General features: G+C 42.6%; 4 protein-coding genes across 12 annotated transcripts in view; 2 read left to right on the forward strand and 2 right to left on the reverse strand.

The window, feature by feature from the left end:
* The first annotated feature begins 26,341 nt into the window (after window positions 1-26,341).
* RNF139 (ring finger protein 139) lies at window positions 26,342-33,731 on the forward strand. Its single transcript, XM_082288872.1, has 2 exons — window positions 26,342-26,735; window positions 31,677-33,731. The coding sequence occupies exons 1-2, from the start codon at window positions 26,555-26,557 to the stop codon at window positions 33,485-33,487; spliced, it is 1,992 nt and encodes a 663-aa protein (XP_082144998.1). The 5' UTR covers window positions 26,342-26,554; the 3' UTR covers window positions 33,488-33,731.
* Window positions 33,732-33,879: 148 nt separating this feature from the next.
* TATDN1 (TatD DNase domain containing 1) lies at window positions 33,880-51,142 on the reverse strand. Of its 6 annotated transcripts, XM_082288886.1 has the most exons (12): window positions 51,072-51,137; window positions 49,674-49,739; window positions 48,425-48,474; window positions 46,012-46,075; window positions 44,663-44,806; window positions 44,522-44,564; window positions 40,595-40,680; window positions 40,445-40,485; window positions 38,998-39,074; window positions 38,249-38,319; window positions 37,250-37,376; window positions 33,880-34,510 (listed from the first exon to the last, which is right to left on the reverse strand). In XM_082288886.1, the coding sequence occupies exons 1-12, from the start codon at window positions 51,091-51,093 to the stop codon at window positions 34,408-34,410; spliced, it is 894 nt and encodes a 297-aa protein (XP_082145012.1). In that variant the 5' UTR covers window positions 51,094-51,137; the 3' UTR covers window positions 33,880-34,407. The 6 variants fall into 6 exon arrangements, with proteins under 6 accessions (XP_082145012.1, XP_082145014.1, XP_082145015.1 ...); XM_082288888.1 differs by lacking the exons at window positions 44,522-44,564; window positions 44,663-44,806; window positions 46,012-46,075 and having other exon boundaries at window positions 51,072-51,092; XM_082288889.1 differs by lacking the exons at window positions 44,522-44,564; window positions 44,663-44,806; window positions 46,012-46,075; window positions 48,425-48,474 and having other exon boundaries at window positions 51,072-51,142.
* Window positions 51,143-51,145: 3 nt separating this feature from the next.
* Window positions 51,146-54,853, forward strand: NDUFB9 (NADH:ubiquinone oxidoreductase subunit B9). Its single transcript, XM_082288943.1, has 4 exons — window positions 51,146-51,279; window positions 51,423-51,615; window positions 53,526-53,639; window positions 54,612-54,853. Exons 1-4 carry the CDS (start codon window positions 51,194-51,196, stop codon window positions 54,741-54,743), a joined length of 525 nt encoding a protein of 174 aa, XP_082145069.1. The 5' UTR covers window positions 51,146-51,193; the 3' UTR covers window positions 54,744-54,853.
* Window positions 54,854-58,532: 3,679 nt separating this feature from the next.
* MTSS1 (MTSS I-BAR domain containing 1) overlaps window positions 58,533-70,902 on the reverse strand; it is a 125,553-nt gene continuing 113,183 nt past the window's right edge. For 2 of the 4 annotated variants that reach the window (XM_082298009.1, XM_082298008.1), the window contains exons 11-14: window positions 64,254-64,448; window positions 62,019-62,183; window positions 61,503-61,665; window positions 58,533-60,321 (exon numbers count right to left, since the gene is read on the reverse strand). In XM_082298009.1, coding sequence (XP_082154135.1) covers window positions 59,645-60,321; window positions 61,503-61,665; window positions 62,019-62,183; window positions 64,254-64,448 — 1,200 coding nt within the window. In that variant the 3' untranslated portion in view covers window positions 58,533-59,644. Of the gene's footprint in view, window positions 60,322-61,502; window positions 61,666-62,018; window positions 62,184-64,253; window positions 64,449-65,445; window positions 65,566-70,902 lie in introns of all 4 variants that reach the window. The other 2 variants (XM_082298007.1, XM_082298010.1) reach the window with 2 other exon arrangements.

Raw genomic sequence — 70,902 nt, forward strand, 5'->3', positions numbered from 1 at the left:
TAACCCATAAAACCAGGATATGAGATGATTTTTTTAGAGTATGCAATCTGAGGTCTAGTAATAGAAAAGGCCCTTTTTTTGTTAAATTGACAGTGTATATCAGATGCTACGAAATGCATGTGAAGAGTTTCAGAACAGGAGAATGTTAGATTCTCAACAGTGGAAATTTCCTTTGGTTTTCCACAGCACAGAAAGTTGAAGTTGTTGCTTCCTTGGTTGTGTAGTTTCATTACCAAAGTGTGGTTAGCCAGAGCGATCTATAAAAAGATACAAGAAAAGCAATTTTTTAACACATCTATAAACTGGGAATAGCTTCAATTAGCATCAAAATAGTTCTATGGGGTTTTATTCCCATCCTGTCTCATTTTCTGCTTACCTATAGCTCTGCCTTACATTCACTAAATGGAAGACACTGGTCACTTTAAAATGAGCCTGCAGACTGCAGAAGTCAGAAATTCCCTTAAAAAGCTGTACTGCTTCATCTTAACAAAACACCATTTAGGTTATGCTCCCACTTTTATTATTTCTGGGGAATTTGGGGCTATTAAAGTACATTCTTGTTGCAGTTTTAGGAGCTCTCCTGATTTTTTTTTTTTCTGTTAAAGGAATTTTCCCCATACGTGTTGCTAGTGGGACAAATTGCTGGCTACTTCAGAAAAACAAAGACCTAGCCACTGAAGGTGGGGTGCATCTGGCTACTCTTTTGTTTCACCTGGGTGTGCGGTCAGTAGGTCCCGGCAGCATTTGGATGGAGAGAGAGGCTGCTTCTTCAGCTGCTTTTCCTTCTGCCAGAGAAACCCCAGGATCCCCAGCCCGCCTTCCCTGCCCCACTGGGAGCCGGGCTGTGGCCGCGCTGCCCCCGCTGTTGCTTCGAGCCTTCGCTGCGTTGTAGCCGTGCTCACCCTGCCTGCCCAGACCTCCGGGGGGTTCCCCGTTTGGATACATCTCATCTGCCACCCGGGATTTGTGCTCATCCCTGCCGTTCCAGCCTGCTGTTCCTGAGGGTCCGGCCGGACACCGGGATCGGCTGCCCAGGGGTTTGTGAAGCCTTTGTCCCATCCCTTCCCGGGATCCCAGGCCGCCAGTGCCGCGTGCTCCCCGAGCTCGCTCCGGAGCGCCCCCTGCAGCCGCGGGGGAACCATCGCACCTGCCCTGCTCACCGGGAGCCGCCAGCGCCCCTGCCGGCTGCGAGCGGAACTGCACCCGAGGGGAAAGGGCCCGACAGCCGAGAAGGCTGGGACTGGGTTTGTGATTGTTTGCTGTTACTGCCAGAGTTATTGTTGCTTGTTTGACTGGTTATACACATATAGATATATAATAGTAAAGAACTGTTATTCTTATTTCCTACATCTTTGCCTAAAAGCACCTTGATTTCAAAATTATAGTAACTCGGAGGGAAGGGGGTCGCATCTGCCATTCCAAGGGAGGCTCCTGCCTTCCTTAGCAGACACCTGCCTTTCAAACCAAGACAATTCTGTCAATGTTTTAAAGGTTTTTATCATAGTCACAATGACAAGAAATTTACATGAAATGACAAAAAAAAAAAAAAAGAGAACTATTGTGTAAATTTTAGACTTGAGCTCTCAAAAGCCCCACTTGTTATCATGAGAATCATTGAAACTATTAATGATTGCCCAGATCAGAGTTTTACTATATGGAAGGGAGATTGAAACTGCTTGCGCATAGCTTTTAGGTTTGCTTACCTCATCAAATTAAATGACAGTAGGGGGATCCTCAGCACATCTAAGATCAGATGGCAACTGAGACACTGGAAATTTAGGGCTATGTGTACTGTAATTTGAAGGTCAGAGGTACTTACAGAGTAGCCTGGTGCCATGTGCCAATTTTGACTTTACATTATTTGTAAATATTGTTTATAGTCAAATGAATAAATTAAGATTTCTAGGAGTGTTTTGAACAAACTGTGCCAGATTTCCAAACTGTCTAGATAATTAAACCTCCCATGTTAATGGATTTCTGTGTGCATTTAATCTAAAATACAGCTCTAAGACAGATCTAATGAAATCTCCATGAGCTCTTACAAGAGCTCTGTGCAACTGAAGCACAAGGAACCAAGATTATCCAGAAATTTGCATTTCTCATACAGAATATGAAATTATGCCTAAAATATGTTACAGAACTTGTTTCAAATTCTACTTGCATGCACTTTACCTCTGGGCGTGTTCTGTCTTGTTTTGAAAGATCTGATTGAAACTTCTCTTTTTCCATCATCTTCTCAGCAAATCATCAGGAAGGGAATAGCTCAATAGCAGACTTAACAATCAAAGAAAAATTACAGCCTGTGTAGGATTGCTTTATAATCATAAAATGAAAGAGGGAAAACTTGGCTCAAGAAAAATATTCTATAAGGATCCAATTACACAGATGTATAGAATTAATGCAAAATAGGTAAAATTCTGTAGGCTGAAGTATTGGAGAACATACATATATTCATGAGTATTTAATACATAATCATCTGTGTGGATTAAATGACAAGAAGTGTTTTTTGTTTGTGTTACTAGTTCAAAGTCTCCACAGAGGTCTCCCTGCTGCAGATATTGTGAGGAAATAAGAGAATAGGGCCCTGAGTTGGAGAGCTTTGTGTCAAACCAGTCTGGCACTGACCATCCTATCAATAACCTCGATACCAAACCATTATGAAATGGTAGTGACAAGAATACACAGCAATCAAGGAGTCACAGGTAAATTCTCCTGCCATTCTGGCAACATATTTGTATAGCACTTTATACTTCTGAAGAGGTAGATAAACACCAGTGGATTAGTTCTCTCTGGAACAAGGTGCGTCCACTTTATTTTACACACAGTGAAAACACATCACAGTGAGTCACTGATTTAAGATCTACCCAGTCTCATCCACCTCATGTGAGACTTGACTCATTTGATTCCCTTTCATCATCCTCTGCTGTGGCACTTCCAAGTCACGAGGTTGCTGTGCAGCCACATTGCTCACTCCTGCTCTCCATGCTGGGTGCTGTGGTCTGTTTGCCAGTGGCATCCTAGAGCCCTTTCCCAGCTGCAGCTGCTGTGAGGGGCAGGTGAGCTGCTCTCTGCAGCTGAGGGCTGTACCCGGCAGCGCCTGCTGCCATCCAGCCCTTCCAGAAGCCAAAGCCCTCAGCTGTAGATTTGCACTGTGATCTGTGATGCAGGCTGACCTTGTTGTGTGATCTGACACACAGGCATACAGCCCAGAGTGGGACAAGTTAATCGTGCTTTTAAAGCCATTGAAGTCCCACTGTAGGTCATGTGCCAAGCAGCCTGAATTGGCTTTAAAGCCTTTCTAGAAATGGCTGTTAAAAATTCAATAAAAAAAGTCCAAGGCACTAAAGCTTTGTCCATCCAATAGCCCCAGCTGAGTTTAAAATTGACAAAGCACCTCCCCAGTTTACAGTAGGTTTTAAAAAGTTAATAGTAGCAATTATATCTACCCTGGAGCCTCAGCTTTGCTGTAGTCCTATACAGAGTTCACTAGAGACCATCACCTCTCTGTACTAACAAAAAGAGATGTTGAGCACAAACATACAGCATCTTGTTTTGGGTAGATTTTAAAATATTTCCATTATTTAAGTGTGCTTGAAACTATGTATCAATATAAATGATGTAGGTTAGTAATGAATTGCTACACTATGCACATCTTCTTTTATCTTATTTATAGATAAAATTATATATTTTATGTATTTACCAATTAAACTACTTCCTAAGATAATGATCAACTCACATAAAGGGTTTTTTTTACCATCCTTAGAGAAGGTCAGATTTCTTCTGGTCATGCAGACATTCTCTGTGCATGCTGAGTGTAGTCTTGTTAGCAATGTGATCTCTACCTCATTGCTGAAATCATCCCTTTCACCTGGTTACTCAGAATCCTGTAGCAAATTTAGTTCTAGCACCCATCTCCAGGCAGCCACCCAACTAAAACTCAGAGGGGGTTTCCTCAAAACTGCTGCAGGTTACAGCACAGCTCCTTTTTGGAGGTGATAAAGGGCAGCTCTCCTGCAGAGCCTAGCAAGGGAAAGCAGAGTTGAATGTGTTTTAATGATTTCATTCATTTTTTGAGTCCTTATGGTTTCCATTGTGGAGTACACGAAATCAATCACATGCAAGACAGATACAGGCAAAATAGAAGCACCTTCTGTAAGTGTTTTTCAGTACAGAAAAATCATGATCTTAGAAGCTGTCAGCCCTGTCCAAAGAAAATACATATTCACAAACACAAACAAAAGGCGTACAGCGTGCCTTACAGTGACATGCAGAGCCAGGCCTTCTGATGAAAGTTTGGAAAATCCCCTCTTCTTTTCCCCATTTACTTTAAAAATCTTTTCTTTATCTGTCATATGCCTGTGATAATAATGAGGGAGATTTTGAGACAAAGAACATGTTCTCTTAACTCTTAATGGAGATTTTCCACTGGTTATTTTTCTGCAGTCATGTGATGTTATTTGTAGACCATGAAGCTTGGAAGATCATATCCTCAACAAATGAGGGAGAAAACTGTATTATTTCACAAGGACCAAATGCTTCTACATGCTGATACTGGTATTTCACTACAACTAAAGAAGCGCAAGCTCAGAACTGTTTGTCGAATTTTGTTTCTAAACTAGCTTGTCTCTATACCTCTTTAATTTCAAATAAAAGCAACATTGGACCATTAAACACCTAGACTTTTATGCAATCATTCAAAATAGAAAGTTTGAAAGTTGCATTACTTGATAAACTTGCAAAAATAAAAGTAATTTCAATGATAAATCAGTTATATGAATTTAAAAAATTTCTTCTTGATCCCAAGAGAATTATCTTACCAAATTAGTCTATACCAGTCAGATACTTGATTAACTTGTCCAGCAAAAATATACTGATATCATATAATATACTATAATTGCAGTGGAATGGAAATTAACAAGTCCAAATGCAAGATTCTGCACATATGATGTAATAACACCAGATACAAGTATAGATGGGAGATCAGCCCTGAAGAAAGGGATCCAGGCGTGCTGGTCAGCAGTAGCTCAAAAGGAGCAGTGTGCCCTGGCTGTCAAGAAGGCAAACCCCATGCTGTCGCAAACACAGCAGGACCAGCCAGGAAAAAAAGGTGATTATCCTGGTGTGTTCAGCCTTGGTGCAGCCTCAGCTGGAGCTCTATGTCCAGTGCTGAGACCTACCAGTTAAGAAAGAGTGAAGGTCCTTGAATGCATCCAGGGGAGGGCAACAAAGTTGGTGGAAGAGCTAGAGGGCATGTCCTGTGAGGTGTTACAGTGGGGATACTGCAACACGTGTATCAGACAACGAGGCCCAGGGGAAAGTAATATATATGGACCGATTCTTGATAGATGTTTCAGAGGTGTTTATTTCTTCAGCCGCATGGCCGGGATCTGCCAAAGAACTGCTCAATCACAGGACCCGAGGGTCCTTGCCCACGCAGGGGAACACAAAACAACCAATGGGGAACGAGGCTGACCAGGGGCAGGGAAACCCCGTGCCTCCCCACCAGGGCCCCTCTCCCAGGACCCCACGGCAGGGGGGAAGGGACCCCGACATTTCACCCGTTTATTTTTAACAAAAAGAGATTTAAAACTTAATATTGAAAACAACTGGATAAATATAACAAGAACAGTTTCAAAATAAAACAAGCCACCCTCCTGAGTCTTTAAATGTCCAAACAGATTCTCTGGAACATCTTAAGGCTGCCAGAAGGGAGACAGGACTCTCTGAGCATGCTTTGTGGGGAAACTGAGGCAGGAGAGGGTTTCTTCCATTTGTACCTGTTGGAACTCTAAACAACAATAATTAAATTCTTCCCTCCCCCTCTTCATCCCCCATTTGGCATTGGAAAGGGATTTTTGGGGAAACAATTGGCAAAGGCATGGTTTTGTGAGGGAAACCATGGGTGAAAAAACAGATTGGGAATACACTGGGGATAATAGGATATAGGGTAAAAGGGAAAGGTGGGATTAGGAAAGGGAGACTGTAGGGACTGTTTATAATGCAGATATTGTCTAACATGACTACGATTTTTAGCATATATACTGCCTTTCACAAAAAACACCATCAGGCCCAGTGACCTCTGTTGCTTGTAACCCTTTACTACCTTGCACAATTTTGAACTCTACTACTTCTCCATCTCCTAAGATTGGGATGTATTTTTCAGGATTATTCTTTTTAATAGCAGTTCTATGAACGAATATGTCTTCCTGGTTGTCACATCTTGTTATAAAACCATAATTTTGTTTAACATTATACCATTTTACTATTCCTAAAACCTTAGCTACGGTGATCTTTTCCTTTTTCCAAGTGGCTGCTGTTTTCTCTCTCGCTGCGTTTTTGCTTTCTCTTTCGTTTTCACTCGCTCCCGTGTTGGAACTGCCAGGGCTGCTGGGGCCGTCGGGGCTGCTCGTGCCTGCGCGCTCTTCCTGGGGTCGCATTTGGGGCCGCGCGGGCCGGGCTGGGCAGCGCCGCTCAGCTCCCCGCATGCCGCCGCCTCTGCTCTCAGCTGCACTGCCACTGCCTGGGGCCGCGCCCACGTCTTGGCTGGGCCCCCGAGCGACGGCCCCCCGTGCCCTGCTCCAGTGTGTTTTGGCTAGGCTCGGCTCTTCTCACGGAGCTCGCTGCACCACGCACTGTGTGGAGCCGGGCGGGCTCCCGCCACACCTCGCTCTGCTGCCGACACTGCAACTCGCGTTCCTCCACCCGCGCGCGGGAACTGCCTCGCTGCTGCTCGGAGAGTGCTCGGCGCACGTGGCCGAGGCCGCATGGTCCCTGAGGCAGTTTTAACTTTGCAAGGACACAGCCGACATTGTTCAACAGTCTCGGTAATTAAATAATATTCACAAAAATATTCTTCCATCGGCATATATTTTGACTCAGAAATCAACTGTGTCCACACGGTCTTCCAAAAGTCTTTGGTAAGAATCAAATCCCAAGAAACATAGAAAAAGTTCTTAAACAACCATGCCAGGAAGTGCTTCAGTTTCTTTTGAGCTTGAATTAAGATAACATTTACAAATCATTGTTCAAGAATCTTTTCAAGTTTAAGATAAATGTCCATATGCAGCTTGGAGAGCCAAGAGTCTTTCCATAGTTTCTCCATAGTTTAGAGATGGAACAGCAAAACAAAAACAGGAAGAGAAATCCAGAGTTTACTCACAAATCAGTCGCTGTCCTTAGGGATCGGGGATCGTTCTGCTCGCATTAGCCACCATTTGTTACAGTGGGGATACTGCAACACGCGTATCAGACAACGAGGCCCAGGGAAAAGAAATATATATGGACCAATCCTTGACAGATGTTTCAGAGAGATGTTTATTTCTCCAGCTGCATGGACGGAGCTCTGCTGAGGAACTGAGGCAATCACGGGACCCGAGGGTCCTTGCCCACGCAGGGGAACACAAAACAACCAATGAGGAACGAGGCTGACCAGGGGCAGGGAAACCCCGTGTCTGTGCCCCCAGGGCCCCTCTCCCAGGACCACATGGCAGGGGGAACAAACCCCAACAGTGAGGAGTGGCTGAAGGCTCTGGGTTTGTCTGGTTTGGAGAAGTGGAGGCTGAGGAGCAACCTCATTGCTCCCTAACAGCTTCCTGAGGAAGGGAGGGGGTGAGGGAGCTGCTGAGCTCCTCTCCCTGGGATCAGGTGGTAGAATGCATGGCAGTGGCTCAAAGCTGCCTCATGGGAGGAAAAGACTGGATATTAGGAAGCCTCTCAACACCAAGAAAGTGGTCAAACACTGGAACAGACTTCCTGGGGAGGTGGTCAATGCCCCAAGCCTGTCAGTCTTAAAGAGGTATCTGGATAAAGCCCTTAACAGGCCTTAACTCTTGGTCAGCCCTGACATGGTCAGGCAGTTGGACTAGATGAACATTGTAGGTCCTTTCCAAATGAAATGGTCTATTCTACCCTATTCTACTCTGCTCTACTCTACTTTATTCTTCAATATGATATAATGTAATATTTACTTTTATTTGGCCTTATCCCAGATTCATCTGTTCCTGCTATGTAACTCCATCTCGCACATATAAACAATAGGGAAACTTTTTTCCAAAACCTCTGAAGTCTATGAATGAAGACAGTTATCTCTCCTTGACATACAAGAAGATTCTTTCACTGACTGGTTTTTACACAACTGCACAGTTGCAGTGCAGTAGTGTTTGAACGCAGAATCTTTCTTAGCATTCCTGTCCCCTCACTTCTTTTATCTGTGACTAATGGTGTCACTGTTCTTCCTGCCACCCACACTTTCTAAACTGGGTGTCATTTGTTTCTTCCTTTTTTGAGTACTTCTTTTCGCCATCAACTTCATTAATATAACATTTCTCATTCTCAGTTTCACAATCTTGCAGGAAGCCCCATTAGCTTCCTTTTCCCCTTCTTCCTGCATTCACTGACTTTGCCAATTATCTTGTGTCTTTTCATTCTCACAATTCAAGCCTCAGTATTGAATATGAACAAAATAACTCCACCAGCACACCAGGTCCTTTCTCTGATGACCCCCTCCATTCACACTTCTGGCCTGCAGCATCAAGAGAAACAGCTGGATTTAGGAATATGCTTTGGCTTGCATTGTCTTGCATTGTCACCCCAAGACAGCATTCACAGTTAGCCAGATACATGTGCGGGCAATAATATGTAAATTGATGGTTTATGTGGCTACAAATATTTTAGGAACAGCAAATCACCCTTGAATTATTTTGATGTCGTACTTGACATTTCATGTTATTTTTGCCAGTTCTGGAGGAGGGAAAATGGTGAGGGGGAGTGAAACCTACTGTCAATATTTTTCCTGTGAAGATTCATGGTATCTTTACCATTAACTGTCTTAAAAGAGCCTTAATTTTAAAATAATCACTTTACTGTGCATATACCTTTATGCAGATTTGATTAGTTATTATGAATCTCTGAAGTTTATGTATTGTGTGGTGGATTCAAACTTGCTGCGTTCTAAATTTCCTTGCCATGGAATATATTCTAACTTTGGACTGACATTGCCAATTTTTTTGCTTTCTCTCATCAGAGTCAGAAAGATCCCACTCAAATGCAGTTGTTCAGACTTAATTTTTGATGTTATGGAGGAATTCGTTAGTGCCTCAGGTGCATTAAATCCCAGAAGAGGAATTTTGGTTATACGTGAAAATGATACTGTTACTTTTCATTATAGTTCTGTTAGTTTTTAGGACACCCTTGTGGGGAAAGAAGAAAGCAGTTTTCTCAGCCTTTGCTGTAGACATTCAGTTTTACAAATTATAAATTGGTGGAATGTTCTTCTGCTTGTTTACTGACAGAAACATCCCATACTAAATTAGTTCACTCCAAATTTCTTTTCTATTATCAGCAATGAAGTTCATGTCCAAGTTGTGTCCATATCATATTAGCAACTCAGATGGTTTAAAAACAATCTGAAAATGTGGGATTTTATACAAATTTATTCTTACTGCTTAAAGTGGTTTCCACTTAAGCAGTGTTTCTGGGAAAGCAACAGAGGAACTGAAATACGTTACATTAAAGAGGTTAATATCTGTGGCAGAGATGAAGCTGTCGGGTGATTTTCTGTAACAGCTTTATCCACAGTGTTAAGGTCAGCCACGTGTTACTGGGGAGAAAGACCAACCTCCTCTGTTCAGTCATCTCAGGAGGCTGAGGCTCTTGTGTACAATTGCTTCAGTTCTGATCCTGGATGGGCACTGGAGAAACAGGAGCAAAGAGGATTCCAGCCAGAGGCCTTTCAGATCCCAGTCCAAGCCTGCAGGAGCTGAGACAAAGAGGCTGGGCAAGGACTATGATGCAGATGCTTGTGTGGGACATATCTAAAGGTGACCAGTGCAGGCAGGTGACTGCCCTTCAGAAGCCATCCAACAGAGCAGCGTGGACACAACTCATGACATGACTCTCACATGTGCTTCTCTCCCCAGCCTCCAAAGCCCACACAGTTGGTGCAGCTGCTGTGCCTGTACCTGCACCCATTAACAGCTGGAGACAGCACCTTGCAGGCTCAGTACCCACCACTTGGGAGCCACTGGGCATGTTCCCCTGCCTTTGTTTTACTTTAAATCAAGTAAAGCCTCAGTAGGAGCTTGGTTTTCTCTCATGTCAACAATCCTCAGCCATCACAGTTTTTGAAACACCTGAGAAGTTAACAAAGACAATCGATGAGAGGCATTAGAATCATAGATTAATCTGATTTGGAAGGGACCCACAAGGATCATTGTGTCCAGCTCCTGGCCCTTCACAGGACAACCTCAAGAGTCCCACCATGTATCCAAGGGTATTGTCCAAAGGCTTCTTGAACTCAGACAAGCTTGGTGCTGTGACCAAGGGGAGCCTGTTCCAGTGCCCAAGCACCTGCTGGGTTAAGAACCTTTTCCTGATATCCAGCCTAAACCTCCCCTGACACTGATCTGTGTGCAGCCATTATGCTGTGGAGAAGAGGAGCAGGGCTCTGGAGACCCGCATCCATCAAGTAACATGGAACCACACTGCAGGATTCAGCAGTACATGAGAACCACCTTCCCAGAAAATACATGCCATCCTGGAGCTGGCTCCAGCAGGCAAAACAAGTGGTAGGAATGGAGACATTAACACAAAGTCTTTCCCCAGTGAATTCAGTTGCAAAATTGGCATAACTTCAAGGGACCAAGATGTCATACATTGCACTTGACTATGGGACCGTGTCTTTTTCAAGTGATTAGGAGAGGCCCAGCATTTGCTTTGAACAGCCTATTATGGGATAAGTTAATCCTAAAACTCTGCTGGTTCCCATCTCTTGCTGTAACTGCTTGCTTAAGGTAATCTTCCACCTTTACATGTGAAGATTGAAGATGTTGGTAAAAAGCAGCTAATAGGAAAGGAAGAAGGCTTTCTTTCTCTTCCTGGTTACAGTTCAGCTTATTTCATTACATTATTTTCCATCTCTATTGATGTCTAAGCACATAGGGAAGTGGGGGACATTTAGAAAACAGCAAATTCGTCCTTCCTCCAACCACCTCTCTGTGTACACAGCAGCAGAGGTGATAATGTGTCCCAGAATGGGGACTTAATGGGCTTGTCTGGTGGAATATTGTATTTTGGTACCAGAGAACTGAGAACAAGATGTTTCATATGGTTAATTGCTTAAGTAATGTGAAAACTAGATGAGTTTGAAAACAGCCTGAATGAGAAAATGTGCAGTCAAGGAGAGTAAATGACTCACTTTGCTGCTGTCACATCATAGTGAAAAGCTGCCAAGTATTTGGTGCTAGTGAAAGTAACAGTGTATTAAACTTTGTCGCAGTGGTTGATTAGAGCTAAAACCAAGTCTGTGTAACACAACATTTACTGTTGTATTCTGAATTCTTGCACAGAGTGTTTGGCTGTGTAGAGAACAAATCCATACTTATCCTGTATTTATCATATAAAGCAGATATCTTTCTGGGAAATGAAGGGTGAAATATCTCTCCACATAAACCACTAGGAATTTTTCTTTCAACTTCAGTGAAGAAATCCAAAGACATTAGGAGATGAAGAAAATTAGCATAATCAGCTCATGTTGTTTAATCCTCCTAGTCCAACCCAGGAATGTTCTCTATGTGCTACTGGTTAACAGTTTTATCCCAGCCAGGTTTAGCTGACCTGTAATTCCCCACTCCGCTGCCTCTTGTAACTGTCAGAGAGCTCACAAAGTGCCTCTTGGACCTCACAGGAGGACATCCTGCACACAATTTATTTTAAAAGTGTAGTTATATTAAGTATAATGAGGAGCACAGGGAAATATGGGAGCTACAAAAGAAAATGCCTTCAAATCTGATTCTTTTATATGGTATGATACATGAATATTTTTGATTTCTTCCTTTAAAAGAGCTTTTAAGATTTGATAGTGACTGGAATTATGAATACAACAAGAGAAAGAGGGGTTGTAGTAGGAGATTTCTCAGAAAACAGAGGAATCTGTTGAAAGCTGTGGAGTTTCCATTGGACAGCACAAGCACTGGGGTCTCAGACCTGCCACAGGTAAGAAAAACAGCTTCTGTTAAGCACATATTTGTATCTCTCTAAAGTAATGCTTGTCACCTGTCTCTATAATGTTTATACTAGAAACATAAAGTCCTGTCAGGCTTCATTTCAAATAAAAGAGCTTCAAATCCTATCCCTTGGATCACTTAATTTTCATCAACTAAGGTGAAATCACCCCCAAGTACCTTCCATCCAAAATGAACTGAATATGCACTGATTGCAGACCATGAAGTGCTTGCCTCAGTATTGCTGGAATTTATACAAATTGCTGTTATTAATGCAATGCCTGCTGTTACAGTAGAAGAAACAAGGTAAATGGCTGTAGTTCTAATCATTTTCTCTTGAGAGTTGAAGAAAAACATTTAGATTTAGACACCTCTGCTTGATATTTTGTGTCATTAAACAGAAATAATGCCAGTTCTGTAGGAACTTTCCCCATTGTCACAAACTCAGCTGTTTTCCATAATTCCACTGAGCCCAATAATCTGAGAATAGTTGACAAATTGTCCTTATGGCTAAATGTTATTCCATTATATAAATCCTGGGTGTTATTCCAATACACAGAATCTAAAAGGAGAAAAGTTAAACACCAGTGTATTAGGTTGGTTGCTGAGACAAAAATCTTGACAGAAACGAAATAATTGATTAAATCTGGCAACATAACTTCGTGGGAACAGGAATGGGTGGTTCAATATGTCTTTAAGAACGTTTAACAAAGATGAAACTATACCAACACTTATAGGTGGTCCCCGTATAACAGACTTTGGGCCACAGCCACAATTATTTTGTATTTTCTAGAGATTAATTTGACTTTGGAAAATGCAAAGTTCATAAACACACATACCTATGAATCATTTTCCAGTGCCACATTTATAATTCTTACAGTTGTTGTCTTCCAACACAAGAAGAAAAGCATTCCAGTTAATGACAGTTTCTATTTTTAAAATGGCTTAAGAATAAACAAAGAAACAAAGTGCTACAAAACTCTGCAGCAAGAGAGGGAATAATAATGGGATGGACCACTCAGCCCTGATAGTTAGAAGCATTACTTTGAGGTCTATTGTACTAAGCTCTTCCCATGGCTTTCTCCTCCCTTCCACAATTACCACAGGCCACTTATTTTTTCCTGTGAAGAGCCTCAGCAAAAGAGATTACTGGGGATTTTCAGGGTTGGGTTTGGTTTTGGTTTTTTTTTTCTTTTTTTAATTTATTTCAATCTTTTGCTTTTGTTAAAAAGTCCAGTTCTGACTCTCAAGAGATATTCCTTCCAGTCAAGGAATGATAATGAAAAAGCTACTGAAGCTGTTAGTTCCTCTAGTTACAATCTTTACCATATGTGAACTGCAAGGTTTTGGGACACTGATGATGATAAAGAGTATAAACAGGTTTTCAAAGGGTGTTCACTCATATTCAGTGAGGTAGATCTGTCATAGATGGATCTGTCCTTATCCCTTCTTTTTGTGTGTGATCCCATCCGCTTTCTCAGGCCAGAATTGCAATCGCATGTTCATGGGATAATGCAAATCAGGGAACTAATCTGGGGCTGGGAAAAAAGAATGCTCAGTCCATAGTCTGGTTCATTGTGGGGCCACATAAGCTCCATGCTGGGATGAAGGGAGGACAGGGATTAAACCAGGGACCACCCATTTCACCAGCGACACAGAAGTCCACTGGTTCAAAAAGATCAACAAATTTTAGCCAGATGGCCTGATCCAAATCCTGCTAAAGCCACTGTGAGCCCTCCACATTATCTCCTCTTGGAAGGATTTCAGAGATGGGTGAGCAGAGAGAGAGCAACTCATAGCAGCACTATGGACACCCTGGCCAAAACATCTGGGAATCATCCATTGCAACTTTGCAAAGGTTTCTCACAGCACTGAGCTGTAGGGAGTGAATCCTGTCTAATAAGATCCTGTGTAAAGACCAAGAATTTGGCTCTCAGCAAGCAGAATATACCATACTTTTTTTGCTGACAGTGCAAATAAATCCTTTTGTAAGAATTGCCAGACTGGGGAAAACTAATGCAGTTCTTGTGCTCGAGGCACGAGCTCTGGTGTGCCCCAGGTCAGAGAGAGTCCAGCTGCGTTACGTCTGTGCATCACTGAAGTGACTTCAGCATCAGGAAAGGTGCTGCTGGCTGAGCTAGCTCGCTGGCTTCTTTGCAGACAGAACACGGCAGGAGCCGATGGTATCAGCTCACGTTAGCTCGGAGACAAAGGAAGAGAGAGGCTGTTCTGGTCTGGCTCCTGACAGGTTTTATTGTTAGAAGTTTCACAACCCGAACAAGCTCGGAAGGGATGGAATGCGATGGGATCCTCCCCCGAGGCTTGTCCTCAGTTTTATAGAGCGTTTGAAAACCACAGTGAAAGGGGAAAACCACCAATGAGTTACAAGCCAGGGGAGGATACAATTTAACAAGAACCACTGGGGGAAACTGAGAGGCGGGAGTTCTAACAAAGAACCAATGAACAACCGAGTAACCGAGAATTTTCCCGAACCAGGGGAGGCAGCTTGTACCTGGGCACAGCCCAGGGGGAGTGCGGCTTAGGCTTCTGAGCCGCCCCTTGACCCACCCTCTGAGTCTGCCTCTTCGGGAAACTCGATCCAGGGGATGGGCTGGGATTGATTGGCATCATGCTACCCCAGCCCCGCAGTGAGCTGGGTCACTGCAACAGAAAACTACGAGTTCAATTCCAGGAACATTTCTTCAAAAGCAGTCCTGGAATATGGCTTGTGTGGAAACACTGAGCTGGACAGATGAACTGCCCAGCCAGTAGAAGAGAAGAATTTTTTCCTTCCAAATTTTTTCTTCCCAGCAGGATGCCTTTTAAAGTTCAGTGCACCTTAAAGTAATGCTGTGAAGCTAAATAGAATAGAATAGAACAGAGCACATCACCGTGGCACAATGCAGACAGTAGAAACATTCCATCATTTACTATATAGATGTTAATTATGAATGTTCTGTAAATCAATACACTGATAGGAGGCATTAAAATAAATCTTCGTAGCTACTTCTCTGCCCTCCTGTTATAAAACCCATCAATAGTAGAATTTCCACAGCTCACTAGGAAGCTCAGCATTGTGCTGAACTGCCTTTGGAGATGGAAAGCTTTCTGTAATACCTAACTGAATAATCTTTTGGTGCATATTATGCCATCCACTTTTTTCCTGCCCTCAAAAGTGATGCAGAAAATGTGATCACCACTGGACATTTTGTCCTCAAAAAATCAACTGGCGTATGGATATGTTTTGGTTTTAAGGCTGCAATGCTTTCAACTAGAAGAAATACATCTTATCTTAAATGAAATAATGGAGATGAGGGGGTAACTCCTTCTTCCTCAACTTCATATATAACATCATCCTTGGCAGGAATATTTGAAATTTCTGGCAAAGCTACAGTATTTTCAAATAAGCAGAAGAAATCTATCTTTAGTGTATCATTTCCAAATGATTTCCACTTTTGATTACTGAAACATCTAAAATTTCTGTTTCATTCCTTGTTCATGACATTCCTAGCTGCTCAGAATGTGCATATGGAAATCAGCTTAACAAAAGTCAACCATAATGGAAATGCATGGGGGAAAAGCCTTCTCCTCTTTGTGGTATGTTCTATTTTGTTTGCATCAGCCTTCTTTCCCAAAAATTCTTTTCCACTCCTTAGGTCCACTGCAAGCAAAGTCATAGAATCATAGAATTGTAAAGATAGGATCACTGAGTCCATCTGTGTCCAAAGTGACTGGGCTGCTTGGACAGCATTAGTGTTTGAACCCATCCTGTGCAATGACAGGATGAAAATAGAACATTTTACAGAGGATTCATTTTCTCTCTGGTTCATAAGTGAATTCAGCCCCTTATGACCCAGTCCAAGGAATCCAATTCAAGTATTATCAATACTCAAACCCCACCTGTCTGAGCCATCATGTCCAGCCACTTCTGTGGACTAAAATGTTGTCTAAGGCCCCCAATAGCACCCCTAAAACAGACTGTAGCAGTGGGAAACATTTTTTGCCTTTGCATCAGCTGGATCAACAGCAATACAACACGTCTGGCCCTAAAACGTTTGACAAATGTCTATGTAACATTGCCCTATCTCTTCACAACCCAGTCCTTTGCTCCCTATGACAGTTCATATTACAAAGTGTAATTAAGTTCAAGGCCTCTGTCCTGACCCCTAGGGGAACCAGTGACCTGTGCCCTGGATATCTGATAGATTAGCTAAAGGCTACAAATGAAAATTAGTGTCAGCAATTCGGCCCTCTACTAGAGCAGAGTATCTTACAGCTACACTAAAGCTCCTTGGTCTAGAAAGTCACACTTCTTGCAGTCCTGGTCCAAAACTGTGACATGATCTCCCCTAAGTTCAGGGGCATTATGAGCATCGTGACATTTTGCCCTAAGTGGTAAATGTATCCCTTCAATTTAGTCTTCCCTATTTCCACACTGGGAAATGCCAGGTCAATGAATAGGAGCTTTGTAAAAACTGAATATTCAGCCCCTAATGGGAGGCACGTACTTTGCTTTCTCCAATTTGCACTTCCAGCCAACTCAAAAATGAGTTGATAAACAAAGAGCTTTATCCAGTTACCAGTGGCTGGAATACTAGACAGAATTATTCTACTTCTAAGGAGGTAAAGGACTGCTTGCCATTCTGGAAAGGATTCAGGAATTGCCAGTCTTTGATAGCTGAAAGAGAGAAGTGCCAGGCTGTAAAGCAGTATCTAAATTCACTGCATGCCTGTCCTTGCCATTCCCCATGCCAAAGGTATAGAGGAAAGAAACAGCTGAACAAAGCAAATAATTAACTGAGGATTGTAGTTCACTGTCACTTCATAAGGCAAGAAAAGACATCTCCTGTCTGTTGCGAGGGCAGATGCTGGGTCAGAAAGCCCAGAGCTGGGAGGAGATGCTGGGTACTATTTGTAACCTGTGTGGGATTCTTCCATGGCTGTTTCAAAACTGCTTGTACAGAGACACACTAAATGGGGGGTAGCAGAGGTGCAAGACTGGCACCTGCTGCATCCCTCGGGAGCACATCCCATGTCAGTGGGGTCGGAGGGATTTGCCTCCCCAAGCACTTCCTTACTCCCCCTGTGCATATGCAGCTGTAAATTAGCACAGGTTTTGTCTCTTTTATTATCTCACAGTTCAAGCATTACAAGGATCATGTAAATAATGTTAACATTTCTAGTCTTGACTGTGAATTGTTTGATTCTTATACCACCAGAACTGTGTCTGCCTGGCACAGTTCTCTTCTCCCACAAAACACGCTTGCCATCTTCTGGCCAGGCCACCAAGCATCACGAAGACAGCTGGAAGTGCACTCTCAAGTGTCTGTACCATGGGTTTTCCCAGCTGTTAACAAAATCAACCAAGCAAAGAGTTTGAAGTTAAATTTTGTTTTGGAAAGTTCCCCTATAACAGAAGAATTTAGCTTTCAAGCTGTGCAAAACTCATCTTTCTTGATTCATGAAGATTTGCATGAGTTTTTTGCTTTTGTCTTCATACCTGCAAATATCCTGAGTTTCATTTACTCAGAGCCTAAAAGAGACATTTGGCCAAAAGTCTGGATTATTATGCTGCTTTTACATTTAAACCACAGGTTTCAGAGGCTTTTATAGGAAACTAGTGTTACTCAAAACTGGAATTACAGTTTTCATTAACAGTTACTAAACACCAACCTTGCAGTGGAAGGTGAGTCTGAACAAAGTTCATATGGTATCAGGTTCCAACACAAATATTTGATGTGGCTGTAATTAAAGCCAATGCCAGAGTTTGATATCACCTTGATATCCTCCTCAGCTAGGGACAATCTTTCAGGAAGATCACATCTTCTGCCATGGCAGATCTACTTTCCTGTATAACTCTGTATTCTCTCTACTTTTGTGTCTCTCATGTTTTCTGTGAACACATATCTCCCAGATCAACTCTTCTGAAGACTGAAATCATCCTGAGAAGTGTATAATTTCAGACAAAAGTATAAAAAACATTCTTTCCATTATATAATAATAATAATAATAATATTACCATTACTATTATTTTAATGCTACAATAGAGAGCAGCTGACACAGTTGATTGTTTTCACCTAGTTTTATATCAGCTAGCTGATGTTATCTGGCTACAGGTGCTGGTGACCAGCAGTACAATCCAGTCTGTGAGCTGTTTTCAGCTATCAGGAACCAGCTAAATTTAGTAGCCCACGGATCAGCAAACAGCTCCTGTTTGGGACTGCATAGGCAGAGGACAGGGGAACTAGGGACGGCGTTGTCCTGTATGTGACTTTGGAAAGTTGAGGTTTTCCACTATGATTTTTTCTGCCAAGTCTTTGTACTGACAGTGGAGTTCAGCAAGACTTTGCAGCATGAACATCAAGGCAGAGGCAAGCTCTGGCAGGCAAGGCTCAGCTCGGGGGTGACAGGGAGACTGGTGTCATTTCCAGATGACATTTCCTCTACAAGGCAGGATTTTTCAGGAAGACCACATTTTCTGCTGTGGTATGGCTAGTTTCCAGTAGAAAACAGATCCTGTCCACTTCTGTCTTTCACAAAACAAGTAGCACAAATGGTAAAATGAATGTCGAACCCCAAGCGAAAGGAACTTGCCTTGCCCTCTGTTACTTTACTTTGTAACTCAGGAGTTCTGTAACTGCATTCCAGATGTTACTAAATAACTGAGCACATATTGAATTAGAATAGTCAGATCTTGCCTTTCAGTGGTACAATCTCCCCACATGCAGCCACGAATCACCTTGTAAGGGGAAAAAATGTTGAGTATAATGCATAATTAATTTCCTTAATTACAAAAACCGACATATAGTGCAAGGTTCTGTATGTGCAGCTGTTATTTAATTTGTCATTTCAAAGGGAAAATTTTCATTAATGAATTTTAAAATTAACACTAGATCTGCATTTTATTTCTTACATGTACAGCTGCCTAACACAAAGCATGGCTGAGGTCAGAGAAACTGCTATGATGGTAGCATGTGCTTTTCCATGTGCTCCACACAAAATATCCCAATCATTTCCGTTTCTCCCTCTCAGACACACCATTTCTGAGCTTCTGTCTGACAATTGAAAAAATGAGCTGCACCAGCTGTCAGGGTGTTCCAGCTTCCTGTCAGTTTTAGCAGACACATTTTTCTTTGAACAAATAGATACCGAACTTCTATAAGAAGTAATAGCCAAGAACAGCTACAGAACAGAAATTAATATTAAAATACAGAAATATTAGAATTATAATGAATATTAATTCCTAGGACAAATTTCTAGCATCTAGTCTGATATACTTTTAATATATTTTACTACTTTAACATTCTAGACTTGTTTTTACTGAGCATGCAATTTGTAGGAAAGCATGCTGTCTTTTTTACTATGGATTAGTAACAGGATTAGGTGGCTGGGAAAACCACTAAGAAAGGGGATGATACCCAACAGGCAAGCACATAATACTGCCTGTCTCAAGCAAGATGCACTCAAACACTCAAAAACCATGGCAGAAGACAAAGGAATACATGACAATAATGAAAAAAATAAAAAGGATCTTCATTTATTCTTTTGTTTTTTGCTTGCTTAGTTATGCCTTCAAATCAGGCCTGGAATAGGGAGTCAGCAGCTCTCGGAAGGAAGGCAAATCTCTGCAGCAGGAGCTGCAATGTGTGTGTGGAAACTTAGGAAAGACAGACATTTCTCCATTTAGTGCTTGGAAAACAAAAGAACAACGACAACACGGATCAGGAGGGATCTGGGAGGAACGATCTTAAGTGGTGCATCTCCCAGAGCCCCAGCAGAGAGGGGACGTGGAGCCGAGGAAGCCAGAGGGGAGTGCTGCCCTGAGCATAGTGCCTCGGGCAGGAGCTGAGCAAAGCCCTGGCTGGCAGCCACATGGAGCTGTCCACCAGTACATCCCTTCCGGAGCAGGACAGATGCGGGAAGGGGGCTGCAGTCCCGAGACATATTCCTTGTCTCTCTCTTTCTTGTCTCCTTGCTAAGTATGCTGGTCAGAGTTAGGAAATGAGACAAATGTGCCAACGAGCAACTGTTAATACAATTTGTTCTCTTAGCCCCTTTTTATTTTCACAGAAGGCAAAAGCCAAAGGCTCTTTGTCTGTGCAGTTTTGTTCAGTAAAAAATTGTAAAGCCATAACCAGCAAGGTCTAACACATTTCTTAGCAATCATTTACTTTAATGAGAATGAAAAATTTGTTATTCTAGGACTATGAGAAAATTACAGAATTAAGAGGTTCTTCTCATTGGCTTGCAGATAATGCACTTGTAGGTTATTCTTTTCTCCTGTCAGCAATGACCCAAGGCTTGTCCATGTACTTTGACTCTCCAGCACCCGCCTGGCTTTGTCAAGGCAGAAAAATCTTTGGGCACTTCGAGCTTTCCAAATGAGCACTCTCTTCAAATAACATACATAATAACACCATGCTCCACTAAGGGGAATAGAGTCATAGAATTATGGAATCACAGAATGGCCTGAGTTGGAAGGGACCTTAAAGCTCACCCGAGTTCCAATTTCCCTGCTGCAGACAGGAATACCTTTCACTAGGCCAGGTTGCTCAGAGCCCCAACCAACCTGGCCTTAAACACTTCCAGGGATGGGGCATCCACAATTTCTCTGGGCAACCTGTGCCAGTGCCTCACCACCCTCAAAGTAGAGAATTTCTTCCTATTACCTTATCTAAACCCACCTTCTTTCAGATTGAAGCCACTGCCTTTTGTCCTGTCACTGGATGCCCTTTCAAAAAGTCCCTCTCCATCTTTTCTGTAGTTCCTTTCAGGTATTGCAAGGCCACAGTCAGGTCACCCCAAAGCCTTCTTTTTTCCAGACTGAACAAAACCAACTCCCTCAAGCTTTCCTCGTAGGAGAGGTACTCCATGCCTTGGATCGTCTTGGTGGCCTCCTCTGGACTCACTCCAACAGGTCCATGTCATTCTTGTGTTGCAGACCCCAGAGCCTGATGCAGTGCTCATATGTTACAGACATTGTCACATTACACAGATGAGAAGTTAAAATCAATCCTTCACACAAACAAGTTATTACAATTTGGTTAGCTAAGTATTAACTATAAGTAAATTTCTTTCTTCTTAGCATCTTTTAAGAAATGCTATCTAAGCCCATGGCATTTAGCTGTAGAGAAGGAATAAAACCCAAACTTAATAACTACTCTTAACCATGTTAATTTTTTGCAGGGAAATTATTAATATATTCAAAAGGTCCCTAAGTCAATAACTGTATTTACAGGTTTTAGCTTAGCTTTTCACATGCTACCTTGATTTGCTTTTTTCTCTTCAGAAGAAGACACAGATATAGACCATTCTTGGGTAAAGACTATTGGTGTCTTCAATAATAATATTAAAAATACTCACATGAGTGTAAATCATTTCCATTGAACTTTAATATGTTACAGCAATATGTTAATCTTTAAATGTTTTGCCATTACTGCATTGGCAGTGCCACACATGCAAGTCTGTCTACACTGAACACGAGATGCAGGAGAGCCTGTGCATCTTTGTGCCTGAGCTGGCACTTTGCTGTCCCAGTGCTCACGTCAACAGTGCCAGGACGCTGCTGCAGCCGGGCAGAGGTGAGGGCATGGCTGTTCTCTGTCGGAGACAAAGAGCTGCTCAACCAAAGCACAGCTGCCTGCTGAATCCACCAAAGCCTACATTAATAAAACATTGATATTTGGCTTTTAAAAAATGCAGATCAGTCTATTTAATGCAAGAATATCATCCTAGGAGAAGAAAATCCACATTAGGTTCCTTTCATGAACCTTTGGGTTTTGTTTCAGTCCAAAATACAGACATCCTTAGTGATGGTAATGAAAAACTATTACAACAAAATGAAAGATACATTGTACAGGGCTTTATTCTTACATGAGGAATCCAGTATGATATCAGGGAATTCACCAAAAAAGGTCTCTGGGAAGGAGAAATGGAATTTGGGAATAGTTAATGGATTGCTACACACACTGCAAATTAAAGCACAGTTTTGACATGCATGTTTGCACTGTTTTCCTTAGGAGCCAACTGTTTTCATTCTTACAAAAATTACTAAATCAGGCTAAATTTACACAGGGTATTTCAAGGCAAAGGTATCATGTGTATTTAGCTTTTCAGGATCTTGTAGTTAGAAAAAAAGCGCCAATCCTCTTAAAACCTTCCCTGCATTTTTATTCTTTTTTAATTATGACAATGTGATTTTTGCAAGACCATGTGATTTTTCACTATCTGATGTGAGCTGTTGCATTAATCCAATAAAACCTTTGGCTCGAAGGGATAAGGAGAGCATTTAAGCAAATGGGGGAGTTTTAAGAAATCTAAAGTTTAGCTAAAAGATGGGTTTAGATTTGGCCATAATATATGGGCACAGCCCCTAAGCATGGTCTCAGCACACTGATATAGAAAATAGGCTGTTCTACCATTCCTGAAGATAATAAAGATTCTTTTATGTCCAGTTAATTCAAGGCATGTGACATATGCAGCTGATAATCTGTATTTATGCAGTTCCTCTTGTTCTAAAAATCTCAGATGGAAAAATGTTAACAGCTTTTGAAAAAAATCATAGGAATTCTGACCTATCAAAAATGCCCCAAAAATAATTTTTACATGACAGAGTAAAACCCAGCCTTCTGCCACATATGGTAAAGAAGGTCAAAGAATTCCAGTGACTTGTTATTGAAATAGACTGATCTGCATCTGTCTGACTCAGCCTCATACAGGAAGTGTATTAAGTTATTCTGAAAATATTTTTGAATTTTAAGTTCTAATTTATTATGAAACAGCTCCCCAGGGCTTGTTCTTTTGTGCTGCCATGTCATGGGTGTGGGCCTCATGCCTGACACCAAGTCAGGGCAGGTACCCCCGGTCCCGGTGATACTAGGGGAAACAACCTTCATCTGGAGCCAGGACTATTTCCCCTTAGCAATTCACATATACAGACAAATAAAGCAGCTTTCTTCTTAATTTGTATGGTAGTTATGAATGAGAAATTGAAGAATTCCTCAACCAAGGAATTGTTTTTGTGTGCGTGAATTAATATAAATGTACTGGGAACAGTATTTAACCCCCAAATATACAAAGAAGTTGAGACTGCATTTAACTCTCGAAATGTTTTGCCAAATTTTCCTGCACTTGTGTCTTTGAAGTGAATTCAGGAGAGGTTCGCTTGTGTAACAACGCTGAATTTGGTTTATTATTCCACATTTGAAACTAGGTAGCACAAATTGCAAAATTAAACATATCCAGTAGATGTCATCATCCTGCATCCCATGTGCCTGATAATCAAGTTTAGATTTACTTTTTTAAAACTGAACTGAAATCAAAAGTAGGAGTCCTAACAGAAAGAAGTTTTCTGAAAAACTTGTGTAAAACATGTACTCATTTGATCTGATACACCTTATTAACACTCGGATTTCTGGAATGTTTGCAACCTGGAAGTGTTTGTGCACAAAGTAATTTGCAGATATCTGTGCCCAAATAATATCTGTAAAATATGCCAGTAAATGCATGTATTTAAACCTGAAATCCACTTAATGGGTTCCATTTAATCCACATGTCCTTAAAGCAATATAAATATGTACTACAGCATTGCCTCTGATCCTGAAGCCTGTACTGCAAAAATAGATTTAAGATCCTCTTTACAGATGAGAATATTAAATGAAGTTGAAAGGGCTTTGGGAGGTCAGGGAATTCCATTTCCATAAGTATTGCTCTAAGTTGTTTATTTCTTGACATAACACCTCACATAAATTAATATTTTCATATGGATTACTGGGAATTATCAAGTACTCTGATGTGCTTGATTTACATTGCTTTTCATTTCAAATCAAATATTGTTATTTACATTCAGCAGCTTTATACTTAGTTGAGCAGTAAAATGATTCAGGCAAGTCTGAATTACTGTGATTCAGCCATATTCAAATGTTTTCACATTTTAAAACCTGACCTCTATTATTTGGCATGGGGAGACTTACTAGGTCAGAGTTATGCCTTTCAGCATGTGATTAAAACATGCACTTCGTCAATGTCCATGGATTTTGTAATACAATCCTTTAGCAATCTGGCAACATTTCTGGCTTTGTTAGCTGGGGCATTGCTTAGAAAATTCCTGTGCAATACAGTTATGGTCTGATCCAAACCCTTTTGGAAACAATAGAAAGGCTTCCAAGGGCTTAAGCCATGGACAAATGAGGTTCATGCAAAGGCTGGGCCCCAGCAGGTGAAGCAGGAGGCAGACACTGGTGGGAAATTGCAGCGTGGCAGATGTCAACAGGTTCACAAGCCCACCTTGGTTGTGTCCTGGAACTTGCTTTTAATTCCCACAGGGGATGAAGTGGGAAATGTCCCAATTTCAGACAGGCTAACTCTGTTACACATTGCTTTCAATTTAGTAATCTTTTTTTTATTTTGTAAAAATCATGCAATCATAGAATGTTAAGGGGTTGGAATGGACCTTAAAGATCATCTAGTTCCAACCTGCCCTGCCATGGGCAGGGACACCTTCCACTAGACCAGGTTGTTCAGAGCCCCAACCAACCTGGCTTTGAATACTGACAGGGTTGGGGCAGCCACAACCTCCCTGGGGAACCTGTTCCAGTGTCTCACCACCCTCACAGTGAAAAATTTCTTCTTAATGTCTACCCTAAATTGTTCCTCTTTCAATTCGTACCCATTACTCCTTGTCCCATTGCTACAGTTCTTGATGAAAAATCAAGGCAGATCGAAGTTTCCAAATGTCCTTGTATCTGTGGCTTCTGTGATAATGCATGAGGAAGGAGAAAGCATTTGAAAGGAAAATGCCTTTTTTCCTCTGACCCTTACCTATGGTTATGCGTTGGCTAAGACAGGTCTTGTGCATCCCACTCAAGAGAACTGGGAATTCTGATTAAAGCCCATTAGTCCTTCAGGCTGTGCAACTCCCTGACAGCCCTGGACAGTACCGAGTGCTCCAACATCCCCAGAGAGCACAGGGCAACGCTGCAGCCATGAGAAGTGCTGCGGGATGGGGGACACGGGGCTGACCCCTCCCGAGGGGCTGCAGCACGAATGCACCTCTTTGTGGCTGGCAGAGGATTCCAGTGATGAGGTTGGGCTTTAGGGGCACTTTGGGGAAATGAGGGGCCAAAGCGCTCATGGGACCAGGCCCACTGCCATCCCACCATTTGAGCCAGCATGTGCCCTGATGCCATGAAGATTTTTGCCTTTTCTTTTATACCCCTGTTATACCTTTTTACAACTTCTGTATTCCTAGTGCTTTTTGCCTACATTCTTGGACTTGTTTGTTCAGCTAAGAGACTAAACATTTTAGAAGCTTCGTAGCTAGGGATCAGTGTGCCCCAGACCCCAAGGTCCTCTCCAGAACATATTCTGTAAACCAAGATAGAACCATCCAGGGGAAGGTTCCTAGGGGAGGGGGGGCTCACTTGAGCCTCTCATTGGGGAATCTTTGATAGATATGCTAATTAGTAAAGCCTATAATGTTATACCCAATGTTGGGGGGGGAGACACAGAGAGAGACACACAGGGATAGACTCGGCGGGGTGCATCTCGATGCATATGACCTGGACGTGTACACCTAAGGATCCTTAAAAATAAATACCAAGGTAAAATCCCTTTTCCCCTTCTAATCGTGTATGCCTCTTGATTTTAAGACCAGGAAAAGGCATCAGCCCAGGTGGACAAGGAGGCCAATGGCATCCTGGATTGTATCAGGAACAGTGTGACCAGCAGGACCAGGGCAGTGACTGTCCTTTGGTACTCAGTGGTGCAGTCACAACATCACTGCTGTGTCCAGCTCTGGCCCCTCAATTCAAGAAGGACATTGCGGGGCTGGAGTGTGTCCAGATAAGGGCAACAGAGCTGGTGAAGGGTCCGGAGCACCAGGAGCAGCTGAGGTTGCTGGGGGTGTTTAGCCTGGAGAAAAGGAGATCCCAGGGGGATCTTATAGCTTTCTACAACTCCCTAAAAGGAGGTTTTAGCCAGGTGCGGGTCGGTCTTTTCTCCGTGGCAACCAGAGATAGGATGAGAGGAAATGGCCTCAAGCTGCGCCAGGGGAGGTTTAGGTTGGACATTAGTTTTTCAGAGACAGGTTGATTAGACGTTGGAATGGGCTGCTCAGGGAGGTGCTGGCGTCCCTGGCGGTGCTTAAGGAAAGACTGGACGCAGCCCTCAGTGCCGTGCTGCAGCTGACGCGGCGCTGTCCAGCCCGGCGCGGCCTCCGCGCTTTTCCCGAACCCGATCGATCCTGGAACTCCCAGGGCGGGGCCGCGCGCCCGCGCGGGGCAGGGGTGGGGCTGCGCATGCGCCTCCCTCGGCGTGGCCCCGCCCCCGGGCCGGCGGGTGGCGCTGCCGCGGGCGCGCGCAGGATCATGGAGGCGGCGGCGCGGGAGAGCCGGGCGAGCCGGGCGGCGGGCGCGGGGCGGTAGCGGCTCCCGGCCGCCCTCCCTCCCTTCCTTCATCCCTCCCTCTCTCCCTCCCTCCCTCCCTTCCTTCGCTCCCGCCCCCTCCGCTCCTCCAGCGGCGGGAGAGGCGGCCCGCCTGCCCCTCCCGCGCAGGGCATGGCGGCCCCGGGCCCTCCGCGGCTGCCCCGGCTGCGGCTGGGCCCGCGGCTGCGGGCCGGGCTGGAGGTCGCGCTGCGGGTGCCGAGCCTGTTCCTCATCGACGCCATTTTCAACTCGGCCCCGCTGCCGGGCGGCTCCGTGAGCGCCGCGCTGCTGGGCGCGCTGCTGCGGCTGCTGGGTGAGACACCTTCCCTTCCTCCCCCTCCCGAGAGACACGGACCGTGCCCCGCCGGCCCCGCTCACAGCCGCGGGCACGGCGCGGCCGCCGCCGCCCCCCGCCCCTCACCCGCCGCCTGGCTGTTGCTACTGTCGCGGCCCGTCTCTCCCCTTCCCCCGTCCCTGATTTCCGTCCCCACTGGTTCTTCTCTGCCACCCCCGAGCCCCTGCTCGACTGCCCGGGCTGGATCGTCATCTCGCTCCCTCGTGCCCCTCTCCGGGCCCGATTCACCCCCCCGATCCATCCCCGGCTCCTTCCGCCTCTTCCCGTCCCCGTAACGGTGCAAGGACCCGGAGAGGGCTCGGGGCTGTGACCCCCCCCTCCTACTCTGGGGGCTTCCAAGGCGGAAAACGTAACTTAGCGGGTATAGGGGGTTTATGTGTTTTTTTTAAAAACACTTTGTATAGTGTGATGTCTTCCTGAAATACGTTGTTAAAGCCTTATTTTTGCAACAGCAGTTCAGAAATGCAGGGAATTTGGTTCCCAGGGGAAAGGGAAGCCTTCTGAACCTTGCCAGTGGTTATTTTCAAGCTTTATTTTGTTTCCCGGCATGAAGGATGAAAGTGACAGGTATAACTAGGCGATACTGTTTTCAGTATCGTTCTCTTGGGTTCTTACATAGCCTCGGCTTAGTGGGAGTCCCGTTTCTGAACTGCTGTACAGGTGATATTGTGCTGTGTTTCACATTTTGGAGCTGGCGATCCTGAGGCAGGAAGGAAAACACAAAACACATCAAGTTGTTGTTTTGTTTGGGTTTTTTTGCAGGCCTAAGACAGATGGATTTTAAGTTCTATTTGATGTTTATAGTAGAAGAAAAACAGGAAGGAAATAGGCAGTACAGCTTTTGAGGCAGGAAGCAGAGGAGAGCAGGTTAAAGGAAATGTGCATAGTGAGAAGTGTGGTGTGACTGCATCAAACAAGTCGAGGAGCAGAGGGGAAAAAGTAAAAAATAATCTATAGTAAGACAACAGGTCAGAGTAGAACAAAGGGAAGAGGTAACAAAACGCAGTGTTTTATTTTGGTTTTTTACATTTATTATATTTTTATGTTTTATTATTGCTTTGGTAAAGAGTGCTAGGAGAAGTCGCTGCTCACATGAGAAGCAAAGCTGAGGAGGCCCTAAGTTGTCTCCTTTGCCTGCCGTGCCACAGGTATCGGCAGCTCCGGGATGGGGGAGCAGGGGTTCTTCCTCCCTGCTTCCCATTTTCTTGACCTTTTGTTCAACACTTACGGAATTGCTAAGAGTAATTAATCCCACTGATAATTCCTTTTTTAAAAAATGACATTGCAGTGCCTCACCAACTTCATTTTAGGAGTTCTTCATCATATGATCCAGGTGCTGTAGGAAGAGCCTTAAATTTAATCCCACCTGTGTAAATGAGTGGTGGATGTGTTATTCAATGATGTCCCTTAAGTGTGTGATACTGGGATTAACAGATTAAGCCACTTTTGAGGTTTGCATTTATATGAACACTTTTCTAAGAAGTGGGTAATTTTTGCCTTCTGCAAAAAAGCTTTGGGAATGTTTTATGCCAAGAAACTTATCCTGAACATTTAGAAAAGGGGTCGGTGGTTCTTGGCTTTCCAAAACTGAAGAAAAGATAAAAATGTAGCCACTTGAAGATGATCTTAAACACCTTCCATGTGGTTCAGATAACAGTGCTTTTGCATCTATTTTTTTTCTCATCTGAATTTAAGGATTGCAGGGTTGGGTTTTTGCTGCTGTTAGGAAAGTGATAGTTATTTTGGATCATTCTGTGTTTAAATAGTGGGAAAATGTCCTTTGACTTACCATTTGCAGACTTTGAGGTACTGTTCCAAACTTTTCCCATAGCACGGTATTGTTTAGCACAGGAGAAATGGACAACCTGTCCACCAGATACGAAGATTGGAGCTCTGGAGAGATTGATGACTTTTGGGGGTGATGTTAAACAATTCTGAAATATTCTGGAAGTACAGCTCTTCAGGAATGTTAATACAGATCTGTGTGGGTGTTACAAAGTTTTACAGCAGGATTCCTTGGTCTGGTTCTTCCATCACTTTCTACAGAAGTAAATAGAGTTATACAGAGCACAGAACCAACTTCCACAGCTGGAGCATGTTTTCCCTTTCATCTTTTTTATTAACCTTGCTTTGTCCCCAGTGCAATGTTTACTTTTCGTATCTTTGCATTGGGTTTAAGTATCTCAATTCCAGCAGAACCACCACCCCCAGGAGTGACTGTCACCTCAGACAGCAGTCCCTCCTCATTGAGGACACTGAGTTTTGAGAAGGGTACTATAAATACTTGAGTCTGCAGAAAGATGTGGAAGTAAATAGAATTACTGGAGCTAGGGAGCAATAGTTTGGCAGTTCCACATGAATGAAATGCTGATGTGTAAAAGTGATTGTTCCCTGCAAGGGATTGAAAGTCAAATCCTTAGTAGTGGGTTACTATACTGACAAAACTCAGGATTTAAAGGAAAAAAAATGAGAGGGAGACATTCATTTTAACACAGTAAATTATTTTAAAAGTAAGCGCAGCATGGTTTGGTTCAGTGCTGTGTTTGGAGGCTGTACTGGGACAGTTGGCAATGGGGTGGTACAGGTGGAAACAGTAAAGATGAGTGGAAAGACAAACCTTACCAAACGAGGAACTGCAGCATTTCCTAGCAGAGAAAATGGAAAAAGACTTACTGTTTTGGAGGGAAAGGGGGGATGGGCAGGGGGCAAGGGCAAAGTCTTCTGTTGAGGTGGACTAAGTGACATAAATGGAGATGGGGGAAAGGAGTGCTCACTGCCCCTTCTGAGATTTGTTACCTCTTACAGTCTTTTGAGACTCCTTCAGTGAGTCTTGACTTTTCCCCACAAGTGTTAACAGAGGTATGATGTACTTTTTGTTAGTCCCTCTTCAGAGGAACCAGTAGGACAAGCTCTATTGACTCACTGTTGTACTGTTTTTAGAGATGTGTCTTGCATGTGAAACGTCAGTGTTTTAAGATGACCTGCAGTATCTAAATACAGGCCTGTTACTGCCACTGCAAGACACAAAAATAGGTTTTGTTAAGGCGTGTTTCAGAGCAGCCTGCTTAGTGCAAAATGCATCTCCTTTGGCTCAAATGATCAGAATTACATAAATAACGTCCTTGTACAGGCATGTGAGCCTTTTCTGTGGCTTCTGAGAAAAGACAAAGGCTACAAACTCGTCAGCAGTACTGGCTCTCCTAAAGATGTTTGTGGTGGTTAAGATGACAAGGCAACTGTCAAGCTTATTTTTTAAGAAGTGCTGCATGTAACAAATACTCAGCTTTTCCTAGAAGAACTGAGCTACAATGCAAGGGGATTTCTGAAAACTGACAGAGGCTTTTCCTCAGTCCATTTCACAAGGTTACCAGATTAATGATTAATCAGGGAGAATGTGTTTGTATCAGCCAGTGCTGCTGGCAAGGAATATTGTTGAGGTGTATTAATAACTTTATTTGTAGCCTGCCTTTTGTAGTTGATTCATGTTGATCCTCTCTCTTCTTCTCAGTTCTCCAGGCTTTGGAGGGGTTTTTTTGTATATTTGTGTGTGTTTAGTTGCTGTTGTTGTTTTTCTTTATACAAGCAGTGGTCACACTATTGGTAGAATCAAATGCTGTTTCAAAGAATTTATTCTCGTGATCAAGAGACTATGGCTTAAATATTTTTTAAACACTTGATTATGGTGGATTTAGAACAACCTAAACTACAATCGTCAGAAAAGACCAATGCTGTCCTCCAGCAGAAAGAGGATTACTGGTGATTGCACTGGTTTTAGTACAGAGACTGAAAGCAACTTAGAATCAAATATAAGTTGTACAGATTGAAATGTCTCCAATCTGGTTTGGATAAGAAAGCAGTTGAATAGAGTGGAAGCTGATTGAGAAGGCCAAAATAAAGGCAGTGTGTTTCCTGAAAAAGAAACTGTTTAAGGAAATGGATCTAGTGCTAAGTGCCATTTAATTTAACACCTCTTAGGGTACAGCCCTTACCTATGTAGGACACAGTGATGGGATTCATAAATTACACTACAGAAGTTTACTGCAGGGACATACAATCCCAAACTCCCAGTACTGCAGTTGCTCTGATAGGATTTCTCATAGGAAGGTGCAAACTTCCCAGTCACGGTCAAGATGTGGTCATGGTCAGTATGAGGGAGAGGTTAGCAAACAGGAATTTCAAGGCCTAAATCTGACTTCTAACAAGACAGACAAGTTTGCACTGGCATTGGCAAAGAGGCAGTTGATGCAGTTTTGGATTCTGTGCACAAAAGTTGTATGCTGTGGAAGGTCTTCCCCCATGTGACGTTTGTTGCCACTGTGACCAGAAATAAAAGCAAACTGAAGGGAAATAGAAGGAATGCCTTCCCCACAGCAAACTACAGCAATTTTTCACTATTTTCCCATTAAAGAGTGTAACTAAAGTGTTTTGGTTACTGATCTTTAGTACTCCATCTTGGAGAGCTGTAGTTGAGTGCCTTGTTCAAGTGAATTAGGGGACTTACAAAATTTTACTCATTTATTTTTTATTAGCTTTGCTTATAAAGGTGATGCTGTATCTGTTGGGGGTTTATTTTTAGAACTTGTCTACCCTTGGATTTCAGGACTAAGGCCGAAAGGCTGGGAGTTGTCCCTGTTCTAGTCTGAAACTGCAACAAACTTCATAGTAATTGTGACTTAGGGCTTGCACTGGCTTTGCATCACAGCTGTAGTGCACAGCTGTTAAATGCAGAGATTAACTCGTCCTTTTGCCTGTTCTCTGAAAAGGGCACCATTGGTAATGCAAAGTTACAAGTGACTAATGGGGAAGTGATACATTAAATAAATATAGCTCCAAAGCTAATAGGTTAAAATCTGTTGTTGAACTTCTGTTGAGAACTAAATGATTTCAATCTGGTTTTAGGTGTCTTTGTATCCAGTGTTGTTCTGGTCTTACAACAGCGAGCACTTTTCAAGTTCTACATGATCGCCTCGGCATTTCTGCTGGCTGCAACTTCAGTGTTGGTGAATTACTATGCTGCTTTGCACATAAACTTCTACAGTGCCTACTACACAGCTGCATTTGGAATTCAGATCTTCCCACATAAAGGACCTTCGCTATGGATGGCACTTTCCATCCTTCAGCTTACCTTTGGAATCGGATATGTTACATTGCTAAACATGCAGTCCATATACTCTCAACTCATCATCCTGGATATACTGATTCCTGTAATTGGCTTGGTTGTTGAATTACCTTTAAATGTCCGGCAAGTACTTGTTTTTATTTCAGGCCTAGTTCTGACACTAAATACCACAGCCATTTTAGTTACGAAAATTAAGTGGTTCTATTATTCGGTACGATACGTTTATCTGCTGGTGAGGCACATGTATCGTATTTACGGATTACAGCTATTGATGGAAGATACATGGAAAAGGATCCGGTTTCCAGCTGTACTGCGTGTCTTCTGGCTAACAAGACTTACAGCACAAGCTGTGGTATTAACATATGTTGTAAAGATGGCTGAAAATAACACGGAAGAAAAATTCTTCTTGATATCGTGGGATAACTGTTGGGAACTGATTTGCAGCCTGATCATAAGTGGGTGTGACTCTACTTTAACTGTGTTGGGCATGAGTGCTGTCATTTCTTCAATAGCGCATTATCTGGGACTTGGTATCCTGGCCTTCATTGGATCAACTGATGAGGATGACAAAAGGCTTGGGTTTGTAGCACCCGTCTTGTTTTTCATTTTGGCTCTGCAGACTGGTTTAAGTGGACTGAAACCAGAGGAACGATTAGTTCGCCTGAGTCGAAACATGTGCCTTTTGTTGACTGCAGTCCTGCATTTTATCCATGGAATGACAGACCCTGTGCTGATGTCTCTCAGTGCCTCCCATGTGTCATCGTTCCGCAGACACTTTCCTGTACTGTTTGTCTCCGCTTGCCTTTTCATTCTTCCGGTTCTGCTCAGTTACATCCTCTGGCACCACTATGCACTAAATACTTGGCTTTTTGCAGTCACAGCATTCTGTGTAGAGCTTTGCCTAAAAGTAATAGTTTCTATCACTGTTTATATATTGTTTATGATTGATGGCTACTATAATGTGCTATGGGAAAAACTTGATGATTATGTCTATTATGTTCGCTCAACTGGCAATATTATTGAATTTATATTTGGAGTAATCATGTTTGGAAATGGAGCTTACACAATGGTTTTTGAATCGGGAAGCAAGATTCGTGCTTGCATGATGTGTCTGCACGCATACTTCAACATCTACCTGCAAGCCAAGAATGGCTGGAAGACTTTTATAAACCGCCGAACTGCTGTGAAGAAAATCAACTCGCTTCCAGAGGTAAAAGGAGCTCGGTTACATGAAATCGATGATGTCTGTGCAATTTGCTACCACGAGTTCACCACCTCTGCGCGCATTACTCCATGCAACCATTATTTTCACGCACTTTGTCTTCGGAAGTGGCTGTACATTCAGGACACATGCCCGATGTGCCATCAGAAAGTGTACATTGAGGACAAAGAAAATGCCAATATCTCTAACAACAACGGGTTTGTAGCACCAAATGAAAATCCTGTACGGGTTGCAGAAGAAGCTGCTGATGCTGAAAATGAATTAAATGAAGATAATGACAGTTCTGATAGTGATGAGGAAGATGGCGACTGTGTGGCACAGCACTTGAATGAGACTCTTAATGTTGACTCTAACTCTCTTGGTGATTAAGATGTCCTTTACTAAGCCGTGAGGTATTTGTTTAAGATTGACTTCAACAGAATAAAAGTATCACTTTGTAGTTATTGTACTTAAGCACAACAGCAGTATCTCAGTGTTGAGTCTGTGAATGGTGGTTGTTTACTGTGGTGTGTGCTACTGTAAATATACCTCTAATTTTTGCTGGTCTCTTTCATGACCACCTTAAAATTATGTACATTATTGTACATGGAATAAAATGTTTTCACATTTTTAAGATGGTTGGAAAAACACTCTTTAATTGATGTAGTGATAATGTTGTGCCAAAGACTGTAATACCAGTAATCCCCAGTCAATGTCTTCTGGATGCAAATGAAAAATACTGGTGAAAACAAACTCTTCAGCCGGTCAACTCGGAAACGAACGCCTGAGCCAAAGCAGCTTTACTTACAAATTCAGTATTAGCAGAGCTTTATCGCAAAAAAAGAGTGAGTTGCGTTTTTAAAAAATAAATAAAAATTTAGGTTGGTAGGCTTAATGCTACAGCATTTGCGTATGTGGAACAAAAGGCGACACTGCTCAGCTTTCTGGTGAAGCAGCAAGGTGCATGCCATGGATGTGTCCCACCCTCCTGAACTGCCAGCAGTAGCTTGAAGTGCTTTACATGTGAATGCAGCAGCCTGGTGCTCATCCTGTGCCTCCATTGCTCACTGGAGTTACAGGTGTGGGCTGGCCTTGAAGTCGATCCTGAATCTTGATGAAAGGGGAACAGGGCTGAGAAACTGCACAAATGCAGACCACCTTTTCAAAAGCAGCTTTAATCTTGTACCATAAAAAACCCAAAACCCACTACATACTGGCTTCCATTGATTAGAACTTGCAGGTATGATGATTTTAAAGTTTTTGCAATATATTTACTGAAGTTATGCTGAATAAATGTAAGAAAAACAACTTTACATATTTGGAAAGAAGACTTTAATGGTGTTGTTATATAGAGTATTGGCCAACTCAAGTGGGTCATCTTCTCTTACTGCCGCCATTATTTCCAGAATTTGACTAAAAAAGAAAGATTTATATTAGAAGACTGAAACCCAGTACTTCAGAATGTACTTCAGATTGCTGCATGTGTATGTACAAGTCACTAAGATTAGCCTGGAATAAAAACCTATGCTAAGAGCAATAGGGCAGGGTGCTCAAATATGCAAGTAGCTTCACTTTTAATTTACTAACTGCCATTTTCTTTACACTGAACACTGGTTTGCTCACTGGTACAGATTCATCTTTGGTCTTTCGACTCTTGTTTGGAGGTAATTAAACAGCTTTCTGATTTGAAGGAAGTGTCATTTTGTGGGTGTCTTTATCAATGATCTTCATTTTTCAAACTAAAACTCATTAGCCTTTCAAGGCTAAAGCTGCACTATGAGTAGACTGGTCTATGGGAAGCTTAAATTCCAGATACAGCTTTATCTGAGCACAGTGCTGTCAAAGTAACTTGCTCCTACTTCCCAGTTCTTTAGCTTAATTGTGATTAATGTGGTTGGATATTTGCAGTAAATATTAAATGAGCAAGTTCAAAAGGCCCAGGGTCTTGATACAAGCCAGGAAAAGGAGGCAAAAGAAATGGGATAGACATGATTAAAATCAAGCCACAACCTTTTCTCTGCACTTGCTTTCTTGATTTTGTATCAGTCATTCTTAAAAAAAAAAAAAAAGTAATATTCTGTACACTTCCTGAGATGTGTCATACTTTGATTTTTCCAGTAGTAGCATAAAACTTCACCATGAAGAGTAAGAAGCTTAAGCTTGGTGGTAGGGTTTGGTGGGTTTTGGATCTTGCCTTTAAACTGAGGCAATAGCTAAACTTCTTTTTGAGAAAGAGTAGGAAATTAGTAATTACTGTATAATTACTTAATTACTGTATTGCAAATATTTTCATAGATGCAGAATTAGCCAAACACCTTCTTGATTTAAGAGGATATTCCAGATGAGATGGGGTGAGATCAGGCCTACAGAGAAAGAAGTAACAAATACCAAAGAATTTCACCCTTGAAGACTTAGGGCTTACTTCTCTCTCCTCACTTGGATGCAGTAGAAGGCTCTATGTTACTGTAACACTGTGTATGTGAAACTGAAGGAGAAAAAAGAAGCCTCTGGTGGCTGAATTTTTAAAAAATAGCTTCAAAGGGGAGTAGTTCCTAAATTATATATATATGAAGCAGAAAAATCACCATCAAAACTGAAAGGTGTCCAGTACCACCAAAAACAAACAAATGGAGACCTCCTCCTGCCAATTGAGCTGTATTAAACAGTATATATACCCTAAACATTAAAACCACTTTGTGGAGTAACATTCCCTCACACCAGATTTTGCTACTTGAGAAGTCACAAAATACCAATTCTCAATTACCATTCTTCATTTTTCTTAAACCTTAAGAGGTTCTCAAATTACAACTGGTTATAATGAACATTATTGGGATGATAATTTTGAAATAAGGTAGAGCCAAAAAAAATTTTGTTTTATAAAAGAAGGCAAAAGCCAAAGCGCAGCATTTGTGTAATGACCTAGAACAGACTGTGCATTTTGAGTTTGGGGGGTTTCTGAAACATTTCTGTAAACTACAATTAAACCAGCAGACAAAGATGTGGGGGTGTTGTTAACATACAGGCTGGTTGAAATAGTAACAGTAGAGGCCCTTCACTTGTGATCAGAAAACTTTTCAGTTGATCTCTTCCCTACTCCAAAATTACAGAAAGTCTTAAAATACTGAAGGAACCCTTCTGTGCTAATGTGTCCACTTCACATTTAAAATGAAAAAAAAAAAAAAAAAAAGAACTTCAAAGAGTATTACAATTGACCCAATTGCATAAGATATATCCGAACACTAGGAGATGTCACCATCTAAGCTCTAAGCTGCAACTGTACTTTTAGCATCATCAGTGGTTTTCTAAGTTCCTTCATGTCTCAAAAAGCAGCAGAATTCCCTTTAGTTCTCAAATAAATTCTTGTTTAGACACCTTGCTGCATACCTGGATCTTTAGTACTATCTTGAGCAGTGTTTCTAAATCTAGACAGGGCATTCTGAAAACCCAGCATTTCATCTATTAGTGGTATTTAATGCAAATAACTAAACATTTTCACTAAAACAATTACACATTTTCCTGCTTTTTACACTTCTGTGAGGGACTGTGTGTAAAAGAGGCAGAAAACAGTGTCTGTGCTTACCAATTCTGTCCATAAGCCCCTGGAGTTTTCTTTCACTACTCTGTATCTTGGCTGCTGTCATTCATCTAAATTTCATAGGATCAGATTCTTTGAAGCACAACAGCAGAAGGAAGACATGTCCCTGACAAAATGCATTTTGTGGCAGTTCATGTCACAGGCCTGTGACAGGAGCAATGTCACAGGCACTGCTGGTGTCTCGGCACTGTCCCAGCTGTGGGGCTGTCCCCTGATCCCCAGGGCTGGATCAGTTTTAAAAACTACCTGAACAACAACTGAATGAAATGAATATTCAAGTCAGGTTACTTTACAGGGTTTAACCTCTTCTACAATGTATCAAGTGAAAAAATAAAAACAGTACTTGTTTCACTTTCAGGGAGCACTGTACATCCAGAATTGCTGATGTAGGAAAATTAGGACTTCTAATTTTTTCCACAGCCTATAAAGCAAAACCTTGCACACGTTTCAGTACAATTAGAATTAATTTCTATTTTATACATTACTAGTGAACTGGGAGTTTTCTATTTTTTTTCATGTGAGATTTGAAGTATTTAAGAGTACAGTGGTACACTTACATTATATGGCAGGGTTCATTTCTGTCCTTCAAGCAGTGCCCTTTTTCCCATTTCTTTTTTGTAGGAAATGTAGTTTTAATATATTTTGATCCAGCATGAGTATTTTTCACTCCACACCAAGGTGCATCTAGTTTAATTAAAAAAAATAGAATTAGGAGTGCAATTATTTGAGAATAGCATGAGATAGTTTAATCAACTACTTCTACAGACGAAAGTTCCTGCAGTCTCTTTCTAGCAGTGACCTCCAACTCAAAAGGAAATTTAAGAGGTCTGGGCAATTTAATATCTTGGATTTTTATACCATTTTCTTCAGGATTTTACACTTGAAAAAATCAGCAATAACACACAACACTAATTTCTTCTGACATGATAAAGACAGCCAGATCTACTGCATGCATTCCACAGAAACTTCCTGTATAACAGGTCTGTAGTTCATGTGCAAGTAAATTTAAGGATTTAGCAGTTTGTGATTTCCTTTCTCAGATTCAGAAATTAAAGTAAATACTGTATTTGTGACTGTCAGTTATTGATAACTGAACATGAAAAAAGAAAACATCCCTAGTCAGTCCATTAAAATGACTGCTCAGTGGGCTAAGGGAATTCAAGCATTCTTCCACCTATTCCATTTAAAGAGCAGTTGTTTCCAAATGCCATTACTGCTGCCAGCAGCTAACTCATAGCCATGGCCCGGTGCTTGGCACATCTCCAGTAAGCTACATTTTAAAAGATACTCAAGCAGGATTCTGGTACATTTAAAAATCTGGGTTGTCAATTTGTCCTTTTCATCTTCCCCTGCAATGTCAGGAACTGACACAGCAGCTTATTTCTTCCAGCAGAAAGCTGGAAAGGAATATTTCTGTACACTGCTTTCTCAAGTGGAGAAAACAGCCAGTCCTTTTCCTGGTCTGAATTCTTTAGGTCTTGATTCTGCTTTATGACTGTCACACCAGCAGATCTCATTGCTCATTGTCACAAACTGACCAAGATATAAAATCTTACCAGTCTCTATCATTAATCGTTCACTGGGAATTGACTTCAGTGTCTCCAAGTTGGCTTCTGTTTTCAGTGAACTAGAAAATTTAGAGTTTGTTTAGTTAAAAAACCAACATAAAAAGTGTATAAAAGTAATTACTGTGCCTGTTGAAGTGTTTTGTAGCAAAGGCAGCTTCCTAAATAATGTTAATGAATAAAATTTGCTTCCTTTTTTAACAATACTGCCTGCAAATTAAAATTTTGCAGAAAACAGCAAATTCAGAGTTACTGGGAGAAGCCATCTCACCCCAGTAAGCTGCAGAACCCCTCTCTGGCTGCCCTTGCTTGCCTGGTAACAGGCTCTGTGCCTTACAAAGTGGTGCTGGCTGGCATTTGGCCAGGTGACTGCTGAGAATTCAGACTGCATAACCAGGAGATGAGGTACTCAGGTTACATTTGCATTACTCCAGCATTTGACAGGCAGCTTAAAATGAGGCTGTTTTTTAAACACTCCTCAAAAGGAATCTTTCCACGCTCAACAGCCTTATTTATTTACAAACAAGGATTGACTTGTGGGTAGTAGAGTGGACCTAGATTAGCTCACTGAGCTGTATGGCAAGAACTTTGATGGCTAACAGACAGAGAGCAATTCTAAATCTGTCAGATGATTAAGGGTCTAGCAAGCTTTGAAAACTTGACCTCATTGTTTAAAAGAAAGCAATGAGTTCACTACAGCTGCCATTTTAAAGCAGTTACATTTCTTGTAAAGAACTTACCAGCCATTTATTCCAATATAAAGATCCAAATCTATTAGTGCTGCTGCTTGTTCCTTTGTGCCATCAAAAGAATGTACCTAGAACACAAATAAAAATATAAATGTATTTTTATTAAAACTCCAATCATTCAAAAGTATGTATTATCTTTTATTAGCATCACATACCTTTGACAGTATGCATTACACATCATTACAAACATCAGGACGGGACATGGTTCAGTTGATTCTGAATTTGAGCAAAGTTCAGGCTGAAGTCACCTGAATGCTGCACTACAACTGGTTACCACACTCTAACAGTGATAAATACGTGTAGAAAAGGCCTATCCAGTGATACTCTTCTGGCCCTGGAACTCCCTCTAAGTGATAGCTGGGAGATCATACTCAGGAAGTAATCCTGTGCACACTGAATTTTTGTATTCTTTCCTCAGTATTCCCTACAGGGCACTGTCAGGGACACCATAGGAGTAGCATTCTCTCCACAGATGTTAGGCCAATGGAACTAGCAAGACAGACTGCTTGGTCATTCCAGGGACTGGAGAGGAAGTGGAGGGTCGCAAGTTACAAACAGTGTAATGCAGCTGGGAACTGTATCTTCTCAGCCTGAGTGGAGTAAAGAGACTGCTCTGCTTCCCTGTGCTGGGACAGGCACAGGCAGTTGCAGAGGATACCTGCTTGTTTCTCCCCTGGTTTCTGGCTGTGCAGGAAAAAAGAAAGGGAGGAAGGAAGAAGAGCCTTCACAGCATTACATAAGAGCGGAACATGCAAAGCACTGAGCGTGGGGAAGGGTTTTGTGGTAACAAAGGACAAACCTGGGGACTGCAATATTCTTGTAGGAGGTGTGGTCTCATGTTAGAATAATCTGAGTATTTATCACTTTTGAAAAATCCAGTCATAATCAAAACCTGAAAAAGCAATGCTGGACTTCTCCAACCATTTCACCCAAAGCTTTTCCTGTTAGGCTTTTGAATTTAAAATGTGATCTGAGTATCTAAAGACATAAAGTAATCAAAAATTCCATCTGGATCTAATTTGAAAACAACGTTTTAACATCAGAAGCAAATGTCTGAGGTTATGGCTTCCCTTGGGAACATGCATCTAAATTATTTGCGGTCTGAATGCACTGCAGTTACAGACACTGACGAATTGGGAAAAGGCCAATGGCAATGATGAGGTGCTTTAACTGTCCTTCTGGCAGGCCAAGAGAAACTCTTCACATCAGCTGCAGAGCTTTTTCTCAGCCTATCTTCTTACCTTACAAAAATTCTGTCAAATAAGCAATGAAAATAAAAATAATAAAAGGGACTGGAAAACGCACTAATTAATAACAGCTTAAATCATATAACAGGAAGCCTACCCAGATTCCATGACAAACAAGAAATTGCATATTAAGCAACAATATTCACACACATGCATGGAAAAATGAATGCTACACTGAAGTCCACACTTACCACCCCTCCTACAACTCTATCTCGGTTTCTTCTCATTATGTCTATGAAATGAAATAAATAAAAATGTAAGACAGCTTTATAACAGACAAATATGAAAGATTATCATATTCAGAATTTGCTCTGGATATGAAATTCTCAAACAAAACCCACCTAAAAATTCAGTGTGTGAATTTCTACAGTGGAGAAACATGGGCAGCTGCATCTGTTCTGACAAGTCAAACTGTTTTTCAAAATACCTGTAAAATAAAATTCACCTTTAGAGAAACTCAGTGTAAGAACAAATAAAGACAGTAAAAGATTTTTTTTTCCCCAAGCTTCTGTCCTCCAGAGCTAAAGAGAGAATTAATGGATTTGCCATGAAAAAGTTCTTATTTGTGCAAGGATTTAAAAGAACCTCTTTCCCATGTGTATTGCCATAGCCGTGATCTATGCTTGAAGACAAGTAAGTGGCCAAGAGCATCAGTACTGCAGAATGTATATATGTATATGCTGAGCATGTGCTCCTATGTAGTGTGGGTGCTGGAGTTCATTTGTATTTATTTATTTATTTTTAATGGAAGAGGAACTGACTGTTCTTTCCACAAAGTTCTGAAATGTCAGGGATGGAGAGTGTGGATGACACAGAGGCCACTATTTCAAGAAGCACTCATAAACAGTGAGGGTGAGCAGGGGAGCGTTGTACAGGCTTCTACAGCCTCCAATGGCCAAACTGCATCAGAGCTGCTGACCTGTGAATAACAATCCAAGGAGGTCAGCCTTGCCTCTCTTGGGATGGAACAAATATCAGATTAGACATCATACTTCTGCCCCATTCCGCCCATTGTCTTCACCTGTTTTTCCTCCCCTCCTCCGTGTTCCTTCATCCTTTCCTTTTCACTCATTTTTATCCCTCTCCTACTTTGTACTCCTAGAGTTGCCCTCGATGGGGCGGTAACAGCGAGGCTGCACCCTGTGAAGAGACACTGGAATGTGGATGGAGGGAAGGTAAGGAGGTAGCCAGGTTCCCCAATGCAATTGAATGCAAAGGAAACTACTTAGCACTGAACTAACCTGCGCTTGTCATTAGCAGCGAGCTCTGCAAATTCCACATCTCTGCTGCCCCACTCCACCCAGGCAGGGAAATCATGCTCAGGGAACACAGCAGAGGAACCTAAGCATGGCGGAAGGCCAGCAGTGCATGGATGACTCAGTGTCCACCCACAGTGTGAAAGGTGACGTTATTTGGGCGAAACAGGAGAACAACACTGCCCATCCCAACAGGCTGGGGCTCTATGCACATACTGGATTTCTTGAGGTGTTGCTGTTAAAAAACAGTCCAGGGCACTGTGAAATTCCCATCAGTTATCATGCCCATTTCAAAGGCAAACTCCAGTGATCACATGCTGTTGTGTATCAGTCATATATCAATCAGGGGAAAGTGGCAGCAAACCATCAGTTTGATTTACATTTTCCTAAAAAAATCAACCAAACAAAAACCCCAAAACAAATATGCAACTGATCATTTAATTTCATGTAATTTTCACTACTTTCTGTATATTACAGGTTGATATTTCTCAGATCAAAGTTACCTTCCCTGTTAATCAGTGCAAATCTTTGCTATAAAACAGGTTAAACAAATCAGCTGTAACATTGAAAACTGACATGAAAATTCATGAGAATGCATTAGACCTACTTTGAATCTTCTTTGTCTAGATATTGTGCTTAGTTTAGCTTGTTTGACTCAATATAAATTAATTGCAACTCATGATTGCTCTTGTGGTTAAATAGCCACAATTGCTTGATTTTTGGTCTGGGTTTTTTTTTTAAGAGAATACTTGTTTCATATGGGAAAGAGGTTTTAGAGACAGAACTGCAAATAAGCTCCCTAAGTAACCTACTGGCCAAGCTCAATCTAATTTGAGAAGGGTAGTGCCTTGAAAGTACAAAGTTTACTGCCTCTACAAATGGAAATGTAACTCAAGCTTCTTCCATTTCTAGCAACAATGAAGCCAAACATGTTGCTCCTTGGCCTGTCAAAGAGAAAGGGGAGCTGGATGGGGAAGTTATTGAAGAGAAAAAAAAAATTAAAAAAAATTTTAAAAATCCAAACCCTGGAAAAGCATGAAGAAACTAGACATACAGTGATTGGAATGGTAACAAAATAACTCAGTAGGAAACTAACCCTAATGAGTTCCAGTGCTTAAGGAACAACCTGTTCCTTTGAGCAAGCAGACTGTCATTCAATATATGCCAATTTTGTGTTACTTCACCATTTCCCTCATAGTCTGAAAATACTTCTGCATGGTTGTTTGCAGGCTTAGTTTTGACCATCATGTTCAAATGCTACAGGATCAAGACACTAAAGGAGCTAAAGCAAACTAGCCTTGCTCAGGTGGATCTCCAGATAAACTCTTCTGAATTAATTTGAGTAATGGTGCATGTGATATTGTTCACTTCACCCAGTTTGGTTGAGAAAACTCCTGGCTTTGTGTTGCTACACCCCACAAACCCCTCCCAGTAGTACAGCAGATATGAAACTTCTATATGCTTACCAGTGCATTTATAATACAACTCACCATAATATGAAGGCAGTACCTTCATCTTACTACCATTCAAATCACCACTTTCTGTGGGAAAAGTTTTGAGAATGGGGAAAATTTTTGAAATAAAAAGTTCTTAGGAATGCTACAACAAAGGAATTTAATTTTTATTAGATTCTCATCTTTATTAACTTTTTTTTTTAACTGAAGAAAAAGGGTCAAAAATAATGTTCATTTTTTACAGGTGAAAATTATCTAAAAGAAAACACAGCATAACTAACCAGAAAAATAATGATTAAATACTGAATGAAACAGAGGTCATGCTCTGATACTGCCTGGGAAACAAACATGCTGCTCTTCTGTGGGGGAACTGTGCAGCTGCTTGCCAGCCTTCCCTGTGACTGCTGCACCTGAACTACAGAGCAGCTGAAAACCAGTGAACTGTCTCCATGTATTTCACACTCTGCCTTCCTTTGTTTAGTTCACTGATCAGGCCTGTCATCTCTTTCCTCACAACTCAATTTCAGTGCACCCAATTAGAAGCCACTACAGTTCTTCAGCTGCAGTCCATTGGACAGTGAAATAAGATATGTATTTTTTTCTCTCTATAACACCAAGGCAGTTAAGGATCTTAAAATCTGACACTCCATCAGTGTTTTAGTTTGCCACAGAAAAGAAACAGCTTCTGCTCCAAGGTGTGCTTTGCTGAACTTCATGTACACTGAATTCTACTGGGAAAAAAAGTCCTGTCCCCTTTGCTGAGTATTTAACTGCAGGTCTGTAGCATTATGAAGAAACTCACTCCTCCTACTGCTAACATGTAGCAATTAGAAAAAACACATCCAACCACTGCCCCCCAGTGACTAATTTACTCAAAACAGTAACATGCAAGCATAAGTCATAGATCACCCATCTTATTTGAATTTATCACCTGTATCTTTCAGTCAGTTCCCTCTGCAGAGGTAAGTTCTCAATGCAAGAATGCAGGCTGATTTTAGGGGCTGTAGTAGCTTCTTTCCATTCTTAGCATCTATGCTGCACGTTACTTCTCCACCTGCTGAGATTACCTTTACCATCAGCTCTCCATCATCTGCTCCCAGCTAACACCTTCCTTACTAAAAGCTCTTTTTTCCCCACTGCTGATAGTTCTGTTCCCTTCCCCATGACTTCCACTCAACAACCCAATTCTTTCACATACTACATTTATGTTATTTTCCCCATGAGCCTCTTAGAGCACTTAACTAAGCTCTAACTCAAGAATGAACATCTGTCACACGAGAAATTGACAATTTCTGATCAATTTTACAGAAAAAGACATGCTGACATAACACATGTTGACATAAGTCAACACCAGGCAGGTAGCAAAATATAGCACATTGCACTACTTGAATGTAGGCATGTTTCCTTAAATTCCCATTTCTGCCAAAAAAACCCTGGGCCCAATCCTGCAAATTTTAGGGCTGGACCTGACAGTATGTTATATGGCAGAACACAAATAGATAGGAAACACTCCTGTAAATTGCTACAAGTCAATTCACAGTCATCAAAAGTTTCTTACTTGAGTTGGATGTCCTTTGGGCAAAATTCTAACCTATCGAAATCTACAAATAGAAAGAACAAAAAACCCATTTAGTATTTTAGGAGTTTTTCAGTACATGTCTAGAAAAAATAAATATTGAAGTACTAAGAGAACACTTACCTAAGCCACATTCTCCAACTGCTATTACCTTTGTCCTATTTTTTTCAATCAGATTTTTTAATTCAGATAAATACTGTTCAGGGCTACTCTGCTCAAATTCTCCACAGCGAGTAGGATGACAACCAACTGTACTGAAAAACATGTCTAAAGCAAGAGAGTATTAGGAGGTTTTAAGAAAAACAAAAAGAAAATTTATTCAAGGTATAGACAGTATCTGCCTCTGGAGGATTATTTTTAGTTGGTCATAATTTTAAAAGAAAACTACCTTTGAACATCTTTATCTTAGTGATAATTTCATTAGACAGACATTTTCTGCCTTAAAAATATCAGACAGTATCTCCAGTGGGGGCTTGCGCATGTGTCTCTATTTAGTACACATTATTTGGTGTCCTCCAAAACTGCAACTCAGAGCTGAACTGTTCTGGTGGAGCAGCCCTCAATAAATCATACAACTGCTGAGGCTAAAAGAGACCACTTGAGATCATTTAGAAATACATCTTATTCAAAGTGCATCAGGTTACCCCAGCTGTAAGATCTGCAGAGAGCATTTCCCCATGTGCCCCTGTGTAAGCTGTCAGAGAATTTCACAGGTCTAATCTGCCTGATTTCCCAAGTATCTAATCTAAATTACCTTGCCAAAACTTAACATTTCTGCTAAGTGTAAAAGCACTGGGGAAGGAAAAAAACAGATAAAGCCCTGAGCAACTTGCCCTAATGTTCAAGCCAGTCCTCCTTCAATGGGAAGTGGGGAGGTGGACTGGGTCAAACCAAATTACCTCCCTGGGTTCATTCAAACCAAAATTATTTTATATTTCTGTTAGCAAATAGTATAATGTGTTTTAGTTCAAATACATATTTAAATAATTAGTAGATTGAAATTTGCCTAAAGATAAAAGAAGAGCCATTTTTCTTTCACAGAAAGAAAGGCAAAGCCAGGAGAAGGATCAAAAGAAAGATACCTCTCTTGATTAAGCTAGTCATGACAGATTGGTGAGTAAAAAACAAACAAAAAGCCAGAAAACCCCATATATTTCTCAACATATAAGCATTTTACCTTATTTCTAGAACAGAAACTTGTATCAATATCTTTATTCCAGAAATTTCTTATAATTTTAATTTTTATTTAGAAATAGAACACCCAGGAAAAGAGTGATTCCTTCCAACATCAGGGATCTAAAGAGCAACACACAGAAACTCATACACAATGCATTCATCCCACTCTGAAATGTAATTTCTCATTTTAATCTGGGATTCTGTAAACACCTCTGGGGCAGGTCGTTTTGAACTCAATTCTGAGAGCAGAGAATGTTACATTTTTGACTGACAATGTAAATTTAAAGTGAAAATACCATTTGTCTGTGCCAGCTGCAATGCATCTTTACTATCTTCTAGACTCCCACCTGTAATCAAAAACTTGAAACAAGAAAAGTACTGTCAGTTGGATGTTCTTTGAACATCAAACAGGATGTTTAAGAAAACAGATATGAGGAAGAATCTCAACAGAAAACATCAGAATACAATTACTAATATATATAAAACAAGATTTCATAAATCAGCAATAAACCTTGATGGTCCTCAGGAGCTAGTAAATACACTAGGCAGCAAAACATGATTTTTTTTCCCTTCATCAAGTATCTTTTATGCTAAGCATTTAAGTCACTACAGGAATAAAATACTTCTATTTGCAGCAATATTCACTTCATTGGACAGTGACTAAAGACACTGTATTAACACTCAAGAAATGATACTTGGAAACATTCTCCTTGTCTTAGAGCTGGGGAAAGTAAAGAATCCCAAAGATCCAAAACAAGATAAGAATAAGTAGTTAAACCAAAAAATGAGTCTGTATCAGAGCTGGGATTATAAATTCGAGAATTTCCATCTCTGATCTTTTATTTTACCTTAAACTCAAAGTCACCACACCAGAATTGTTGCCTACAGTGTACTTTTTTGAACTACCACTTGCAGAATATTTCACCCTAGGTTGTAACATCCATGACTACAGTGCTTTTGGACAACTCTTCTCTCTACAGGTGCTATCCACCAGGCTCTGTCAGCACCAGCTCAGACATTCCTGCAGTGAGCTCATGACAGACAGGCACATCCCAATGATACCATTAAGAAATGTTAAGCTGAAAATGGCTCAGTGTATACACAACACAGGACAAAACTTCACAAAAAATTACCATAAAGCAGCAGCTATACAGAAAAATAAAAGTATTTTCTAATAAGCAGATTAAGCTTCTATGCAAGTAGGAACAATCCGTGATGGAATAGGTTTCTGACACTGTACAGGCCAGTAGAAAGACTGAGAACAGCTAAGGACAGGAACTCCTGATTAACATGTCTCAATCCACTGTGCATCTTGAAAAAGTTATGCAGCTAATCTATTTTTGGTGATAAGATAAAAAAATGCTACTTATTTTCAAAGGCTGGTATAAAGATTAAATAGCACTTCTATAGCACATATAAATGTGACCTCAATCCTGTATTTGCTGCAGTAGGTAACTTCTCCATCACTAGTTTTCTTTTTTTGTTTCCCAGTGCATTTCACACTCTTTTCAGATGAGAGTTTTTCAACAAACTCCGAAGATGCCTGTTCCTCTAGCTGCTAGAGGAATGTTTATTTCTTTATTTCTAATCTGGTAGCCTTATGAGTGCAGTAGAACAGTTTGTACCAGTATGCATTGTATTCTATGTTAATTCATATTTTTGTCAAAAATGTATTAGTTTAAAGAGAGAGAGGCAGGTTAAACTACTGTATCTAAAGGAATGTGATGCACTGCTGAAAACATCAATTTCAAGTTCAGTTACAAATTCTCTCATAATGATGCTGTTTTAATACATGTAAGCCAGTATTTACCAGCAAACATTCAGATGTCTCAACTCTTAAGTTTGTGGGCACCCCCAGCTCTTCTGTAGTTACAAATTCCTTTACATATAGAAATATCTGAAGAACCTCAGTCAGGAGAGTTTGATCTTCAGCAGTAATTGTTGATTACTAATCACAGAATCATTAAAGTTGGAAAAGACCTCCAATATCACTGAGTCCCACCTCTGACAGATCACTATCACCTTGTCAACTAAACCATAGTACTGAATGCCACATCCAGTCATTTCTTGAACACTCCCATGGAACGATGACCACCACTTCCCTGAGCAGCCTGTTGCAATGCCTGACCACCCCTTCCATGAAGAAACTCTTCCTTGATGTCCAACCTGAACCTCCACTGGCAGAGCCTGAGGCCATTTCCTCTTGTCCTGTCACTGGTTGCCTGGGAAAAGAGACCAACCCCCACCTGGCTACAGTCTCCTTTCAGGAGTTGTAGAGAGTGATAAGGTCTCCTCTAAGCCTCCTTTTCTTCAGGTTAAAAACCCCCCAGCCCCCTCAGCTGCTCCTCATAGGATTTATTCTCTAAGAGCCTCACAAGATACAAGAAGAAAGGAATGGTTGCCTATAATACAACATCGAAAATTATGTACCACTTCACTGCAGCAGGTCAGAGAATCTCTTTCTGTCAAAACTGTACAAAATAACTTCTATATCCACATCACCTACAATATCACTGAACTTCAATAATCATCTGTCCAAAAGGAAAGACAATGCTCTGCAAAGAATACTTTTATTTTGTGCTATTGAAGGAAGTTACTGCATTCTCCATTGCAAGTCCCAGAAACATTGTTTTCGAAGGAGAGCACTAAAAACCCCAAATATTAGAAAGCAGCTTAAAATTTTAAAGCAATTTCATTGTAAGAAATTACCTTTTTAATGCCAACTTTGACTGCTCTCTCTATTACATCCAGAAAGTCATCTGCAAAAGTTCGTAAGAATGTCATAAATTGAACTTGAGATTTTACAGCATAATTTAACTACTTTTCAATTTTCATGCAGTCAAAATTCTTATCATTAAATCTTTAAACCATACTTAATTAATTTTTATAAGACAGTAACAAAATACAATAACTGAAGATCCAATTTAAATCCAAGAAGTCAATGGAAGTTTTTGCACATACTTTAGGAGGCTCTCTATTTTTACATCCGTATCTAAAGGCCATAAGAGTAAAAAAAAGCCCCACATTATAATTAGTAACTATGATTCAGCAATGCAATACTTTTGACAGACTACTGTTCATAACTCTCATATCAGTTTTTCAATGTAGATCAGCAATTGTCCATTTTGCTCTAGATGCAGAGTTACCTGCATGACAACAGCAATTAAGACAATGCATTTGGTTAGGGTATCCAACTTATTTAGTCAGGTTTTCTTCTTTAAGCCTAAATACATAAGGAGGATGTCTCGGTTTTTGACACAAAACTTCAGGAGGAAACACTCTGGAGTGAGTGTCTCCTCCAAAGGGAAAAGGGCCTCCCATTTTCCTCTGTCAATGAGACAAATGGGTCACAAGAAGTGAAAGTGGGAAAAAGAAACCAAACTGTTTATTAACACACTAACAAAACAGGGTAGAACAGGATTAGAAAAACCCCTCAAAATACAACAAATTCCTGGAAAGGGAACAGACACGCAGGCTCGGACAAGCCGGGGCCACCCCGCGGGCCTGCCGGGGCCACTGGCCCTGCAGGCTCTGCAGACCGGCGAGGAGGGAAGGGAGGCAGTGAGGCAAGGGGAGGGATGGGGAAAAAGAACAAGAAAAAAACCAACAGAACCTTTTCCCAGCTAGCTGGAACACACAGGAAACCCAGAAAAACAGCACAGTGCTCCCAGCGCTCCCTCCCGAGCCCCGGCGAGCTCCCCAAGCCCCCGAGCCGCTGGGCTGAGCCGTTGAACCGCCCCGCACTCGGGTCCTGCGGCTCCGGCCCCGCCCCCGGGTCCATCCTGAAGGCACAGCGTCCTTGGGCATTGAGCGGATGGTTAAGGAATGAAGGGACTTCATAACATCACCCCAGGACAGAGGAGAAGAAAGACACTCTAACATCATGTTCTGACATGCATGAGGGTTCTAATTTAGACAAAGGGATAGTGTCTTCCAGCAGATACAAAGAAACATTTACCTTGATGTTTCTGTGTTCCCCTGTAGATTCCTCTGAACATAGGATCTGTCAGGTTAATACCAATATCTATGGAAAACCAAAGAAAAAAATTAGAAGTTATAGTTGTTTTACATTTTATTCTGAGCATTAGTTAACTAGAGAAGACAAGAGAAACCCTAAATTAATAGCCACTGGACCAGCACATTGGTAAATCATAAAATGCTTAAGCATAAGTTTATTTGCATAACTTGAGAATTTACTCCTTACTAGAAGTGACAGAAAATTTAAACTTTTGCCTCTGTGCAACTTCAGACTTTCTGTGAGTGTATTATGCACACCCTCATAGCTGCCAAAGCAAATACATATACACTTTTTATTGCAAGCAAATCCGCTTTTCACATGAAAACACAAATTTATGCAAACAACCATAAAGGAAGGGAAAATGCGGCATCTTCCACACAGCCTTTACACGGGTGGGAGCAGCAGCAGCAGAATGCCTCCCAAGAGCTGCCTGTTCTCCCTCCTGCTGCCATCCCTGGGCTATCCCACCCGCCCGGCAGCACTGACAGGACGCTGACAGGACACCTGCAATGCAGGTACCGGCTGGAGCTGCCCAGCCCAGCCCTCCTCACTCGGCTCCCACGGCTTTCCCTGCGCTGCAGCCTTGCAGCCAAGGCCTGAAGCACCGGCTGCAGGAACAGCAGCGCTGCAGCTGCCAGACCCCGCGCTTCCAGCGGGGATTCTAGCGGGAAGGGAAATTTTCCAAGGAAATATTAAGCTGCTCTACCACACACAGGGTTTCCATGTGAACCGACCTTTTAAAGTTATTTACACGCTTTCCGTTGAATTTCCTAAAAATACTAACATTTTCATCCAAGCCAGGTCCATACAATCAGAAACGATCACGACTAATGCGCCAATGCAGGACAGGGAACGAGGGGCGGCCGAACCCCCTGAGCTGGGGGGTAACTGAGGAACAGCAGCCCCAGTGCCAGACACAGCACAAACATTCCCAAACGCTTCCTGGGGGCTCCGAGGCCGCCAAACCTCGGCCCGGGACACCGAGACGCACCGCAGGAGCCGACAAGCCCTGGCAGAGGGGCTGGGGCGGGACGTGACAAGCCCTAGCAGAGGAGCTGGGACGAGCCCAAGAGACTGTAACAAGCCTAAGAACCTGTGACAAGCCTGAGGAACTGGGAGAAGCCCTGGATGAGGGACTGCAGCAGGAAGCGATAAACACTGGATGAAGAGCTAGGACAAGCCCTACTACAGCACAGCCCGAGCCTCCGTCTGCTGCGCGCGGACCCTCAAGGAGCGGGGTGGCGGCGGTCGCCTCGGCCCGGCACCGGGCGAGGAGCAGGGAGCCTGGGTCGGGGACACGGGGACAGAAACCCCCCGCCCGCCCCGCCACCTCCTCACCGATGAACTTGGCGCGGCTCATGGCGGCTCCCGGCGCGCTCCGGCGGCAGCACGGGCGGGGCCGCGCCGCCCTCCCGACATCCCCCGCGCGGAGGGGAAGGTGCCGCTGAGCGCCCGGCGCCATGGCCGCGTACTTGACTCACCAGCAGAAGGTGCTGCGGCTGTACAAGAAATCCCTGCGGCACCTCGAGTCCTGGTGCATCCAGCGGTGAGGGCGAGGGGAGCTGGGCGTGGGGAGCGCTGGCCGCTCTCACGTCGGGGCGCTTAGCCCCGCGCTTTGCTGGGCCTGGGGTGGGGGGGGGGGGGGGGGTGGTTGTTTTCCTCCTCACTGTGCATGACCTCTGTCTGTAGGGACAAGTACCGCTACTTCGCCTGCCTCCTGAGGGACCGGTTCGATAAGAACAAGGATGTGAAGGACATGGTGAAAGCCACCGCGCTGCTGAAGGCCGGCGAGGAAGAGTTCTGGGCCAGCCAGCACCCGCAGCCGTACATCTTGCCCGACTCCCCCGGGGGCACTTCCTACGAGAGATACGAATGCTACAAGGTGAGGTGCCGGTAGTGCTGTGGATTGCTGCGCTTGCTTTGCGCTTGTTTTATGTAACATTGACTTGGACAGGGCCGCAGCTGGCTCAGCAGTGTCACTTCATAGCTCGCTGAACGTCTTGCCGCTTGTGTGGGAGGAGCTGCTCTGGTCCTTGAAAATGGAGTTTCTTGATCAGTCTGAACACCGCTAGTTGGTTTTTTGGGCTTTTTTCCCCCGGGATAATAATCTGCTCTTTTGCCAAACGCAGTCCGCCCGCTGACAGTGGCGGGTCAGGCTGGAAAAGGGGAGGCCTGAGCTGAGCTGGGGGAGTGAGCAGCGCCGAGGAAGCTCTGCTGCCTCCCGAGCACAGCCTTGGTTCCTCTGGTGAGGTCAGGTGTCACCTTGGCTGTCGAGGACTTCCCTTCACTCCGTCCTATGGTGCTTCCATCATTTTGAGTAATGGTACAAGTTATCATTTCACTTCATATGCTGCAGTGCGAGATTGTGTAGATTGTGCCACTGTGTGAAAGGAGCAGTGCCTGGAAATAGAAGCCTTATTTTTAGGCTTTTTAAGGCACTTCTACAGGCTTTGACCATCGAGATTGCTTTATTTAGGAGCAAAAGTTTTCATCGAAAAGCATGGAAAAACACAGGGACTTTGCTTTCTTGGCATCATCTTTTTCATGCATTAGAAGTTAATACTGACCTAGAGACTGCATGCAGCCATTTTCTTACGAGTTTGAAAAAAGTGCTGGCACAAGACTGGATCTGATTGGATCTTTTTGCATAATAATCCACAGAAAAAGAAAAATATGACATAGATTTATCAGGGGCAGAATAAAGAACATAGGAGTGAAAGGAGAAGGATTTAAGCTTATGCTAAGGTCAAGGGCCTGAGGAGTAGTGGAGATAATAGTGACAGAGAATCTGAACAGAAAAAAGGCCAGCTGAGCAATCAAATGGTCAAGATTAGTCTTCATACAGAAACACAAACTGGGTTATGCTCTCTTTTCCCAGTTAGGCTAAAACTGTGCTCACAAAATGGCTGTCACCAGGATTTGGCTGGTTTGTGTATCAGTGACTGTCCATTGTGGAATGCTGCTGCAAAATGTAATTTTTAGATCTCAGACTGTGTGGTGGTTTTAACTGGAGTTTGCTGTGTGTAGATATTTTTTTACTTCAGCAGCTGTGCTATTTCTGTTCAATCAAAGGTTTGTTCTGTGATCAGAATCACAGCAGGAAACCAAAAGTGTGAGTATCTCTGAAAGAATGATGGTATTGGAGCAACTTTTTCTTTTTTTCTTTTTTTTTAAGGATTGGGAGCTTTGGTGTGATTTTTTCAGTGTTCCTCTCTTTAAGATGTAAACAATTAATTATTCTTAAAGGGCTGCAAAATTTTAAATTTTGGTTTTTTCTCTTGTCAGAAGGTCTTATAGGTCAGACCATCCTCAAGATCTTAAAGGCCTAACAAACTGCTCATTTCTTGGTAGTTGTAAATAAGAAGAAATGAGCTGTTATGCTCTGTCTCTGTCAAGTAAAAGAAATTAGTAATTGGAGAGAAGGATTCCTCGAACCTGCTGCCTTTGAGAGAAGGAAGGGAAGAAATCAGATCTTCTCCTCCACCAGATGGAATTATTTTGAGAAGTTTAGAATAATCTAAGATGACCTGGGGCTTGTTTTGGAATGCTGTGATTTAAGCAAGTCACTATGATATCTTCCTATGGGTTAGGATAATGTGTGAAAAGTCCTGACCTCTGCCACTTGCCTTGAGATAGTCAGGCAGCTCTTAAATGTTGTTTTTATGTAGTACTTCAAAATAGAAAAAAACCTAGGGAGTAACACTGGCTTCAGCCTTTGTGTTTTGTTCTTCTGTGTACAAATGTGATTTCATATATAAAAATAGTATTTTAAATTATATTTTTCTTCAACAGCATCCTGAATGGTGCTTGGATTTCTGGCACCCTTCTGAGAAGGCAATGTATCCTGATTACTTTGCCAAACGAGAGCAATGGAAGAAGCTGCAGCAGGAAAGCTGGGAAAGAGAGGTCAGTGCTTGCTCTATGCGAAGGAAAGTCTCTTTAGCACACAAGTATCCTGTGTGACACAGATGTGTTCTTGGAAGAATTACTGAATGTCTACTGCAGTCTCAGTTAGACTCTTCAGTACTGGAGCCCTTGCCAGTGTGAAACACTGACTTGACCTAAAATGCCTACACATTTGTTACAGCTTCTGAAAGGTTGTGAAGGGAATTTGAAGTTAAAGCTGAACCTGCAGCCTTGTGTCAGTTAGTGAGATCTGTTGTAGCAGTTTTGTGAAAAAAAATTCCAAAGTGGGATGAAAGGAGACTAATGACCAGAGAATTCCTCTTCTGCTGCTGTGGAGCTCTGACACTTCTGGTTACACCTTTGAAAGTGATTTGCTGCAGTGGTCATCAGTTGGGCATTGAGACTTAATTTCTGGCCATCCTAAACTGAGAGTTGGTTGGAAGAAGTTGGTGTTCCTAGAACAGTTCTTTGATTCAGTTGGCTTGTATGGAGTGTGGCACTGAGCAGAATTAACCCAGGGACAGCCGGCACTTGTGCTGCTTCAAGGAGTGGGTATTGAAACCATGTGAGGGGCTGTTGGTGACATGCAGGAACAGAAGTCTCCTACTGACTGCAGGGAAACTTGGTCTGGACTTGGAATTATCTGGCAGCTTCCACAGCAGCACAATTCAGCCTTTTTAATATAGTAATGGTAGACATGAATTACATGGAAATAATGACCTTTTAAGTGAAATTTCCCTTGTAATTCACTTCTTGCTCTTAGAAATTCCTTCTTAATTAGGTAATATGAACCTACAGTGGTTACTGAGTAGAAGTTAATGTTAGGAAACATGAAACCTGTCAGCCAAAGGTGTTACCACTGGTTCTTCCCTGTGGAAGTAGGGCTCATTTTGCTCACTGCCCAGGCACTGAAAATCACATTATGGCGAAGTGTGTTAATATGTTAAAGCAGTTCTTTGTCTTGTCTTCTAGATTAAGCAGTTAAAAGATGAAACTCCAGCTGATGGTCCAAGAACTGAAGCTTTGCCTCCAGCTCGTAAGGAAGGGCATCTGCCCCCCATGTGGTGGCATCACGTCACTCGACCTCGTGAACAGCCCATGTGAGAGCACGTCGGGTGTGAAGGGCAGCAGTCTGTGCTGCAGGCAGGTGGCACCTCAGTGACCACTTGCTTCTCAAAATAATACAGAATAAAGCCAAATAAAGTAACAGAGAAGGTGTTTTACTGGCATACTGCTCTTCTCTGGCACACTCATACTTCAGTGCCAGCTTGTGCAGGCAGTTCATATCAGCCCCATAACTTGGAATGTGGTACTAAATACAGGCAAGGTGTTAAAACTGGAGTTAAAGATACTGACAGCAGCAGAGATGGGCTTTGGGTGCTCCTGCAATGAGGGTATTTCTGACCTTGCTGCAGGATCAAGATACCTTCCCTCCCTTCCCTCCTTGTTAGGCTCTTTGCTGAATTTTTCACTTTGGTATCAAATCTCACAAGACACAAACCTTCCTTACACCATGGTGTGTTCCTCATGGCATGGATAGCAGTGCTGTAGAGCACCAGAGGAAAGCTGACCCCCATATAAACTGAATCCCAGATAACCACTGAGCTGCATCAGGTAACACGGGTGGGCTGCTGAGGATTGTGGCTGTTGTGTCCCCATTCATGGGTAACAAAGGGCTCTGGCAGTGTGACACACTGAACTGGGGACAAAAAGCTGTTTGTTTCTGGCCAAGCTCCCAGAGTATTGGTACAAGACATGGACCTGCTAACACTTTCACTAACTGCCCTGTGAGAGAACAGATGGGATACAGCCACTGAACAAAAGCTCATAGGAAAACCTGCCTCTTCAGCTGTTTTCCTGTTTTTAGGGCTAGAAGAGGAGATGTAGGTTGCCTAATCTTACTTCCATTCTACAGAAGTTTCTTGACTGTGCCCATATTTTAACCTAAGGCTTAATATTTCTGTGAACCCCAATTGAACAAAAGATGGCAAGGCATGAACTTCAGCTCTTTTAAGGACTAAACATATTTAGCTCAGGAATCAGGCTTTAATCTGGCTGATTTTTAGAAAGTTTTGATGTGCTCCTTTTCAGTAAGTCTACATGCTAAAATAGGTCTGAATTTTGGGGGAAAAAAAAAAAAAAAAAAGCCAGAAAAACGGCTTTACATATTCCATAGCTGAAATTCTCAATCCTGCCAGGAAGCAGGATCTGTTCTCTGTGCTCAGTCCAAAGGTAGTGGGAGAACTGAGGCATGCCCTCTTCCAGCACAGCTGTTCAGCACATGCCGCACCTCGGTTGGAGCTCTCCCTCGGAACAAGTGCCTTCCGTATTGAAGCAGCTGAGCAAAAGCACTGACACCCAAGTGAGACAAGATGCTCAGTAGTACTTGAGGTACAGCCATAGAGAGGTGGGGCAATGAAACCATGATCCTTTTGGAGACATTTCCAGCCAGACCACCTTGGGTTTTCCTTTAACGTCTTCCTGACTGTATTGGGACAGGCTGGGATAGGAGTTTACTTTCTCCATAGCAGCCCTCATAGTCCTGGGAAGGTGTTAAGAGCACACCAGTGCTCTGGCTACTGCTGAGCAGTGCTCCACAGCATCCAGGGTGTCCACTTGGCATTCCCCCTCATCAGTGGACTGGGGGTGGGAAAGATCTTGGGAGGGGACATAGTCAGGACTCAGGATAGCTGACCCAAACTGACCTAAGGGCATGGGCTCCTGTCTGCACAGGTCCACAGGTTCTGCCAGGAGCGTGCCCCAGCACAGGCTTCCCACAGGCTCTCAGCCTCCTTTGAGCACCTGTTCCAGCATGGGCTGCAAGTGGATCTCTGTTCCTCCGTGGACCTCCATGAGCTGCAGGGGCACAGCTGCATCACCTGCAGGGAAATGTCTGCTCTGGCACCTGAAGCACCTCCTGCCCCTCCTTCCTCACTGACCAGGGTGTCTGCAGGGCTGTTTCCCTCCCATATTCTCACTCCTCTCTCCACCTGCTATTGCTGTCACACAGCAACTTTTTCCCCTTCTTAAATTTTCTATCCCAGAGGCATTACCACCATCACTGTTGGGCTCGGCTGTGGCCAGTGGTGGGTCTGAGCCAGCTGGCATTGGCTCTGTCGGACATGGGGGAAGCTTCTCCCAGCTTCTCAGAGAAGCCACCCCTGTAGCCCCCAGCTACCTAAACCTGGCCTCATAAACCCAGGGCACTGACAAATGGAAACCTTTAGACAAAAATGCAATCATTGCAGCAGCAAGCAAATAAACTGAGCTATTGTATGGCAGCTCCAAGAGGGAGCAGTATCTCCCCTCTCTGCCTTCAATGCTGAGAAAGTCTTCAGTCACCTGGGGAACTGTGGGAGATGGTGCTGGTGTTGTGCTTGATATATTCTGGCTGTAGCACGGGCAGTGTTGACAGCAGCAATTTTCCTCCTCTGGCCTAAGGAACTGAGGTCCAGCACTGAGGTGGATGCACAAAAATGCAGTTACCAGTGCTTCCTGGCCAGGTAACAGCGAGGTGCAGGGAAATGTCATCAGTTACTATTTAATGGGAATTTCCATCGTTAGGAGTGCACTTCTGCTCCACTGCTACCCTGCTGGTGCCCATCAGTAAAACACAGCTATATGCAATTTTATTTACTTGCTTTTTAATTCTCTCTTGCTTCTATTACACACAGATGAAACCTGCATGATCTTGAGATGTCTGATGAAGGCCACCATTGATAACCAATGCTCTGGAAGCAGAAAGTCTTTAAGAAGCAAAATACAGAAGTTTTTCAGCAGTTCTTTATTTATAATGTAGGCTTAAGCAATCATTACAATGTAGAAGGGAGACACACTTACAGCAATTATTTATACCAGTTTAGAACAAAAAACTGCACAGGGAGAGATCAACTCTCAGTACAAACTAGCAACTAAACCACAATAATTTACCATTAGAAACATTTTATTTTTCAGCTGTGACACTGCTTTTACAATATGCAAAAACACAAACAATAGAACTATCCAAAGTGTTTTGTCACATTCTTTCTACATTGAATTTGGCAACATTTTATATTAAATTTTACTGATTATACTAACGTTTAAGAACTAAACAAGTGAAAAGCTGTACTTGGGTACAGTTACATCCATTTATTTCAAAGGTTTAAATAACACTTTTAACTATTGAGATTATCTCCTAGCGGTTTTTGTTTATGCAAAAACCATCTCAAAGCCTCATTTGCACAATGCATCAGCTACTGTATCAAGATTGGTGGGCTACACCACAGGCACTACTGTTTATTATATTCTGTAATAAGGAGCTTGTTTTTCAAAGAAAGGTTTAATATTTTCTAAGGATCATGCTTTTTTTTTTCTTTTTGCTTTTAAGCCATAACAAAAAAAAAGTTTAGCAAGCACAGCAGTGTAAAATGTCATATAGAACACAGTGACTACACAGTTACTAGAAGTTTCACATCCAATGCAGTTATGTATTAAAGGATAAGAGGTCATGTAGGCAAGTCTGGAGCCAACAGAAATCTGCAGTGTGTGGTAGAAACCAGCCCCTTATGTGTGTTATTTGGTGCATTTTTAGACAATCCTGGATCCACAAGTCTGGTGTTCCTCCACATGTGGGTCTGCAGTAGGTGGGCAGACAGCATCCTTCTGGACTGTGGGACTGGAACACGTGTCATGCCAAGGGGTCTGCACATTCCTGTCAGCTTTAGGAGACGGGTATTGCAGCAATAATTTACTTTAAGGAAAAAATCCAACTCTTAATGATTCTATCAATAGCGTGCCAAAAAACATTACTTAAAAGTACAAAAAAAGATTACAGTGATCAGACTCCCGGTATTATCAAAAAACCAGTATCTCCCCCCACCCCCCACCCACCCCTCACCCCTTTCTTTTCGGTATTTAAGAAAAGCCAATCAACTGCCATTTAAAAGAAGTTAAGAAAAACAAGCCCCTGTATTGGAAAGAAACATTCGCAGTTTATTGGATCACAAGCTGGTTTCACCGGTCAAATTTTTAAGTGTTTTCTCAAAATAGTTGGGCTTTCTAAGGTGCCCAGCCTGCTGGGCACAGTCAGAAAAAGGCATTTTGATAACATCTAAGAACTCCCTGCTTGCATTTTAAGAACGTTTTCACATTTATAACTGCCTTAAGCCTGTTGTCCTTGTTTGCATTCAGCGGAAGGATGAGCGAACAAAACGTGAAGGTGGAAGAACCAAGCCTACACAGTTAAGGCTGCATGCATGTGACTGAGAGTTGGTGCTGTGCAGTCAAAAAAGAAATGTGGAAAAACCCAGTTTTTAAAACACCCTACAGAAACAAAACACTGCAATCCAATATGGCTTATTCTGATGCATTTACCATGAAGCTACTAGTAATTCATCCTACTAGGCTACTTTTGTGCAACAGCATCTGCTATTTTGATGGCATCTCCCTCCCCCCACTACCCCCAATAACTCTACCGACTGCAGGTTTCTTCCTTGCATTATATATTGCTTTATTGTCAATTTTTATTCCTGCTTTTCAAACTTTTAATACTTAAATGAGGATCTGTTCCATATCGCTTGACTTAAACTGTGGTAAGTCCCATTGTTCTATTTTTTAATCTCACTATTACAAGGCGCACTACAAAAGCTTGCAAAAAAGCCAAATTTTCATTAAATCCCTTTGCTGAAGTTAACTACTCGACATTTTTTTTTCTCCTATGATTTAAAACTTTACAAAGAGAGTTATAAAAAAGGTAAATGGGATTTGGCACCTTCAGAAAAAATTAAAAGTGTAACTTAGATCAAAAAAATGCAGAAACAAAATCATTGATATTTACAAATTAAAACACCACTGAAGATTATGTCTTACTATGCTCTTTCATTTGTTTTCTCTTTTGGAGTACTTTCAGACTGTCTGTTACCGAGTATCTTAAAAAAATCATTGATTACAGATTGGAATGGATAGAGACAGATTAGTTTTCTCACAGTTCCTTCTTGGTGTTCAGCAGTCTGGCAGCTCCTCTGCTCCTAGGAAATACGAGGTGCTGAGCGGTCATTCGTGGTCGTCTTCTTCAGCTTGACCCCGCGCCGGATGGCGTTGAGCATATCCTCCCCCTGTGGGACATCGCCGGGGCTCAGCTCACCGGGCTCCAGCTCCGCCTGCCCCGCGGGCGCCAGGCTGCCGACCCCATCCCGCTCGCTCTCGGGGACCGCCTGCCTCTGCTCCTCGGCAGCACCCAGTTTCTGGCCTGGCGCCGGAGGGTTGACAGACGCTTGCCCGCTCCATGAGGGCACGCTGGTGACACCTTGCCCACCATCTCCTGCTGCTGGAGATTCCGGATTTTGCTCGGGACACTCTTCTGTGCCAGCAAGGGCACCAGGCAGCCCCCCTGGTATGTCAGGGACAGTTGGTGTTTTGACAGGAATCACCGGCGTCTTGATGGGAATCGGGCCTCCGCCGATGGTCCCGCGCCGGACAGAAGGCTTGGTCGAAGGGGTCCGTCGGATGGTGGCGACGCCCGGGGTGACGATGACCGGTCCCAGTGTGGTTGGCAGACCTGCAGTGGAAGCAGGACGCTTGGTTTGAAACATTCTGCGATAGGACTGGCTAATGTCACTGTTTCTTGGGATGGTGGAAGATTTGTCAAACTCCTGTTGTTCTGCCTCCTGGTCACCACTCACAGAGAAATAATCATAATCTGAAACTGATGCCAAAAGACAGAGTTAGGATCAAGTTGGAGCAGACAGCTGAGTCACATCGGTAAGTCTGAAGTATGTATAGATAACCTAAAATCCTGGGAGTCCATAAGAATTAAGGGAGTTTCCACCTTCAGAAGGAAGAAAGTCCGAGGTTCTGTGACCAAGATTTGAGGACTGCGTGGTTGAAGGCATCACAGCAGACCAATCCTACAGCTGCAGGGGGCCCATGGCTCTTGTGAAAGAGAATGAGCTCAATATTTGCCATCAATGTGAAGATACCAAAACTGGCATCCTACAAGCCATATGCCATGACTTGTAGATAGGAATACTTGAAAAATGTACTTTAGATTAGGTAAGTGGGTTCAGGGGACCATGCACCAGTGATTTCAGCAGCAAATCTGCTTATTTTGTAAACAAAGTAAAACCCAGCTGTCAGCTCTGAAAACTCAGCCTCAGCTTTAGTAATTGCACTGGGTTCCTTCCTTTCCACCTAAGTGCTGAGCCAAGCTTGGCCCACCACAAGCCCTGCTGCCTCCTGTGACTGCAGAACACAACCACCCCAGCTGAGCAAACAAGGCTTGAACTGCAAATACCAAACTTGGTCCCTCCCAGCTTGCTCCTGGTTCTGAAACAGGGTACAAAACCCAACACCTCATTGCAGCTTCCCAGCTATGCCCAAGTTGAACTCTCCAATGGATTCTTTCTCCAATTAAAAAGTTTCTGCTTAGGCAGGAAATAAAAGATCACCAAGGGAAACCAAGAGCAGACTGAGAGTGCTGATGGAACACAGCAAAGCTTGTGAGTGTGTATTTGCTGAGACAATAGTTCAGAAAGGACCCAAGAAGTACTGGATGCAATACCAGTGTCATTTATAATTCCAGGATGATGCCTTGAGAGCCTAAGGCATCAGGACCCCCTTTAAAATGGTGGCATCCTTAAGGTGAAACTCACTGGAGTGATGCACACAAAAATACAATTGTTCAGTACACTACACAGCAATGCAGATTTCTATGTAGTTAAAAAATCCAGGCTGCATTCCAAGCTGGAAAAAGCTTCCCAACAGCAATGCCAGCCTTCCTCCCCAGCTGACTACAAAGCCAGCAAGCAATAGCTGCTCCTTGGCACCATGGTGTGAATGTGGCCAGGGTGGGAATGTTCTGACAAGGAACATCTCCTGGATGCATACCTTGAGATGGAATCGTGTCCTCTGAACAGCACGGAGTTGTTGTCTGGGTGCTGTAGCCACTGGAGCACTGCAAGGAATCCCGACTGCTCCTCTGGGTGTCCAACTGCAGCCCTCGGGACAGAGCGAGCGCCAGCTCCTCGCAGGCCTCCATCTCCTCACCCTGCTGCTTACACATAGGAAAGAGACTTGTTACACCTGCAAGGGTCAGTCACATTCACCCACTTTTAGCTGTCTCTCCTCTCCAGCAGAGCTTGTCACCATCACAATCCAACAGGATTGTGCCCGACCATTTACTTGGGCTTAGGAACAGATGCTTCTTTGGAGTCCATTGCTCTATAAAAGTCAATACCCAATGGTGCATTCCCTCCTGCCCACACGATTCCCACTGACCACAGCACCACCACACCAGTACCACTTCCCAGATATACACAACATAAAGTGCATCAGAAGTACTGGCAGGAGACAGCATGGCCATCTCCTTTACACCAAACAGCGTGTTTGAAATGAGAGCTTCACCCGTGTGGCAGCTGACACCGTCATGCTCCGAGGCCTCTGGGTGTCCTCGGGGGGTGCGGGGGGTCCGCTCTGAGCTGCTCCATTGAGATCTGGCTCGCGCTTTTCTTTGCGACGTTGCAATGTGTTCACCATGGGCTGATCGTACGGGCCTGGCTTGGCCCAGTCCTAAGGAAATGAGCTTGTTAGGGACAGCTTTCATCAGGAACTGTGCTTTAATTACAGGCAAAACTATGCAAAAGGGCAATTTTAATACAACAGATTGTGTATCAAACTGGGTATGCCTTTCTGAATAAGGTGAGAAATAAATTAATTTTGAAGATATTAAAAATCTTCACTTATTAAACCTATTTCCTTTATTAAAAGGAATCTACATTTCCCATTCTACCCAAACATTCTTATATGAAGGTATTTAACATTTTGATACTATAGGTCATCTAAATGAAATTCCATGTTGTTAAAGCCTATATTTTCAGAATTTCAAGCACAAAAATCACTGTCACACAGCAGAAGATATGCATAAATGTCCAATCAGTGATGTAACTCTTTCATATGTACACAGGTTCTAGTATGATGTGCTGTTAGAGATGTCCTCAGTTCTGAAAAATTAGGCTTGAACAGATTTTTCATACACATTAGTGGAGCAAGTTACTCTGAGTAATCTCTCAGTTTACTTACTAATTGAAGTCTAGTTTATAATGATAATCTGTACTGCACAAAGACTAACCTCACTCTGAATTACTGGTGCTAAATTTGAAACAGAAATTCCTCAGGCCCTGAGGGCTGTATTCACTAGGGGCTCTATTAAGCAAAATCCTGAGGGTGTCTAGAACCCACACACTGCACACAAAGAGCTGGACTGATCTGTGACCTGTGCTGGGATGCAGAACCAGAGCTAAGCAGCAGCTCCCCCAATGCCAGCTGCTTCAGGGGCAATCCCAGTCCTAAAACAGTTTTCCTTCACTGAGACAAAGGCTGCTTTAAAAATGAAAGAAAAAATTTGTACATGAGAATGGGCCCCACACCCTCCCAGCTGCCTGCTGGGCAGCCTCCCATAGCCTTCTGATAGACAATTAATGACGGGCTAAAACCACACTGTGGGCTCTTGATGTGTCTCAGTCCAAGGAACGAGAAGTGCAAGGCAGTTGAACTGACATACCCCCTTGTACGGACAGGTATTTTGGTTTTTTTAACACATATGAAACTCTGCTTTGCCTTAACAACTGTGTCTCTGCTCTAAGTGTTTTGCTGTGAAATATATTGGGAAAGTGCTTCTAACAGAGACACAACAAATGACTCTGAAGCCCCAGGACCACTGTGGCCACCCTGTGTGTACCGCAACAGTCTCCAGCTGCTGGAGAGAGAGATTAGGGGGATCTGTAACAAGGTATCTCAATTTAGACATACATACATGGGTCCCGTGGTGCATAAGCAGTATTATATAACCATCCACAGGCACTTATAATCTGCACTGCTACAGCTGACTGCACATCAGCCTTGCTGAAGATGCAAAGCAACAGACAAGAAGACCTTTTCCCTTGCTCTAGGGCAGAGTCTCCCAGGGGAACCTCCTGGCAGGGATGAACTTTGAGGCTCTAGTAGAGCAGACGTGTTCTAATGCCAAGTAAGATCCCTGCAGATCCAGCTGGAGCAACTGGAAGATGTTACTGCACTCTTTTTTGGTGGTGTCTCCAAGAGAGCAAAACGAGCTGGGTGAGCACTTCTAGTCTGTGGCAGTAAATCATCAGTCACCACTTGGGTTCACCTGGTGCTGAGCACCTTCTTAAACCACTCCAGCTGGGTCTAGGAGATTGTGCCTGCCTATAGCCACGGGCCCAGCCACAGGGAGAAGGCTGGGGCGTCCAATGTATGGTCTTACTAAGACAACTGGATGCCCCTCCCTGCTCAAGTGAGTGCTTTGATAGTGCTAAATAAGCTCTTTTCCCCCTGAACAGAGCACGGAGTGCTTTCACCAATGTTCCCAATCTAAACTATTCCTTCCTACCTAGGTGTTGTCAGCTTTGATATCTTTTAATTGGTGCCAGAACACACAAGGTCATTCAGAAATACCCACAACCGGATTTTAGGTCTGATTTTCACCATGCAGTGCCCATTCAGAGTGATACCAAACAGAGCAAATCAACCAGTAATTACATGGACTGAAAGGGAGCAACAACTGCCGTGTGCATGCTGTTGGTATGAGGAGGTGAGGACTGCCACAACAAAAGGAACACAAACCTTCCAGCTAGGGATCTTAGATGATGGTAACATGCCTGGCCCAATGGTGTAATAATGAACGTAGTCTGGAAGGAGGGCTGAGGGAGCCCGAGTCCACGCGCGGGAGACAGGCGGGAAATGAGGGAAAGGACCTGCACCAACTGAAGCTACGGATGGGTCACTTGATAAACTACAGTGATAAAACCCATTAGACAACTGGAAATGAAACAAATAAAAACAAAAACAGAGAAATTAATATAAACAGAATGAATACGAAAATACACTGTGACTGATGTTCTAGGGAGAAAATCTCTATCTTAAAACAAAAGAAAGGAAGCTCTTCAATTCACTGCAAATAAAAACCAGAAAATTGATACAATGCTTGGTTCAGAAGTGAGATTGCCTGAAAATTGTTATCTATAACAAATTTCAGGCATCAATCTAGCGGTCATTGTCTCCAGGCTGAGCAGCTTTGCCTTCTGTCCATGAAAGCAGTACACTGTGAAAAAGCCTTTGTAATTTAGGTACCCTGCAGACTGCTGAAATAAAAGCAGAACTTTTCCAATCCTGAAGGCATTTGCATTAGTGGCATTTAGTCTGTGTAGCTGGACAGAGGGGAAAAGCATACAGCCTTCAAACATGACGTGTTCTGGCTGTGTGATGATATGGAAGAAAAAAACAACTAAAACCAACAGCAAGGATTTATCAGATGAGAAAGGAGACTGCTATCACTTCCTCCCCCAATTCAGAGTGTATCCCATGTAATTTGTTCCAACCATGTGTATTTTGCTTTCCTTTTTGGCCAAAAAACAACCTCCCATTACTCAGTGTAATGTGTGCTACCTAAGGGGAGAGAGGGGAGAAGCCACAAACAGCACAACCTGGGGAAGGTGCTTTTTGTCAGGCAAACAGCTGGGTCTGGGCAGCATTCCACAATCTCTCTGAGTAGAAAAAGTGGAGAACGAGCTTTTCTTAGAAAATTACTTCTGTAAAATGCCCAATTTGTAGCTTCTCCTAGTAGCTACTTTAAAGGCAATTGTGGTTTTTATTCAAACAGATTAATTTCTAAGGGAGTGTGCAACAGTTCCTATTCTCATCTTCACCAAGAGGAATCCTGACTGCATCCCATGCACAGAGCTTTTTTTGTCCAAATGTTGCAGAGTTTGGATAATGAGCTAATAGGTTTGTACATCTTGGAGATGAAGTTTTTCACCTTATCTGTGGAGGCCCAAGCCCCCATGGTGGAGCCTGAGCTGACTGAGGTGGGGGAACTGCACTCGCTCACTGACTGGCAGGTTTCAGAGGCTTCTGAAGAGGCAGAGCTGGACGAATTCTGCAGCATAAAACAGCACCGCAACGCAGGGAAAGGTATACACAAGCCACCAGAAAAGAAAAAAAAATCACAAACAAAAAGACAAAAAGCACATACACAGAGACACACAGGAGAGAGGGAAGGATGAGAAAAGCAAAGGGTTAGGATTTTAAAAATCAATTAGAAACTGCTCAAAACTATTGCTAATGTTCAGGAAATCTACGAAAAAAACCAAGCCATTTGTTTAATGCGAGAACTTGCCACACTGCTTAGCAATGAGGGAATTGAGGCAGTGATCTCAACTCCTCATTACAATTTCAGTGTCTCAATTCTGCTGCTGTCTCAGAGCGAGAAGCTGGGGGAGCTTAGGGCACCTGTGGTCCAAACATGCAATGTACTGAGACACCTGATTTATACAGAAAAGCAGATCATCAGTACTTCAAAGACACAAAGTTTAGATTTAAAACATGGAGTAGCAAATGTCACTTATATTCACAAGTTCTCGTATATTCTGATCTGCCAAGTGCTTGTGAAAAGCTCGTCTGAGTTCAAGTATTATGGAACAGAGAAAGAAGTGATACTTACCAAAACTGGAGGTTTCCAAAGTGCATGACCTGTATGCATGTGCCTCTGCAGGTAGGATGCATACACCAAAAGCACTCTGACTAAAACCCTCCTACCCAGCAGCCAGCAGGAAGGCACATGCACTCTGCTGAGTGCAGAAGTGGTGACATGTGCTTGCCACCTGCTTTCTCCTAGCAGCAGAGACAGAAAATACCAGGGGCTTCGATGGAGAGTGAAGGAAAATGCAGGACATAAAATGTCCACTGAACACATCAAACATTTTGCTCCTATCTAGGAACTTCTCCAATTTTCAGTGCACACCTTTATGTACCTTTGCTGCTGCCAGACCTCTACAACAGCATCTAATCCAACTACGCAAAGGCCAAGCAGAATAACCACATGGACCATTTTACCAACTACAATGCTCTTCCACATCTCCCCCTTGGAAGTGGCATCCTACTCTGTAGGGATGTGCATCCAGGTCTCATCGAGACCTTGGAAATGGTCAAGAATACTGGCCAAGTTGTCAGGGCAGTACTGAGCTCTGTTCACTGTCAGAAATTCAATACTAGCAAGACCAATTCACCCTTTAGTACCCAACGACCTGTGAAACAAGTCTATCCAAGGTGTTTTATGACAGCAGAGAGAATGTGCTCTTTTATCAAGTTTGTGTAGCAAAGACAGAGATTCCAAGGAATAACATGTTGAAAAGGAAGGGAAATCTCACCTGAAATAAAATTTCATGAGTTAACCTTAGGTAAAATCTGGGGTGAGTTTGCAATGGAAGGACAGCTGGATATGAGGCAGTGCAGAGGAGCAAATACTCCTAACACCCACAAATTGTCTCACTGCTCACCAGGAGCTACATATGGGTAATGTACAGCCAGCTGCCTGAGTAAAAGGAGATGTAGGTCTCGCAGGATAGAACACTGTCACCATAAGGATTTTGGTGAAGAGTACTGGGGCAGCTGAGAAGTCAACATGGTATCAGCATCTTGAGCTTACTGATAAACTGATGTAAGTGAAATTTTGCAAAGGCTGTTAAAATTTTTTAAAGCATGTAGAGTGACAGAGTATTTTATATAAATAACACTGATCCCACCCTATGCTGACATGAGATCAGATCTGCAGGTGACCTGTCAAACATGTTTAGGGTACAAGTATGTCACCTAACAAGGCTTATATTCAAAGTGCAGTAAGAGTTGAGGTAAAGGTAAGAACAGAGGGAACAGCAACAAATGACACATGGCTGTTAAGGAGAGCACTGAAAGTGGGGTACCTGATGAGGCAGTGGCTTGATATCTAGAGGAACTTGTCACATTCTTGATTTATCCAAGTCCTTTTACAGGAGAAAAGCCTCTAAAAATAACAATACTGACAAAGATGAGCTGCAGAGGACTGCCATCAGACATAAGCAAGGTGCACTAAATGGAGATGAGACTATTGCCTCTGTCCCTAGAGAAAAATTCATTATAGAAAACTAGCTTTTACACTAAATTCCAGAGTTCTGCCTGACATTCCAGGTACCCCAGCAAAAGAAGCCTCACGAGAATACTCACACTAGTGTTACGGTCTGGCCAGGAAAAAACCAAGAGAGAAAAATGTAATTACAGAAAATGCTGTCTGAAACCTCCTACTTATGGCTCAAATGACCCTCCTGGGTCTGCATACTCTGCACATGGCAGGACGGACAGTTAAGGGTCTGAGTTCCAAGCATGGCATCTCCCATGCTACCTTGTTTTCTACAGATGCCCCAAGGGCGACAACTAAGAACTTGGGAGTTTGCATCTAATACACTATTTGTGTCTACAAGACAGAAATTTCACAAGATTGTGTCAAGTAATGGTAGAAATAGCTCACAGATGGGGTTTATTACCAAGATGCATGTAGCAAATAGATAAAAAGGTCAAAAATGCAGATTCTAAAGATGCAAAGAATTGTTCAATTTAGTTGGTGTACGGGGAAAAAAACCACTGGAATTGATGAACTTATTTTTGCAATAAAGTGACTCCTCCAAAGCAAAAGAAGATGACAAAAAGGACTCTCCCATTAATTCAGTGTGTCCATTTTCAGCAAGAAAAGCTACAAAAAGGCGGAACCAAGATGTCATGGGGAAAACATCCTGAAAGGTGAAGGAAAGTGAAGGAAATGCAAGAGGTCATGGTACAGAAACAGGCTCTCCTTGTCTTCAGACACTTGCAAAGCACAGAGAAAGGGAACCTCCGGTCTTGCTACAAAAGGATTCCAACAGCAAGAAAACAATGGAGAGGGAGGCAGAAGAAACTCAACTTCTGAAGGAAAAGCATAAGGAAAACATGACTGGCAGCAGGTCAAAGGATGCTTAGATCAGACTGGAGAAGCAGTCCTGAATGGCTGGACCCAGGTGTGGGAAGCACAGACCACCCATCACTTCTTAGCATAAAATACATGAGGGAGTGAAAACAGAAACTGCACAGCTACTGCTTGGACAAAGAATCCTTAGACTCTGCAGTGCTTGTTCTAGATGCACATTCCCTGGCACAACCTCTCCTGGGACCACACACTCAGAGCAGAGCAATTTCTGCTCTACAGAGTAATTTCTACAAATTCTACAATTTCCCCACCCCATGGTGAGAGAAATTTGACAAGCAGATGTTTTCAACTTGTTTTAGTAGATTCCTTTTTAAAAATTTTGTTTGAATGGTTTTTAAAATCAGTTCTTCCACTTTAGCCATTTTTTTCCCACAGCTGAAATAATGACAGTCCTGCTCTGTTCTAAAACCATCTCTTCTGCGAAAAGCTTAAAGTTAACACTATAAAGCTAAAACTGTGCTTTGCAGTGACAAGCAGTGCCCCAAATGTACATTTGTACAAGTGCAGCTTGGTGTCTGGTCTCTCAGATGAGCCATGGCTTGTTCTTGGATAGTGGCCTGCTACTTGGTGTGGTATGCATGAGTTCCAGCAGGGATATAAAAAAAAGATTTTTTGGGCTACTGGACTGTACAATTACATTTTCCATCTGCTGTCCAACTAACCTATAAAAGGACCATGGTTATCTTGGATTACTTGCATCTTTTGTTTGCTATGTTTTCCATTCAAACATAGCATTGCTTTCTTAACCCTCTCCCTTTCTCAAATAGGAGAAAGAGCTTCCTGGACAAGGGTTTCCAGGGAGACCAAATCCTAATGATGAGCGTGGTCCAATGTCCCTCTAGAGTCACTGGAAGATGGTCTCAGCTACTTTTCAAAAAGCTCTGGGTAGTAACTCAAGGTCACCTCCTCAAATTGTCTCATTGCCAGGAATCTGTCTCTACTGATCCTTCTTTCTAGTCAGGGACAAACTATGGGGAAACAACTTGGAATTTTAGGAGAAACTAATATCTGGTGATAACTTACAGATGCATTTCAGTTTGGAGTTGATTTTGGTTTTTGTTTTGTTTGTTTGCTTTTGGTGTTTTTTTTTTTTTATTTGTTTGTTTTTGGGGGTGGCTTTTTTAAGGTCTGATCTGGAAGCATTTCTTAATTTAAATGGAAAACAGAATAGCTGTAACAATTTATTTCCCCTATTCTAACTTGCAGCTATTTCAAGCAATGGAATCTCCTCAAAAGCAAAATTTTTCCAGCTTTAAAACCTGTACATGCAGAAGCAACTTCACACTCAGTTTCCCCCTACTTCACTGTTTAGTGAAAGTGCTTTCCAGAGCATTCTAACAATACTTATCTCTCTGCTGTCTGACAGCACATCAACTTTTTTATCTTCACCTGCTTCTTTGTCTCCCTTTGGTTTCATCTCCATGAAGTCACAAGCAGCCTATAAAATCCAACTGTTCACTTCAAATCCAGCGGATCCTACTACTATCATCCCCAGAATCAAACATCACTATACTACTATCACATCATTTGATCACAGATACTCCCAGGCCTCAGTTTGTCTACTACACAGGGCATGAGTGGGTTTAGCAGCACCAGTCACATCCAGCATCCATCCAAAAGCCACTCTGTGCTCCCAGCAGGTCTGTCAGAAGGGCTTTGTATGAGGTCACTGCATGCCAAGGGCAATGTTGGCCATGGCTGACCTTACACCTGGCACTTAAAGAAACTGCTCCACTCCTGAAAGAGACCTGTGATGCTTTTCCAGCTATTCAGCTAAGCCCAAATGTCCCTCTTTAATTATGATTAAAGCCTTTTACAGTGACCTTCCCACAGGTACAGCCACATGCTACAGGATAACACTTTTACTCCCAGCAATGCTGCAGAAAGGTGATCCTCACACACCAGTGAAAGGGCAAAGTCTGTTTTTATAACTGCTTTTTTTCCTATCTTCTATGCAAAGTGTGATAATTGTAAAGACTTACTACTCTTACTAACAACTACAGGCTGGAAAGCAGTCTTCATTTTGTCAGAGATCTCTCCTCTGGTATAGTCTGTATCTTGTTTCAATCACCAGTTACTCTTTGTTTGAGATTCCCACCAACTCCCCACCCCCCCATATGTGATTTTGAGGAAATTCAGTTTAATTTTCAGCAACATTTGGTTGTCTAAAATGTAGGTGAGCTTATATATGTAATAGTTTCACATAGCTCATATACTCACATTCCTATAATATGGGAATTTTACATAGCCCCCTTCTACTTTTTTTTTCTAGAATTCATTATTAAACAAAAAGGGCTTTGTTGATCCAGCATATGCCACAGCATCTAGCTAGCAAACATCATCAAAGTGTCCACCTGCACAAGATATACAGCTTTAAATTTCCTTTGTTGGTTCCAGAGCTTGCTTTTCTGCCTCCTCAGTGTCACTACTAGAAACAACAAC

This window comes from Coloeus monedula, assembly GCF_965178545.1.
Source record: "Coloeus monedula genome assembly, chromosome: 1".
Taxonomy (NCBI): Eukaryota; Metazoa; Chordata; class Aves; order Passeriformes; family Corvidae; genus Coloeus; species Coloeus monedula.

Coding starts and splice junctions, on each gene's coding strand:
- TATDN1 (XM_082288886.1), bottom strand. CDS start 51,093: ATGAGCCGCGCCAAGTTCATCG. Junction 44,565..44,662: donor AGTTGGAGAATGTGGCTTAG/GTAAGTGTTCTC, acceptor TTCTATTTGTAG/ATTTCGATAGGTTAGAATTT. Junction 38,320..38,997: donor TATATTGGAATAAATGGCTG/GTAAGTTCTTTA, acceptor TAAATTTTCTAG/TTCACTGAAAACAGAAGCCA.
- NDUFB9 (XM_082288943.1), top strand. CDS start 51,194: ATGGCCGCGTACTTGACTCACCAGCAGAAGGTGCTGCGGCTGTACAAG. Junction 51,280..51,422: donor GAGTCCTGGTGCATCCAGCG/GTGAGGGCGAGG, acceptor CTCTGTCTGTAG/GGACAAGTACCGCTACTTCG. Junction 51,616..53,525: donor AGAGATACGAATGCTACAAG/GTGAGGTGCCGG, acceptor TTTCTTCAACAG/CATCCTGAATGGTGCTTGGA.
- RNF139 (XM_082288872.1), top strand. CDS start 26,555: ATGGCGGCCCCGGGCCCTCCGCGGCTGCCCCGGCTGCGGCTGGGCCCG. Junction 26,736..31,676: donor CGCGCTGCTGCGGCTGCTGG/GTGAGACACCTT, acceptor ATCTGGTTTTAG/GTGTCTTTGTATCCAGTGTT.